The sequence below is a fragment of the Abramis brama genome, assembly GCF_963993115.1.
Source record: "Abramis brama genome assembly, chromosome: 11".
In the NCBI taxonomy this organism is placed as follows: domain Eukaryota; kingdom Metazoa; phylum Chordata; class Actinopteri; order Cypriniformes; family Leuciscidae; genus Abramis; species Abramis brama.
Genome location: NC_139973.1, coordinates 2,286,749 through 2,358,837, shown reverse-complemented (window position 1 = coordinate 2,358,837; position 72,089 = coordinate 2,286,749). Strand labels below are relative to the sequence as shown.

General features: G+C 40.0%; 2 protein-coding genes, 1 long non-coding RNA gene and 1 pseudogene across 4 annotated transcripts; all 4 read right to left on the bottom strand.

The window, feature by feature from the left end:
* Window positions 1–28,339: 28,339 nt before the first annotated feature.
* Window positions 28,340–29,999, bottom strand: LOC311092947. The gene is made up of 3 exons (XR_014608340.1): window positions 29,862–29,999; window positions 28,558–28,680; window positions 28,340–28,424 (listed from the first exon to the last, which is right to left on the bottom strand). It is a non-coding gene; the product is annotated as an uncharacterized lncRNA (long non-coding RNA).
* A 13,160-nt stretch (window positions 30,000–43,159) lies between these two features.
* LOC311092948 (transaldolase-like) lies at window positions 43,160–49,771 on the bottom strand (annotated as a pseudogene). Its single transcript, XR_014609641.1, has 7 exons — window positions 49,637–49,771; window positions 49,384–49,491; window positions 46,737–46,868; window positions 46,387–46,562; window positions 44,396–44,593; window positions 43,884–44,029; window positions 43,160–43,597 (listed from the first exon to the last, which is right to left on the bottom strand). The product of XR_014609641.1 is annotated as a transaldolase-like (transcript).
* An 8,386-nt stretch (window positions 49,772–58,157) lies between these two features.
* Window positions 58,158–64,667, bottom strand: LOC311092694 (uncharacterized protein; the record flags this gene model as incomplete). The annotated part of the gene is made up of 4 exons (XM_084129606.1): window positions 58,158–61,869; window positions 62,068–63,024; window positions 63,355–63,520; window positions 64,662–64,667. The coding sequence occupies 4 exons, from the start codon at window positions 64,665–64,667 to the stop codon at window positions 61,070–61,072; spliced, it is 1,929 nt and encodes a 642-aa protein (XP_083985732.1). The 3' UTR covers window positions 58,158–61,069.
* On the bottom strand, window positions 62,156–67,567 carry LOC311092907 (uncharacterized protein). Its single transcript, XM_084129918.1, has 2 exons — window positions 62,914–67,567; window positions 62,156–62,296 (listed from the first exon to the last, which is right to left on the bottom strand). Exon 1 carries the CDS (start codon window positions 67,446–67,448, stop codon window positions 66,552–66,554), a length of 897 nt encoding a protein of 298 aa, XP_083986044.1. The 5' UTR covers window positions 67,449–67,567; the 3' UTR covers window positions 62,156–62,296; window positions 62,914–66,551.
* Between the last annotated feature and the right edge of the window lie 4,522 nt (window positions 67,568–72,089).

Below are 72,089 nucleotides of genomic sequence, written 5' to 3'. Positions count from 1 at the left end.
ATAGATAGATAGATAGATAGATAGATAGAAAGAAGGAAAGGCAGATTAGTTAGAAAGAAAGAGATTAGATAGAAAGATAGATTAGTTAGAAAGAAAGAAAGAAAAATAGATTAGTTAGAATGAAAGAAAGATATATTAGTTAGAAAGAAAGAAAGAAAGAAAGAAAGAAAGAAAGATGGATTAGCTAGTTAAAAAGAAAGAAAGATAGATTAGTTAGAATGAAAGAAAGAAAGATATATTAGTTAGTAAGGAAGAAAGAAAGAAAGATAGATTAGAAAGATAGATTAGATAGAAAGATAGATCAGTTAGAATGAAAGAAAGATATATTAGTTTCGAAAGAAAGAAAGATGGATTAGTTAGTTAAAAAGAAAGAAAGATGGATTCGTTAGAAAGAAAGAAAGATGGATTAGTTAAAAAGAAAGAAAGAAAGAAAGAAAGAAAGAAAGAAAGATAGATTAGATAGAAATATTGATTAGTTAGAAAGAAAAAAAGATAGATTAGTTAGAATGAAAGAAAGAAAGATATATTAGTTAGAAAGAAAGAAAGATAGATTAGAAAGATAGATTAGTTAGAAAGAAAGAAAGAAAGATGGATTGTTTAGTTAGAAAGAAAGAAAGAAAGATGGATTCGTTAGAAAGAAAGAAAGATGGATTAGTTAAAAAGAAAGAAAGAAAGAAAGAAAGAAAGAAAGAAAGAAAGAAAGAAAGAAAGAAAGATAGATTAGTTAGAAAAAAAGAGATTAGATAGAAAGATAGATTAGTTAGAAAGAAAGAAAGAAAGAAAGAAAAATAGATTAGTTACAATGAAAGAAAGATATATTAGTTAGAAAGAAAGAAAGATGGATTAGTTAGTTAAAAAAAGAAAGATGGATTAGTTAGAAAGAAAGATAGATTAGATAGAAAGATAGATTAGTTAGAAAGAAAGAAAGATAGATTAGTTAGAATGAAAGAAAGATATATTAGTTAGTAAGGAAGAAAGAAAGATAGATTAGAAAGAAAGAAAGATAGATAGATAGATTAGATAGAAAGATAGATTAGATAGAAAGATAGAAAGAAAGAAAGAAAGAAAGAAAAAAGGTGGATTATTTAGAAAGAAAGATGGATGGATTAGTTAGAAAGAAAGATTCGTTAGTTATAAAGGATAGATGGAAAGATATATAGATAGATGGAAAGGTGGAAAGATGGATTAGCTAGTTAAAAAGAAAGAAAGATAGATTAGTTAGAATGAAAGAAAGAAAGATATATTAGTTAGTAAGGAAGAAAGAAAGATCGATTAGAAAGATAGATTAGATAGAAAGATAGATCAGTTAGAATGAAAGAAAGATATATTAGTTTCGAAAGAAAGAAAGATGGATTAGTTAGTTAAAAAGAAAGAAAGATGGATTAGTTAGAAAGATAGATTAGATAGAAATATTGATTAGTTAGAAAGAAAAAAAGATAGATTAGTTAGAATGAAAGAAAGATATATTAGTTAGAAAGAAAGAAAGATAGATTAGAAAGATAGATTAGTTAGAAAGAAAGAAAGATGGATTGTTTAGTTAGAAAGAAAGATAGATTAGATAGAAATATTGATTAGTTAGAAAGAAAAAAAGATAGATTAGTTAGAATGAAAGAAAGATATATTAGTTAGAAAGAAAGAAAGATAGATTAGAAAGATAGATTAGTTAGAAAGAAAGAAAGATGGATTGTTTAGTTAGAAAGAAAGAAAGAAAGATGGATTAGTTAGAAAGAAAGAAAGATGGATTAGTTAAAAAGAAAGAAAGAAAGAAAGAAAGAAGGAAAGAAAGAAAGAAGGAAAGATAGATTAGTTAGAAAGAAAGAAAGAAAGAAAGAAAGAATTGATGTCGTTGATCTGCTAGCCTCTGGTGTCTGAGAATAGCCAACGAGTTTTTACAACAGTGTTGTCAAATATCTATTCCGAAGCTGTGGGGGGAGCTCTAGAGAGAAACCTGCGAGCAAAAAGCGAGAATACAGCGAAGAAATCCCGAAGTTACTGAATGCAGCTTTAAGAGGCTAAAAGCAGGTTTAAAACTTGCCCCATTTAAAAAGAGGCAACACCTCTTTGCTGTAGGCAACACCGATTTTTGTCGTTGTTCTCTGTACTGACAGCACTCCAAATTTACAAAAAAAATGAGCTCAATGTTAAAATTGACCGGAGTTCTCCTTTAAAGTAGTACTGTAGACACTAAAAAATGTCCCACACAATAATTTCCATTTTGGTTGAACTATGCTGTCACTATCCATACATTGTTGCATTTTTGTAGTGTGATATATTGTGACATGATATATTGTTACACCCCTATTCAATTTTAATGCAAACTGATCCTATTACCTGAATAATATCTCCTATCTAATGTCCCACTTAAAAAAGTGGCAAAAAGTCCAAAAATGAAAGTCCATGAAAAACAAACTTCCCTAAAAAAGATTTACTTTTCTTTCAGAGCCGTGGCCAAGCAGCAAAGACACATGTGCCATAAAGTGGTGCTCACAAGGGAGTCGTAGGTTTGAATCCAGCCTGCAGTGTGATTCCAATCCCTTGATAAAATTCCCTCTCTGGTGAGTCTTTCCAATAAAATTTTTTTAAAAAGGCAAAAAAGGCAAAAAGCCCAAAAACAAAATGTTTCTAATCAAATATCAAATCCTTCAGAGAATTTAACCAATGGCAAAAACAATTTTTTAAATAATAATAATAATAATAATAATAGGGGCAGATTGGACATTGTATGCCTGAGTTACTGCAGGCTGTTTTTGGTTGCCTAGCAACATCGGAACTGCAAGCAATATTGACAGAGAGCTTATCTGATGATGCATATATCACCAAAAGGCTGAAATTGGGTGTGCACATCTAAATTTGTCAGGCCGCCGAGGACACGCCATTCGACGAAAACTCAAGATCTTTGCAATTTAACATCGCAAAGGCAATAAGATTACACTCACCAAAATTGAAGAGGATCAGATCAAAACTGTAGGAGGAGTTTGTAAAAGTACAACGTCTGGAAATGGCAAAAACTGCACAAAATCTGAGAGCAAATTCAAAATAGCTGACTTCCTGTTGTGTTTAGGGCTATGCTCCAAGAGACTTTTTTGTAGGTATTGTGTCATTACATGTATGTACCGAATTTCATACCTGTACGTGAAACGTAGAGCCGGGGCAATAATGTAGGGGGCGCAATTGAGCCATTTTGCCCCACACATTTGTCAGGCCGCCGAGAGCACACCCTTCGACGAAAACTCAAGATCTTCGCAATTTAACGTCGCAAAGGCCTTAAGATTACACTCACCAAATTTGAAGAGCATCAGATCAAAACTGTAGGAGGAGTTCGTTAAAGTACAACATCAGGAAATGGCGAAAAATGCCCAAAATCTGAGAGGAAGTTCAAAATAGCTGACTTCCTGTTGTGTTTAGGGCTATGCTCCAAGAGACTTTTTTGTAGGTATTGGGTCATTACATGTATGTACCAAATTTCATACCTGTGCGTGAAACGTAGAGCCGGGGCAAAATGTGGGGGCAATAATTTACCGAATTTGCCCCACCCAATTTTGAAAACCATATCACACGTAAATTTTCACCACTTCTGAAGCGTGTGCAAAGTTTCATGAGTTTTCGAGCATGTTTAGGCCCTCTAAAAAGCGATTCACTTTGGAGAAGAAGAAGAAGAAGAAGAAGAATAAACGGAGCAAAAACAATAGGGTCCTCTCACCATCGGTGCTCGGGCCCTAAATATAGCTGCAAGCGGCAATTACGGGGTTCAAGTATTTAAGCCCGTCATGGTAACTATGCTGTTGAGTTCTAGGCCAAACCAAAATGTAGGCCTGAAACCATTAAATATCCATGATGGAGAATACACAAAATCTATAATACCAGTGCACCCTAATTCTTTGAAAAAATATTGGTTTTAAACATTTATCAGCCAATGCTGGATAATGATAAAGATTAGATTAAAAAAGATTGATTGTCCCTCTTGTGGACAACAGTAGTATTAAAGGCTTCATCTTCAGTTTAAATGTTTGATATAATGTACTGTGAGCCCTCTGAGCATCAGAAATCCTTGAAACCTGGCATGTTTCTATTTTAATTTTCTACTTTGTGCACACAATATATAGACATATTACTCACAATGGGCCATACCAGAAATATATAAAACATTGTATCTGCTAAATGGTTTCATCGATCGAAATTCTTTTGATAACTTTTTGCCATGAGAGTCCCTAGATGATGCATGTGAAGTTTCGAGCAAATCGGACCAACGGCCTATGAGGAGTTCGAAAAAGTAGAGTTTTCAAATAATCTCAAATATTTAACAAATGATTTGATTGACAGCAGTGGTTCTTGAGGAAAAGTTGTTCAGTATGAGGAGATCTTTCAAATTATATGTATATTGTGTGGGTGTGTGAAACACCACGTGATTACAGAGCCATACATTTGTTAGCGCCATCTAGTGTCTGATTTCTTTCAAAATTCTTACAGACCTCTAGGGCCATGAGTCGAACATGCCCACCATGTTTTGTTCTGAACAACCTTCGATAACCTTTTCTTATAGGTGCTCAAACTTCACTGGCTAATCTGAAACCATAAAATATCCATGATGGAGAATACGCAAATTATATAAATCTATAGTACCAGTGCACCCTAATTCTTTGAAAAAAAATTATGGTTTTAAACATTTGTTTATCAGCTAATGCTGGATAATGATAAAGATTAGATTAAAAAGATGTATTGTCCCTCTTGTGGACAACAGTAGTATTAAAGGCTTCATCTTCAGTTTAAATGTTTGATATAATGTACTGTGAGCCCTCTGAGCATCAGAAATCCTTGAAACCTGGCACGTTTCTTCAAAATCAGTTGTTCTCCATATCTACACAGTTTTGTGAAGTTTCTACTTTGTGCACACAATATATAGACATGTTACTCACAATGGGCCATACCAGAAATATATAAAAAGAAAGTAGAGAAAAAGTAGAATTTTCAAATAATCACAAATATCTAACAAATTATTTGATTGACAGCAGTGGTTCCTGAGGCAAAGTTGTTCAGTATGAGGAGATATATCAAATGATATGCATATTGTGTGGATGTGTAAAACACTACGTGATTACAGAGCCATAAATCTCGTTAGCGCCATCTAGTGGCCGATTTCTTTCAAAATTCTTACAGACCTCTAGGGCCATGAGTTGAACATGCCCACCATTATTTTTGATCCTTTCTTTAATTGTTTCACGCATACGTTTAAAATATTCTAAATGACACCCCCACCCCCAGAGTGAGTTTTTTCAATGCGAACGTTCCCTTTAATGTTTCCATGGCGACGCGTCACGCGATACCATAGACAGTATATAAACTGGACACAGCGACCCCATTGGATTCAACGAAGACAAGTGAAGTCAAATAGAAGCTCTTACTTCCTGGGGGTCGAGCGTACTGCGCAGACTCAAACTGAGCTTGACGACGTAGATGTGACGTGAGCAACCCATCTGTCTTCTAGTAGCTGTGTCGAGAGAAATCTAAATCATTCCCTTCCGAAACTTGCAGAGACGGAGAGTGTGAGTAGGAGCTGTCCATGAGCTAGCAGCAGGAGAAACTTTTGCTATGTATTCTGATAAATTATTTTGTAACTTTGCCTCCACGTCCCCGCGATTGCCCGCGAGCTTTTCCTCCTGTCCATACGGTAATTCTCTACTGTGCGACAGAGAGTCGTGTGGTTATGACGCAATCGTTAGCCTAATTTTACAAAGATTGCTTCTACGGGGCCATAACGGAAGCTACAAGGTAATGAAGCCTTTTATACATTTTCGTGTTTCTTTAGAAATAAATAATGGACAAATGGAGTCTTTAAACGCCTCAGATGTGAAGTTATTCGCTGTCAAAGTGACTCCAAAATGAATGGAAGTCAATGGGATGCTAACAGCAGGTGGGGGTCCGCTAGCCAATGGCGGCGCCCGGGGGTACCTTCAAAATAATAGAAAACCCTGCCCCCCTGCGCGATACACCGCAGCCACAATAATACTGTATGACAGATGTGTTGCTTTTATTTCGCTTTTCCTTTTTTATTCAAAATATTCACAAACTTGCTTACCATGTCATCAACTAGCCTATCTATCTGATATTCCGATTCTCAAATACGTGTAAGTGAGTGTGTTTGGTCGTTTAAAAACCTTTATAAATAATCTTGATCTATAACATCATGAGATGGGCGTCGCAATGTTGTCCTGTCAGTCGGATTTACAGCACGTGAATTCATCAGTTTCTCATTAAATAAATGCAAGAAAGTGGCCGGTGAACTGAGGAGAATAGAGTAAACTTTATAGTTAACGTGACTTCCACTATGTTTGTTTGATATGAATAACATGTCGGCAAATTATATTTGAATAGATTGTTATTGCTGCTTCCACAGACATCAGTGTGTATTTTACAAACTCCAAATGTATTGTTTTACTCGTGCTTATGTGTATTTAAATATCTGAAACCTAAAATAAAACATTATGAGGTTGAAAACACTGCTTAGTTGTGTGATATATGACAGCGCTGCACGCGTCCGGCTCTGGCTCAGCGCCAGCCAACGCGCGAAAGCACAGTTTGAATCTGGCAGTGATGCGAGCGAGTGGCACATAACGTTAAGTAACATGGCATTTTATTTTGTTTGAAATTTAACTTGTCCAGTGGGACAACTAATTTTACCTTCCACTTGTCCTACAAAAAAATCCACTTGTCCCGGACAAGCGGACAAGCCTTAATGTCGAGCCCTGCAATAGGTATTCAGCACTTCGTGCTTGAACCCCTAATAATAATAATAATCCTCCCAAGGCATTTTACATTCTATAATTGGTTAATAAGATGGAAGCTGGAGCCAGAAGTTTGGGTTAAAAGATTTAGGTCATGTTCTAACTGAAACACAAACGTGTGGGTGATCCAGAAAACCTGACATTGAACTTCTGGGTTAGCAAAAGACACGTTAGCCCACATGTAAGAGTGCCAGCATTCCTGCATCCTAACCGTCTTAACTCACAGTCCTGACCTACATTTCGGCAGCGTGTCTGTCAAACGGAGGAAAGAGGAGAGAGAGTCTTCTCTTGCTCTGGTGTAAGCAAACTCAGCCCTGTGTTTATGTTGAACGTCAGTCCTGAATACGCTGCTATTTAAGCATTTATCCTTGCTGTTGTGCAGGAACCCCACTTTAGATGTTAAAGGCAGCCTGCCCTTTTTCTCAAGTCAAAAGCACTCAAAAATGTGTAGGGCTGCCAATATACAGTAACATAGTTAGAACAATCAAATATATATATATATATAAAAACTGCTTTTCAAAATTGTAAAAGTTTTAAAAATGTGTCTTAACCAGTTTGTACATTCCATAACATAGGAAGTACCACCTTTTTGCCAGACTGCAGTCAACATTCATCATAAAAATCACCCAGTTACTGTGGGCAGGCAGTGCAAAATGAGTGAAGAACTGTTCACATAGGACACGTTCATGCACTCGGACAGCTAGAAACACTCCATCTCTGTCTTAAAACCATGCCAGTATTATTTATCCTAACAGCCAAAGACGTCATGAGAAAATATTGCAGACAAAACACAAAAAATGTAAACAGCTTATGTCTTTTGCAAACTGCCTCTATGTTTACGTCAAACAAATTGGTAAATTTGATTTCAAGAATGGATTGCTGTGGACTGTAGGTCAGCTTATTGTTCAATGATATGGAAACAAAACAAAGTATATTTTAACTTATTAAAGATTCGATTGAGAGCTCTAAAAAATGTAAATATCCACCTTGATATAGGTCTTCCCAGCCGGCAGTTGTTAATTAAAGGTAATTCTTTCCTTTTTTAAATGAATAATGCTAAATGCGTCATGTGTAGGTTGCGATAAGGTGAGAACTTAAGATTGATCTACTTGCAGCAGTATCAGATTTAGGCTATTCAACAAAACAAAACACTCTTCTTTAGAAAAAAGGAACAGAACAGGCGGTAGAAGCACGATGAGGACTGACCGAGGAAAGCGTTAAATACACTGAACAAACTGATTAATGAAACAAGAAACACCTGACCAAACTAATCAAAAAATGAGAAATGAAGGTAACTGATGAACACAGGAGAATGACTGAAATAAAGACACTGAAATAAAACACAAAACCCACCCCAAACAGAACAGAACTCAGACTACCCGTTAAAAATGGTTTTAAAAAGTTAGTTAAGAAAAGACACATAATTCAACACTGATAATTTAACAAGATCGTTGAAACAACGACAACAAAGATTTTTCTTGCAAAATCAAAACAAAATTCAGCAGTGATTCAACCTTTAGCAATGATGTCGATTCAACCATGAATAAGCATTTAAATCATGCCAACTGGGTTGTGAATGTTCGGCATCCTCTACAATTCACTAAAAAATATAGTTGCTAAATGGTTAAGCAATAACCATGACAAACACATGGTGAAGTGGTACAGTCAGCACAATCATTTTATGTCTGTCGAGTTCAAAGATGTCCATGCTGGGAAATGTTGTTTAGATGACTGTCATCCAACATTACAGAACACCACAGCAAAAGGAAATAATGAAAATGAGAAACAGAACAAAAAAGAAAACCAAACCCCAGAATCTAAGGAACCAACTGTTTTCAAACACACAAACAACTGCCTCTTTAGTAGGGCTGGGCAAAAAAAAATTTTTTTTCGATTAATCGTTTTTTTTTAATGTGGTCGATTCAAAATCGATTCTCAAACGCCAAGAATCGATTTTTTCCCATCTTTATTTAATCTATTACCCAAGTAGTTTTCCTCCACTGTTCATAGGCTTGCAAACTCCATTTTATAGCTAATGCTGTGAGATTTTATGTTAGTTTCATCTAAATCATAAAATAACCTCAACTAGTGCTGAACGTTTAATCATATCGCAATCGCGATGTCAAGCCTATAAGCAATTAGGCTATATGACACAAAATGCTGCGATTTTATATGAAATAAACAAATTTGGGCTTTTAACACAATTAATGCAGCATCTGTTCATTTTTTGTCATCCTTTGGCTAGTGTTACATGTATTCATGTAACACTAGATCTTATTCATGCAAACGCTTTTAAACCATTCATGCGCGACAAGACAAAAAAGAGCTCGCTGCCTGTGAATATCCTGACTGTGACACAGAAAAACTTGCGATGATATCGTGCGTGCGCACAAGACAGCCCAGAATTATGGCGTTATATATGTGCCTGAATCCTGAGCGAGTAATTGTAAGTTTTGAGCACAGAGAACTATATTTTGCAAGCACATTACATTATAATTTGAACAGAAATTAACAATCGCAAAAAAAAATGTGTTTGAGCAAAGGAAAAAACGATTCTGTGCTCAATAAATGTATTTGCTTGTTTGCTATTATCCATATTAACATGCAATAATAACCCCTCTCACGCAGTTTACTCAGGTGCTCTCTCACAAACCTATTCTCTGCGCTCCTGTCAAGTCCCTCTCTCTCTCTCTCTCAACCTCTTAATTCTGTGCACGCTCAACTCTTGACACACACGCTCACTCAACTCTTGACACATGCTCACTCAACTCGCAACAGTGTTACAAGTGTGCCACAAAATCAACCAATCGGAAAATTAAAGGTCAATTGTGATTGGCTGTTGGTCTCCAATCAAATCGCTAGTAGATCCAAAGCCTGTCTTGTAGAACTATCCATAGATATCCATATATATCCAGATAATCGTATATAATCCTTTATTATATGATGTCTTGGAACTATCTACAGCATCCAGGAAGCTTACTGAAAAAAAAAAAATAATCGAAAAAAATAACTGACTACAGCGAGACTAATGGATTAAAACACATTTTGGTAAGTATTTTTTTTACTATTATTAACTTAAAAGTGCCTTGTTAGTTTTGTGTATTATAAATTATAATACACAAAAATAATAATTAAAATAATTATTATAATGGTGGTTTTCTTTAGATCACAGACATTAGCCTAATAGTTGGAAGGCAAATTTTGTTTAATTGTTCGGAAAATGTCAGTTTTAAGAGTGAGGTCATTGTGTGAGGTGATTGACAGCTATAGGCTATGTGACAGAGGAATATTATGACACTCCTCCAGAGATTCAGCTTATAATTTATAATGCTGTTGTGTTTAACTTAAAATAGTATATCTCTTATTGTGACTAAAGTGGTGTGACATTTAGGTGTTGCTGTTCTGATGACATTCTGTGCTAGCATTAGAATGCTTGAAAAGGATAAGTCAAACTAACTTTAGTCACAATAGAGATATAATATTGTAAGTTAAACAACACAACAGCATTATAATACACAAAACTAACAAGGCACTTTTAAGTTAATAATAAAAAAAAATACTTACCAAAATGTGTTTTAATCCATTAGTCTCGCTGTAGTCAGTTATTTTTTTCGATTTTTTTTTTAATAAGCTTCCGGGATGCTGTAGATAGTTCCAGATATCATATAATAAAGGATTATATATGGATATGGATATCTATGGATAGTTCTACAGGACGGGCTTTGGTTCTACTAGCGATTTGATTGGAGACCAACAGCCAATCACAATTGACCTTTAATTTTCCGATTGGTTGATTTTGTGGCACACTTGTAACGCTGTTGCAAGTTGAGTGAGTTGAGCGAGCGTGTGTGTCAAGAGTTGAGCGCGCACAGAATTAAGAGGTTGAGAGAGAGGGACTTGACAGGAGCGCAGAGAATAGGTTTGTGAGAGAGCACCTGAGTAAACTGCGTGAGAGGGGTTATTATTGCACGTTAATATGGATAATAGCAAACAAGCAAATACATTTATTGAGCACGGAATCGTTTTTTCCTTTGCTCAAACACATTTTTTTTTGCGATTGTTAATTTCTGTTCAAAATATAATGTAATGTGCTTGCAAAATATAGTTCTCTGTGCTCAAAACTTACAATTACTCGCTCAGGATTCAGGCACATATATAACGCCATACAGAATAGAGTTATCTTTCGCGCTTGAACGAACAATAACACACACAATTATGCCAAAATGTCTTTTTGTTGAGTATTTTCATAACATAAGAGCAGTCTTATGATGAACGTGAAGAGTTATGACTCGTGAGAGAACGAGGCGCGTGTGAGATCTGCGTCTCTGAGAACAGCGGCTGGTCTTAAAGGGACAGTACACAGTAGCCACTAATTATCTCTGTCGTTAAAGTTAATCAAAGAACAAAGGGAACAGACAAAAACACTCACTGCTCTTGACTAAAGAACTTTTGTAACTTTGATTAGTCTAGGCCTATATATAATTTATAATTAATGCAGCGCAGACTGTTTGATAACTTTATTCAATTTCTGTATATGGCCTAGATGTTAGACAGAAATGCACAGATAAAAATTATATGCAATGTTTTTATATGGGTTTATGTGAGGATTGTTAACCTGTTTGATAAAGACATGCGACTGTTCTGACTTGTCCAATTTTCAGCATCAATTTTTCATCTTGCATCAAAATCCTGTCTATTCATTGTATGCATTTGAAATATAGAGTTGGGTTCTGTTTTAATGTACCCAATTGTACTTAAAATAAAAAGAGTTTAATATACAGGTTTGTAGCTCTTAATTTATTTTTATTAATTAAACACTTGAAAACTTATGTTCACTTTTCTTTTCTTTTTCTTTTTTTAATAAATATAGGATTTGTATTAAATATTCATTGAGTCGAATCGAAATCTAATTTAGAATCGAAAAATCTAATCGAGAATCGAAATCGAAAATCGAATCGAGAGCTTGCGAATCGAAATCGAATCGAATTGTAACATCTGAATCGATACCCAGCCCTACTCTTTAGATTCATCTTTCAGTAGGAGTCCCTTGTTTAGCTGAATTACATGGAACGTTTTGCCTTAAATGGTTAAAAGTTGAACAAAAGGACGCAAAACCCAACATCTTTAGCAAAATCGAGGTGAATCCATCATATTCACATTTCAACAAAATTAAAATGGGCATCATTTGGCAATCATTCCACTCTATATCTTTGTTAAAAACCTATTGAGCTGCCTAGCTGAATTTGTAGGCGTCAGCATGCAACCATTGTGAAACAAAGTTCCAAAAGATAAGCAGAAACATTGCACTTCTAAGATATCTCATTCTAAAATAGCTTAGCATGTGTCCTTCATGAATTAGGCTATCTGTGAATGCAATTCATAGAAGCCACCTACGTTACTACAAATATAACGCCGCCATATTTACGACTGACTCGCCCGGTATGGCCGCCCAAACTGCCCATTTGAAGGAGAGAGAGAGACAGAGATGCAGAGAGAAAGTTTCAGTTTTAGGCTCCGATCCTTATTTGTTACCCCCAGTTTTCCTCTGTCCATTATTATCTGCCCCAGACTTGCCCCAATTGGTAAAGAGTACCGATGCATATCAATATGCTGTGAGAAATACTTAGGTCATAGAGCTTCATGGCACGCGTTCATGAGAGTCGGGGCGATGTCATGAATGAATCTATGAATCTGCAGCTGTTCGGCTGGCATGAATGAATCTATCTAATCCGAACAGCAGCACTGGCAGAGTCCAGAGAGACACCAGCATCAGCACAGCCAGAGACATCAGCCAAACATCATACAAGACTGCCACATCTGTCCGAAAGAACAGATGTTCAATTATAGAGAAGGTTTAATACACACAAATATCGAAATGAATGAATCTTTTGAGTCAAATCTTTTTGAATGATTCACTCACGATTCAGCTGCGATTAAAAGCTATCAAGAGGTAAAGCTCATCAGTGATTATAATATAACGACTTAAATTGCAGTTTGTTCGTCACATAAACCTATCATATGAATAAATAACGATGTTAATATAACGGACGAGTCGTATTAGATCACTTTTATGATACTTTTGTGATGTTTTTGTCTTTTATTATTATTATTTTTTGCGTGACAGCCCCCAGTAGGTAGCCTGGGTGCCAGCCCGAACCCCGCCCACAACATTTTTTGGTCGGGAAGTTCGGTCTGGACTCGCTCCGTTGAGGAGCTATTATGCCCGAACAAAAATTGTTCGGACCAATCAAATTGTCAGGGCGGGCTTTATACGATGATGGACAGATGAGCAACGGTAACGTAATCATCCACGTCACCAAAGAGCGCTTGATTTGAATTAGTTTACAACAAAGACGACTGCTGCTGGAGAATTGAGATTTCACACATTTACAAATAAGTCAGATAGAATAAATGCGTATATAAGATTTCACACAAATAAGTCGATAGAATAAATGCGTATATGACGTGCTGTCCGAGGAGAGGGCTGTGGGCTCGGTAGCCATACTCCCCCGTATTCCTGGTTGTGAGAGAACAAGACAAGAGTGAGGATTCGGGCTGGTGGAGGGATGCTGAAAAACTGTCAAGGAGTGTTAGGTAAGTTTACAGAGTGAATATGCTTCCTCATGCTGATAGATAGGGTAACGTTAGACATGGTATTGTTTGATGACAAGTTGATATTGGATTGATTATTTGTACGTGCTCCTCCCGAACTTTGTTTATGAAACATCATGTGTAGATTCCGCCATCGCGTCTGTTATAGAAGATATCGACAGCGCATTCATTTTAAAAGAGGAACAGAGAGCCGCGACATTTTGTTGGTTGAAAATATGAATGAAGAACATGCGTCATTTACTCCGTTGCTCTGATTGGTTGTAGGTCTATCCAATTGAGTGCAGAGTTTTTTTTTTTTCCTGGTTCGGTTGAGACACACCCCATAATCAAATCTCTATGGAGAAGTATCAGACTCACATTCTGACTAGAATCTGAGTATGACGACGTCAGGCTACCCAGTAGGCTAACTAACGTTACTCATTCACTTCACTCATCGACAAGAAGAGTCTCCATTACATATTCAAAAATGTCCCTGTCTTCCACGGAAAGTAACCTTAAGGATTTGCACATGAAGGTGAGTAAATGACGGCATAATTATAATTTTTGGGAGAACTAGTTCTTTAATATGCATTTCAAGGCTGAGATTATGCATCGTCTGCAAAGCTAACGTTAACTTACGCAAAATAACATCTAAAGCGCATGTGACGAAGACAATATCTTTATGAACTTCAGAAAACTATTTATTAGATTTAGGTTGGTATTTAATTAACTAACAGACAGACAGTTATGTTCAAAACAACCCCAAATCTTACTAACTTACTTACCATGATAAAGTGCTTTAACATTTAAACAGATCCAACAAATAAAATGAAGAAAAAACATTATCTGTCGATATCTGTCTGTATAATTTTGGGCATTGAGAGTATAATGGAAATATAATTAACCACAAACCAACATGAGACTTCAAGTCTTTTAAATAAATGATTCTCTTTTCTTTTGGTATAGAATAAAATACCAGTTCGGGGTTCCTCTTTCGGCTGTTGTTGCAGCCAGTTAACTGCACAACATATTGCAGATGGGCATTACTCAGGGGGGCAGTGTTTCGGAAAACACTGAAGCTTCCCCGGGCGCCGCCATTGATTAGCGGAACATCACCTGCTGTTAGCATCCCATTGACTCCCATTCATTTTGGCGTCACTTTGACAGCGAATAACTTTACATATGAGGCATTTAAAGACTCCATTTGTCCATTATTTATTTCTAAAGAAACACGAAAATGTATAAAAGGCTCCATTACCTTGTATCTTACGTTATGGCCTCGTAGAAGCCGTTTTTGTAAAAATAGGCTAACGATTGCGTCATAACCACGCGACTCTCTGTCGCACAGTAGAGAGATTACCGTATGGACAGGAGGAGAAGCTCGCGGGAAATCGGGGGGACTTGGAGGCAAAATGACAAAATAATTTCAATAAACAAAAAAACCTATCCAGTGATTCAATGTTTTCTGTGTTGACACAAATCTTGTGCGATCATGTCCTAAACTGCCGGGATAATCACACAACGAGTACACTTCCGCTAATGACACGTCCGATTCGCCAACTAATGACTCTACTGAACCGATTCACCATTTAATGAATGGTTAAAACAACTGATCTGTCCAGCACTGAACTCACAAGACGTATGAATCGCTGCATAACACATCGCTAACACTTTACAAGAAGGTTCCATTTATTAAACTCTAGTTAACTACATTAGTTAACATTTAACTGCACTTCTACAGCATTTATTAATCTGTATTAATGTTAATTTCACCAATTACTAGAAGCCTACATTATTCAAATCAAAAGTTGTATTTGTTAACATTAGCCTAATGCACTGTGAAGTAACATGAACAAACAATGACATTTTTAGATGAGATGTTTTTAATAGTTTAATAGTAAAGGTTTTTGCTTGGAAGAGAGCTAATTTATTTAACATAAACGTATGTGCTGTTAATCGGTGACGTCACTTACATGGAGCGCTAAAATTGGCTGAAACTAGCTCAATGGTAAACAAATATTGATAAAAAAAAAATCTGTGATTTCAGCAGCAACAAAATCCCCCTCTCCAACAGGAGGAGCTCCACGACTGAGGAAAGCTGAAGCACAGGTGAACCGAGGAAGCTCATTCAATCACTTCAAATCCATTTTCTCACAATATTTTTCACCTATGCATCTGTTATTTTCTTATTTTTTATTTGATCAAATAGTCAAAAAATTGTATGTTGATATGAAAAATTGGGTACTTTTAGCAATCCAACAGGTGAATTATGTATATGATGTAGGCTATATTACGATGTTATGATGACAGGTGGCCCGGCGGGTCCTGAAGTAATCTTGAAATGTCTTAAATAATGTTCTCCTAATAAAAGGCCTTAAAGGAGTAGTTCACTTTAAAGTGAAAGTTAGGCCATGCAGAGTTATCCTGGCTCAAGACAAGGCGGAGGTGGCAAAATGGCCATCATTTACTGATCGTATTTTAATAGTAAGATAGTTAGATTTCTAATTTTGGAAGGCTGTCATATATTGTCTTCTGCACAGTACTTGCATTGGTGGACCGTGGTACCTCTAAATCAATTTTTGTACATGTTAAAGATAAATTAATTAATCTAGAGCACTTTGAAAGTTCAAAATTAAGAGCTCCAACCCATGTTCAGCGTGCAAATTGAACAAAGGAAGTCTGTTTATTGACTTGAACCTGATCTTTAACGAGACTCATGCGCTAGAGATGTGCAGATCAGCTCTAACATCACCCGAATCCGCTGTCAAACATTAATCATCCACACGCCAACCGCTCAAACCTATGATATACTCTGATTTAGATATCTGCACCTGATCATCACATTACAATTATTCTAACTCTCTGTGTTAAGCATGATGGTATGGTGCCATATCACACTGAAGTAGGCTGCTTTAAAATTAAAATGTATTTAAAATAAAAGTTCTTCTTTCCTTAATAGCCTAAGCGGAGGCTTTACTCGCTTCAAACTTAAATTGTCAATGTTTCATTACATCACTGTTGGAAAACACTCTTATCAGAATACATTTTCTACCTTTATAAAGGGCATTTTCCCCGTAATTTTATTAAATGTATGCTTCATCTTTCATTTCATACTCTTAAATCTGATCAATAAATTCAATTAGAATAATAGGACACTATGGGCCCTATCTTGCACCCAGCGCAATTGACTTTGTACACTGACGCATGTATCATTCCTATTTTGCACCCGCGCAAAGCGCGTTTTTCCCTCCACAGAAGCAGGTCGCTAAACTAGGGAATGAACTTGCGCTCCCTGGGCGGTTCAGCGCAAAAAAGGAGGCGTGTTCCGGCGCAAACGTTCCTTCATGCTATTTTGCAGGTTTAGAAAACAATTGCGCCACTAACCAGGAAAAAATAGTTTAAAGTCAGTGGCGCGTTGCGCATGTTATTCATATGCTAATTTAAGGGCGCATGCTTGGCCATAATCAATGTAGCGTGTGCACAACGCGCATACACTTTGATTCTCTCATCTACACAGAAGCAGCAGTTTTAATTTTTGCAAATCATACATTATTATGATAGATAGATAGATAGATAGATAGATAGATAGATAGACAATTTATTATAAAAGCATACATCTAGCTTACACATTTACCCAAATTATCATACACCTTTTTAACCGAAGTTAATTTGGGTGGGTTTCTCCATCCCCAACGTCCCTGACGAGAGCGTTGCTCTCCTTGGCTGTGAACCGCTCCTGGCGCGCATCTGGCAAATCCGCCGTTATAATAGGAATCCGCTTTAGAACAAAGCGCGTCTGCTCTTAAAGGGAATGTGAGATGACGCTCTGATTGGTTTATTTCAAGTTACGCCCAAACCACACCTATGAATAATGAAGCTACTTCAGACCAACCCATTTTAGATTTGCGCCTGGCGCAAGAGTCATTTATCCCGCTGGGAAAATAGCAACAGCGCCAAGACCCGCCCACAAAGTTACTTGCGCTTTGCGCTTTGACACTTGCGTTTCAGATTGTTAAAATAGGGCCCAATATGGCTGTTACCAATCAAATTAAATCATTTACACTGACAAATTATAACTGTATTAAAAGAGATTATGAGATTGGTTGAAAATTTTTTTAGAAAAATGATACTTTAAAACTAACCCACCAGTAGGTGGCGACAGGTGACCTTCTGCTGAAACAGAACAAAAACAGTCTAATTGCATCTAAAATGTAAGTGACTTAATTTTTAACTATTTGTTTATTGAACTGTTATAAAGTCAGTCACATTTTCAATCGTGATGGTATTCAGGAAAACAGCACTCTTAGTCGTGTGATGTTGCTTAACTGCGTATGTACTATGTAACATGTTATAAATAAAAACACTCCACATTTTAATTTTTAGCGCAGGAGTTTCTTTGTGTGCTGCACTTATTTGTTTGGACTTCTCCTTGAGAGGCGGCGCGAGCCTCAACAGTGCAGTTACCGTCAGTACATTAGGTAGGCCTAGGCTTTACATTATTATCAACCGCCACTTACATTAAATTAAATCTGAATCATTCTTACGGTTTGGTGATTCCCTAGTTATATATTAGCCTGACTACGTCAGACTTCGTACTTCCGCTCAATTTCAGTTCGCTTCCGTACTCAATCTGAGATAGCGACCTATCTCCCAGTTTTCCTCCGGCCTCAAAACAGCCGGCCAATCAACGAACAGAGGGCGGGCTGAGAGCCGTGACGTAGACGCTAAGATTGTACCGTGGATGCGTAGATTTACTTCACATAATCTGCAAGTCGTTCACAGCCATGTTCACTCTGGTATTTCGCTCGATGGTTTTGTTTTCGCATCATACATGTGTTTACAGTGGAAGAACGATGCAGCTGAGCCGGCGCATAACACACGTCTAGTGGTGCACGATATATCAGCCGCCGATATAATATCGGCCGATATGGTCATTTTTTTACACATCGGTATCGTTCCGATGTCAAAATATGGCCGATGTGAACAGGCCGATAGTCATTCTTGTGTATTTGACGTGTGAAGTTGAAGATGAAGTTGACGATGCTGACTCGCAATCTTTGCAGTAGTGAACGCACCTGAGAGAAATGCACATTTCATACGGATGACATAAGCAGAGAACAGTCTGTTTTCGTTCGTTTTGAATTGTTCTGTTTAAAAGTAGACATTTCAAGCTTTCTATATATGTCTCAGGTCTGTGAGGCAAGTAGGCTACCTTATCACTGAGTTTCGGTTCATTAATGAGACGAACTCTAGTTCACGCGCCGGCGCCTCCGTGTCGTGATTAAATATTTTCTACTATATTTACATCCGTAACGGAGAACTGTCCCGTCCGTTGCATTGTTTTTTTTTGTGAAATACATTTCTAAATAAATGCGACTTATAGTCCAGTGCGACTTATATTGACTGATCGTTTTTTGCCTAGTAGATATTCGAATACATTGCTTGATATTTGATACCCGTTCAAATTAGAATTTTCTCAAAAGTGACAGCACGTGTGATTTGTGGATTACCGATAAGTGCGAGTCTGAAGAAACTGGTGTTTATTTATTCATTATCAGTGTGAGAAACGTAGCCTTCATGTGTTACACGGTCATAGTTTGTTTTTTTTCTGTCAAAATGTCAGAAAGCATTTTGTATTATCCATCCGTGTTTTTAAAATTCGTTAAATGACGGACGTTTTAGGCCTACTGTTAACAGCCCTCATCATATGTCGGATTTGTCTAACTTTGGCCTACTACTTGATATTATTTTTAGAATAAGTGATTCGTTATGCTATTAATTGGACTCCTGTCTATTCATTGTCAACTGTTTTCTACAAATATGTTTGTATTGGCTAACATTTATGCAGCTAATGCGTGTCCTGTTTAAAATGTGCAATGTTCAAACGCAAAGACAGCACGTCACAAATAGAAGCCCTTTTCCCTGTGCTATTTAGTATCATATTTGGATATTGGAATAATAAATTAAGTAGCCTATCTTAAAGCAGAACTCGGCAACTCTAGCGAGCTCTAGTCACTTCTTCGCTGATTTTCCCTTTTGTTGTCGCATGTTTTCCCCACAAGCTCCCCCTACAGCTGTGGGGCGTATATTTCACAACACGGTCGTAAGAAACTCCCTTGCGGCGGCCTCCTCCCCCTCTCTACCGCTGCTCATGTGTGTTTGTTTTGATCGGAGCAAGCCAACTGTATCGTGTGGAGCTATGTCTACCGAGGTGGGTAATCTGGTAATACATCATACATGCGTGGGTGTTTATGTCGAATTGCCGTAAAGCAATTCGTGTTTTGCGCTCGTTCTCGCTTCTCACGAGACTTCCAATTTCTATTTTGCCGGGACGGTAGTCCCCAAGTTGCAAGGTTGGTTTTCCGCCTGGGAACGCTGGGGGGAGCTGGGAAAGTCACCAATATCACCAGAACAGGTTGTTTAACCATCCAAATGATTTCTAGACAGTTTTATTAAGTTAAAAAAGTTACCAAGGTCTGCTTTAATTGTACACAATGTTCCTATGTTTTTTTTGTTTTTTTTACTGTTTTCAAGGGGTTTCTTAATTTTAGACAAGTTGACCAGCACACATTATATGCAATTCAATATAATGCATGTGTGTCGTCGTCCCATTGCCTATACTCATTGCCTTTTCATCCTTATTCATTGTGTGAATTCAGGACACACTTGTATCCTTTATAAAAATGTATTTGTATATAAATATTATTTTTTTCTTCTGAAAATCTGATGACATATTTTGCACACAGGTAAAGGTGCCCAATATCAGTCATTTCTAAAGTAAAAAAAAAAAAAGTGTTTTGGAAAATAGCTCCAGGGAACTACACTAACCTTTTCCACTGGTGGCACTTGCGCTACTAACTTTTTCATTTACTGGCGCAAAACATGATTTGGTCGCACAAATTATTGATAGTAAGCCGCTCTGGATAATAATGAACAGTAATGAAACTGTATTGCATACAGATGTGCTTTTTATTTTACTTGCCATCTTTTAAACCACATGCCTTCTTGTTTTTGTTTTCTTTAACATTGGTTGGGATAGATTTAGTGCAATAGAAAATACAGTACACAATAAAGTGCAAAATGGATTTCAACATGCTATAGTTGGCACAGATGGGCAGACTGAACTCTTAAGTAGTGATGCACCGATGTGAAAATTGTGGCCGATACCAATAATAACCGATATTAATATTGCTGTTATGGCCGATACCGATATCGATATCTCTGTATAGAAAACATTATTGTCAGCAATACAATTATTGAAAACAATATTTTTTTTTACTTTAGAAATGACTGATATTGGGCACCTTTACCTGTGTGCAAAATATGTCACACATAGGACACACATGCATTATATTGCATTGCATATAATGTGTGCTGGTCAACTTGTCTAAAATTAAGAAACCCCTAAAAAACAGATTTTAAAACGAATTTTAAAAACACGGATGGATAATACAAAATGCTTTCTGACATTTTGACAGAAAAAAAAACAAGCAAGAACAAAATTTAAACTATAGACCGTCAATTTTCATTTTACAATTATCTTCTCTTTCTGTGTGTGCGCGCGTCCGTGTTTGTGAGAGAGAGAGAGAGAGAGAGAGAGAGAGAGAGAGAGAGAGAGAGCTCGCGCAGCACTGATACAATGGTACGTTTTAATCTAAGTAACGGTCGCGGGGCTGAAGCCAACTTGATGTGTTGAATGCTCAGAGCACGTTATAAAACGTATTCTTAAAATACACATTTCTGTTTTAATAAATGCTCATAGTAAATCATAGCATATTGCCTAAAACATGGGTACAAAAATAATCAGTGATACATTTGCGACCCATTAAAAATTAGGGTCGCAATGGCATTTCAAAAGGTCGCATATGCGACCATTTTGGTCACAGTGTAGTTCCCTGAGCTCTTTATTTGATTATCATAAAAATGTGTTTTCTATACAGAGATATCGACATTGGTAAATATCGGTATCGGCCATAACAGCAATATTAATATCGGTATGATTGGCTTACGGGTAACCAATGATTTTAAACTTCACACAAGCGCACCCCCCCCCCCCCCCCACCACCCACCCACGAGAGAGAAAACGCTTTTCAATTATGCCCTTCCAGACTCTGTCTACGAAGCAAAGCGAAGTAGCAGAGTTTGGTATTACCAGGCTAGTTATATGGCCTGATTAAAACATGTATATCAGTGTTAATTTTGGCAGCCATTTTTGATTTAGTCTTAGTCTTCATCTTCAGACGAAAATGCTTATTGGTCTTAGTCACATTTTAGTCATTTTGTCTTTCATAGTTTTAGTCTAGTTTTAGTCGGCGAAAAGTCATTGCATTTTTTGTCAACTTTTAGTCAAACTGCAGTTACCGACATTAATTTTGGTAGCTATTTATATGTAGTCTTTAGACAAAAAAATGTCATTATAATTTTTTCTCTCTAGGCCAATTCAATTAAGCTTATAAGAAATTTAAATGAAGGTAACAGGCTGTATTGACATTGCACTCTTCAGCAGCAGCACTTCTACATACCCCTTTTCCTTAGTTCAACGGTTCAGTGTTTTTTAGAGTGCTGTACCGCCTGGCAGGGGCGTAATTTGTGGGGGGGTTGGGGGGGAGATACCATGAGATCACCATGATCACATGAAAAATATGCAGAACAATTATTTTGAAATACAATTTTTTGAACAATGTTCAAACCAAATCTACGCCCCTTGCCCCCTGGTACCCCCTCTCTTCCACTTAGACTGCAGGCACACCTTTTCCATTAAGGGACAATATTTGCCCCCTATTCTTCCAGTTCATTTTTTACCTTTATAAGTACAAAATAAATAATGCCTTAAATTAAACAATGTTCAATAAATATGCAATGATGGTAAAAACGAAGTGATACTTTTATGGAGTCATTCATTCATTCAGTAACGAAGCAAGTTGCTATATTTATGAACGGGTCATTGAATCTCACGATTCGTTCAAAGCCACAGATTCGTTCACGAATCACCGCTGTGTGCAGCAGTTCTGCTATGGCTTTCGTTGCAAAATAGAGCAATAAGCCTACTGACAATACTGTTTTAAATCAATGTCACATTTGAAATCGTGTGGATATTCGGGAAACATTGCATTCTTGCTCGTATAATATGATCAACATTAAAAACACTGCTGGATATCAGCCTGCATTTTGATCGCAGATTTAGTCGTACAAACAGCACGGCTCGTGACAGAACACAGACCGACAGAATGACACTTTAATTTAAGTAGAAAATCTCAAATGAAGATCGCTCGCGCTTCTTCAGCAGTGTAGAGAGCGCGCGCGCATGGTTGCCAGATAGCCTACTAAAAGACCATGTAGAAAACGTGTTCTTTTAACAGAAAAGCTCTGACTGGGGGGTTAAATTATTGAAATCTGGCAACCGTATGCCTGAACGCTCGTAAAAACAGTCGATGTGTTGTCGTTTCCTTTATTTGACACAAACAAGTGGTTTTGGTCAAGTTTAAAAAAAAATTAAACACATTTCAGTCTCGTCTTTTTTCGTCAACGATAATGCATGTGTTGATATAGTCACAGTTATCGTTTAATGACGTGGGTGTCGTCTCTCATCGTCTTAGTCAGGGAAAAAAAGGTTGTCAACGAACATTCTCACAAAAGTGAGTACACCCCTCACATTTCAGCAAACATTTTAGTATATCTACGCAAGGGACAATACTATTATAGTATTAAAATAATAGACCAATGAAATAAATGGAGAGTTTCTCCATCTAAAGTATTTAAGGAGTTTTACCTCGAGACTGACACTTCTTATAGAGAAACCGTAACAAGAGTCCAGCGGAGATCAGAACCGGAAGAACCAGAGGGATGATCAGAGACGAGCCTGAAAACACAGGAGAAATCATCAGAGAATATGATCACGTTGAGATAATTATATTAGAGTTATATCCCTTCGTTGGTTACAAATGTCTCTACTCAAAGCAATAGGCTACTTTCTCCATCTCTTTGTCCTTGATTCCAACCCGTTTTCTCTTTCGTGAAATGATGTATGAGATGTATCTCTATGTAATATGTTTTTTTTTATTTATTTTTTATTAACCTTTCAAGGTCATATAATGTACATTCACTATATGTCATATAATGTAGGCCTACATTCTTTCTGCTTGGCTTTGGGGCCCTAATAATGTATGGGTTATTTATGAAAACACTGGCTGAATGGACGTTAATGCACTGTTACATGGCTACTTAGTGGAACTGACCGATAACAATGGAGTATTCCAGCAAGCCGTGTGTTAATGTGGTGTGTATTCAGTCCTTTTGGGCGGAAGGTCGAGACCATAGATATATAAACGCTAGATGTCTTATGGCGCAGTCACTTCCGGCATCACCATTCGGCCATCTTGTCACAGGCAGGCTTAATGTAAGGTGAGTGATCAGCACGCACACAAATCCTCTTATCTTGCTGCAATCTTGACGGATTTACAAACGGTTTGGTTTCTTACAAACGTTATTAACGTGGCTATAATTCCTAATGCTTGAACATGTATGTTATAATTATTCATATGTATGCAGTGTCATAACTACATCTATGACGTTTATAACAAACCAAACCGTTTGAAAATTGAACAAGTTATGGTTATTTAAAAGTACATGCACCATTAAACGAGTGAGCGAGCTGTCTGTGGCAAGATGGCCATCCACGTGCGGACGTCGACCTCCATTGGCCAGCAGCGCACGAGACATCTAGCCTTTATTATATGATATCTATGGTCGAGACAGAATCAAACCAAAGCTGGACTGTAACCTACGGGCCTATATGGCAGACTCCATGCTGCCCACTACTGGCCTGGATGCTGCATCACATGTTTTTGAGCAAAACTCGATTATATAATTATATTGTAATTATATATTTAAGTACTGAGTAATATTAATTAACTACATGTACTTAGTATAGGGTTAGGGGGGGTTGGTTGAGGGTTACTTGCATGTAATTATGCATAATTTACAGTTATTACAATGGTAAGTTAAGTACATGTAACATATGTATCAAGGATACTGTAAAATAAAGTAGATTAGCTTGTAAATTAGCTTTGTAGATCATTGTTTTGTCAAATGTGAGAATAAATGTAAGATTGTGTAACGTCTGTAATTGTCTGTAATTAATCATTAAATGGTAACTTGTCTTTCTGTTGTTATTTTGTAGATGTTTGTTGTAAGGCTTAAATGACGTTTAAAAAAAAAAAAAAAACACGTAATCCAGAGTTTCTGACAGGAATTACTATGGGAATTAAGTTACACGTGTGGAAACTAACGTTACCCCGGCGAAGAACATTACGAGGTAACGTTATCTATGGCGGCTCATATCTAGTCAGAATCTGGCAGGAATCTGGCTTTTACGGTCTATGGTCGAAATTCGGCACAGCATATGATTGATAATGATTAAAATAAATAATAATTGAAATATGTGATATTTTGATTTGTATTAGTGTTACCTGTCGTGTCCTGCGCAGGCGCGTCTGTCAGGCTGCAGCTGGCGTTTCCCTCAGAGAGTAACATAGCAGCGCTGGCAAATTTTTGAGTGTAATATAACATGCTTTCCATGTTTCCTATTGTTTGTAACGTTATGTCGATAACGCGCGCAAACCGTATTTAACTGTTTGTTTGTTTGATGGTGTTGCTAAGCGACTCCTGTCTGTGGAACGTCGTGACGTAACCACTCTCCGAGAATACTGTTTCCGGGTCCAAAGGTCGACTGTTCTGTCGTCGATCTGTTCTACCTTGTCAGATTTTCCTACAGTAGCGCAAAATTGTAGCCATATCTATCGGTCCATCCTTTCACATCGTAAAATCCTGCTTCGCGTCTGTGACCGCATAGAATAATTCAGTGAGGCTCTCTGCGCAACGTACTTCCGCATTCTGCGAAACGGGTGTCACCACATCCGGTTAAGGTCCGCTGTACCGCGCTACGTTGGATATGGCACTGTTTTACTCTAGATGCCTTCAGGAATTACCCAAAATGAGCATAACTGATGTCCATCGCATATGCAGGTTGGCATCTAAAACTCCTGCCACCAAAATGGACAAGGGGTTTAAGCTATACGCCTCCTCATACATATTTGACTATGAAGGTTTGTATCTGCTAGCGATAGCTCATGTTAGCATTCCCGAACGGGAAGAATGCAGTATGTCACTATGGTAGCTAAACTAACGATAACATAAATCTACTAATGGTGCGTTCAAGTCATCTTGTATAGATCGTATTTACGAGTTGAACGCCACCACAATGTCGTAAATACCAGTGTGGAGCTCGGGATTTTCTCTAAGCTCCGATCTTTACGAGTTGGGGGCGTGTCATTGATTAACATGGCGGAATACACTATAGGCCTTTTCAGAATGTTTGTAAACAATAGGCGCCGAGTAACTTCCGGGTGGCAGAACGCGAGCGGCTTCCACTGACTAACTGAAGAGATCCAGCCGGCGACTGGAACAGTCACATAGTTAAAAACATTGTTGTTGATCAAAGTTGAAACGATGATGAAAACGTGTTGTGTTTGGGGTTACGCTGCCAGATATACAGCAAAAGGTGTAGGGTTTTATCGATTTCCTGTGGGTGGTTATAGCGACGTCGTGTCGTCAAAAGTAGGAAATCTTAACGATCCCGCTAAATAGGGGATTATCACGCTTCCGGGTTTCATGGGCGGGGTTTGTCAACTCTGTGCATATCCACTTCCGGCGCGCAGTTCTACAATGGCTGAAACGAAGGCTAGATGTCACTGCTCTGTTCCACTTTGTAAATCTAACAAACAACGCCAACCCTACTTAAGTTTTCATGGATTCCCGACTGAATTGAGTCTAAGGAAGAAGTGGATTAAAGCGGTTCGCCGGGATGAAGGGCCAAACTTTAAAATAAAACAAGGTAGCACGTTTGTTTGTAGCCGGCACTTTAGTGAATCAGACTACTACACTAACGTTAGCAGGCTAGCGTTAGCTGACATGGCTAACTTTACCAACCGGGGTCGCATCAAGCGTCTGAAAATCGGGTCCGTGCCCTCCCGTTTCCAGTGGAACAACTGGGGACTGCCAAGAAGGGAGTCCGCTTATAAAAGAGCATCAACTCGCTTAGGCCATGACGTTTGCCCAGCCCTTCCTCTGGAGCAGTCCCTGCCATGTGAGGAAGAGGCGATGGAGGAGGTCGCAGCTGCGGTGGTGATGACTGAACATGATTATGGTTCTGCTCCTAAACCAGGTATGTCATTGTTTGCCGCCTTGCTTGTGTTCTGAAATGTGGTTTATGAGGACATCTGTGTCCTCATAAACCAAACGGCTTAAAAAAACATACTAAATGGTGTTTTTTGAAATTCAAAAAAGGCCAAAAAGTTTTCTGTGATTGGTAGGTTTAGGGGTAGGGTTAGTGTAGGGGGGTAGATTATACAGTTTGTACATTAGAAAAATCATAACGCCTATGGAAAGTCCCCGTAAACCACATATCCAAGCGAGTGTGTGTGTGTGTGTGTGTGTGTGTGTGTGTGTGTGTGCGCGCGCGCGCGCGCGCGCGAATAAGAGTGTGTGTGTAAGTGTGAGTGCAAGAGTGAGTTTTGTGTTTCCCTGCCGTTCCCGCACAGAGTTTTAATTCTTAAATGTGATCTAACAAAGGTAAAGAGAAAATATTAACCATATATGCAGTTTATATTGCTTGTAATTGGGATGAAGTAAACATCTGTTGAGTATTTTAACATAAAATTTTTATGTTGAATTAAAAACCCAAACATTAAGTGGGTCCACCAGACCCACGAACACTGTCTGAATAACAAAAATATGAACACCACACAAGGGTTAAACGTAAAAGTGAATATTGAGCTATAAAAAGCTATTTCATGTTGCTTTAGAGGTCCAAACTACTTCCAATATGCAAGTCAAAGACAAAATAAATATTTTTTTTCTCTCATTCTCATCTCATACAGGTGCACTGGATGCTGCTGCTGCACGCATACAGCAATTGGAAGACGAAGTCAAGGAGCTGACAACAGAGCTGTCACAGCTGAAAGTGAGTCAAGTGCTTTTTCACCGATTTTGTGTCTCAGACAAGGACATCCTTTTTTACACAAGATTCACTTCAAGATATGTTTTTTGTGACTTCTGGGAGGCTATTCAACCATCTGCCTCCATGGTGGTTTATTGGTCGAAAGCTCAGAAAAAGGGACAGACATTTGAACCCCTTTCTCCCAGTCCAACGCGTAGACTGCAACTGGTTGATGAGTTTTTTCTTTTCTGCTGCCGAGTTGCTGCAGGCCTGCAAGAGAAGGTGCTGGCTGACATGTTTCAGGTCAGTGTGTCCACTGTCTCCCGTGTTGTTATAACGTGGGCCAACTACCTTTACCTGCTCCTTGGCTCCCTTCCCATCTGGATGAGTAAACAGCAAGTCAAGAACACCATGCCAAGCAAATTTGTGCAGTACAGTCCAGATGTTCGGGTAATCATCGACTGCACCGAGGTGCGATGCCAGAATCCATCATCCCTCACTCTCCAGTCAGAGGTTTTCTCATCGTACAAAAACACGACAACCTTGAAGGGATTAATTGGAATTGCCCCATGTAGTGCTGTGACTTTTGTGTCAAGTCTCTTCACCGGCTCCATCTCTGACCGAGAGCTGACTGAACGAAGTGGACTGCTCGACTTACTGGAGCCAGGAGATGGCTGCATGGCAGACAAGGGTTTCACCATCGAGAAGCTGCTAGCTGACCGTGGGGCAACGCTGATTATACCACCCTTCAAGATGACAGGTAGGCATGAAAAGAATGAACATTTAGAGCACCGCTTTAGACTTCCAGTCTATTTTTCAGCCGCCGCGCGCACCATGCTTCGCTCCACGAAAAGTGTGTCCCAGGTGTAACGTTTGGGACACACTGCTCGCGGAGCGAAGGGTGGCACGCGGAGCAGCTCATGCCACAGCTGAAAAATAGACTGGAAGTCTATTCAATGCGGTGCAGCAATGCGCGGCTACAATCTTACCTTTGTCCTTGGTCGATGCCATGTTTGCAGAGAGCTTGTGCAGGCCACAGGTGGTGGTACAGCTCTCAACTGCAGAACAAGAGATAGAACAGCAAACCGGGATTGAGGATGTGCTTGTTAACAATCAAAGGTAGACCTCTAGAACCAGTGTTACTCCAATCAACCTGCCCATGTAAACATTATTCCAGACCACAGCCCTCACCTGCAACATGCTGTAATGGGCACTCTGGAACAACAAGGCCACTAGATGGTTGCACAGAACCTTGCCTGCTGTACAGCTGCATGAGGTTTCTTGAAGTTCGGCTGCATCAGCTTGGAAAACAATCTACATTAAAGACACAACACTAATAATTTTAGTTGATAAAGTACTAAAATGAAAATCTTGTTGTGAATAATATAGTTATTTAAGAAAGAGCATTTCAATTAACAAAAAATTCTAGGAAATCTGCAACCGCAGTAGAGTAAAAACTAAAATGAAAATCTTGTTGCGAATAATATAGTTATTTAAGAAAGCATTTCAATTAACAAAAAATTCTAGGAAATCTGCAACCGCAGTAGAGTAAAAACTAAAATGAAAATCTTGTTGCGAATAATATAGTTATTTAAGAAAGAGCATTTCAATTAACAAAAAATTCTAGGAAATCTGCAACCGCAGTAGAGTTAGTTAACCCCTTACACCATTAACATGTTGGATTCAACAAACAGGCTATTAAAGAATTTAAATGCAAAGTCACATTATCATGATATTGATATTTGCATTCCGTAGTATGTCACAAAGGTATAGCAATTTATTGCACATGGCTGTTGACTGACTTAATGTAAACAGGCAACAGTGGAAGGGGTTAAACTTCTTGTCATTATGCCTTAGCTTCCTAAAAAAACCTTCAAATAATGGGGCTGTTCTCTCTTCCTCATCGACCTGTAACACCTAGACCTGACAACCACCGCCCTGCCAATGATGTTGGACACTGGTAGACAAAACTATAATTAATGCATATACTGTGGATTCTTCTTTCTTCCTATCAGAATACAAATGAAATGGGTGAATAGTACGGAGCCCGGGAAGTCACCTGTCGGAGAGAAAAAAACAATCCGTGGCGACGGTTTTGCAATTTTTTCTCTCAGTTTATAAACCGTACTCACGAATTCTCACTGTTACCTCGGTTTAACAAATGATCGTGCCCACGGATTAATAAACCGTACCCACGAGTTTATAATCCGCGCTCTCAGATTTTGTAAACCGTGCCTTCAGTTTTTGAAATCTGTACGCACAAATTCATAAACCGTGTCCACGGGGGAACGGATTGTGATGACTTCCCGGACTCTGTAGTATTGACTCAGACTCATTTAAATGTGAATAATCTTACTTTAGTTGTGTTTGACGTAGGTTAAACATCTTATAACCATACGAACATCTGAGCTGACGCCAAACTGACGTTAGGATAAGCTAACCTAACGTTACTAATGCAATGTTATGTTAGCTAGCTAGTAACGTTAGCCACTCACCTTCATAATCGTAGATGAAGTTCTCGAAAAAGAAACTGTATCCCTTGTCCACTTTGGAGCGGGCTGTGATGGAATGTTGTTCAGTTAGTCGATGTACGTCAGAAAAAGTTATTTTGGGTAAATTTACCAGGGATGCAGTATAACTAAACTTAGGGTCGTCCATTGTGGGTTCGCCAGAGTGATGAGTGATTCACCGGAAGTGGCAGTGCACAAAGATCACTGAATGCGGAAGTACTACGTATCAGCGTGATAATGGCCTATGACAAAAACAAAATTTAAATAAAATCAACTGATTCAATGACAAAAAAATGATCAGTGACTAATTATCATGGTGCTTGAAACTATCTTCAAGCTTCTCTCCCTTTACTCATAACAGTACTAATTATACGTACATATAATCAATTAGAACTGTGACATTTCTGGCTTCACCAAACAGCATTGCAAAAATAAATAACTACACACTACAATGTCTAGTGTACAGACATTGATACACAAAAGTGTTCATTCTGGAAGGAGTGAAATGATCTGTAAAATGTAGGGGAAAGGTAGGAAATTCCATCTTTGCAAAGTGCAACGAGATCTAAAGGGATTCCGAGTGAAGACGCTGTTACCTGACAGTGTCTTCCACTGAAAAATAAATCTAGCCTGGATCATGGCTGGACAGAGACAGCACTGATGAGCTTGAATAGGAGGTTTATCCATAGAGGACATCTATCACAGCAAATGCAGAGGCGTGTGGAAGTTAGTGGCCAATAAGTTTTGCTGCGAGTGCAGTTGAGCACCATGATTAGGAAAGTAATGTATTGAAATGGTGCCACTCTGACATATTTGATGAATATGTGAGGCTACAGAGACAGACCTGAACCAGAGGACCAGAAGTTCCCAGGTCCACAGGGCACATTGATGGCTGTTTCTGAGACCGGCCAAATTATTAAGAGTATTTTGACTGCAGAAGATTAAGCACTCGTCCTAGACAGCAGCACATCTGTGCAGATATCACTGACATTTACATTAGGGTCCAGTCAGGTGACATTTTTTTGTCATGTCAGACTAATTTTACTGGATCAGGATTTTCTTTTTTAAGAATGAATTTATAGATGTCTGGTTTAAGAAAGAAGGGCAATTCAAGAAGACCTCTTGGTTGCACTCCAACTGTACTTCAAAATGTCTTTTGATGTTTTTGTGTTCTGCAGAAGAAAGATATTCATACAGGTTTGAACAACAGGAGGTCGAGTAAATGACTGAATTTTCATTTTTGGCTAAGCATTTGAAATAAGAATGACATTCCTTTCTAATGAAATTTGTATTTTCGGTAAATTGATTTGAGCATGAAACGACTCAAATAAAATGTCCAAATATAACTGTCCCTGTCTGCGTACCTTGAGTCCACAGTAATAATGAGATGGACTTCTCCAAAGGGCAGGACGTGGATCACAGCGCCCCCTGCTGGACTAACTCCTGTGAACTCGGGCACAGTGGAGCAGTCGGCTCCCCCTTCAACTGCAATAACACATAACCAAGAAATCTATAGTAACACACAGTAAAACTGCCTACAAATGTGCATGGTTCAGCCCTATCTTATCTGTCTTCTTACTTGTGTACAGGGCTTGACATTAACAGTCACTCCTACTAGCCACTTGAATTTTTTTATTTTATATAATATACATTTTAAAATTGTAGTCTTTTAAAAAGGCATCTGAAATAATAGACTAAGTGCCGTGTGGTGTTGTCAAAAATATATATTTTTCGATACATATCGATACAGAAATATCTGAAACTCTTCCGCAGGATACACTATACTAGCTGTGTGTTCTCGCTCTCTAATCTCTCTGACAGCGAGTGACACACTAACCTGCGTTCCCTCACTCACTCCTTTCATTTGGTCCGGATGAATATTGTTGGTGTTATAGGGCTTGAATTTCAGCGTGGGATTGCACGGATTGAGCATAATATTACTCAATCCCGCAGTTAATTGCCAGCAGCCATATCACCCTGTAGCCCAAGACTGGTTGCCCACTGAAGCTAAGCAGGGCTGAGCCTGGTTAGTACCTGGATGGGAGACCTCCTGAGAAAACCAGGTTGCTGCTGGAAGAGGTGTTAGTGAGGCCAGCAGGGGGCACTCACCCTGTGGTCTGTGTGGGTCCTAACGCCCCAGTATAGTGACGGGGACACTATACTGCCAAAAGAGCACCGTCCTTCGGATGAGACGTTAAACCGAGGTCCTGACTCTCTGTGGTCATTAAAAATCCCAGGATGTCCTTCGAAAAAGAGTAGGGGTGTAACCCCGGCATGCTGGCCAAATTTGCCCCTTGGCCTCCTAATCATCCCCATATACTGATTGGCTTCATCGCTCTGTCTCCTCTCCACCAGTAAGCTGGTCTGTGGTGGGCGTTCTGGCGCAATATGGCTGCCGTCGCATCATCCAAGTGGATGCTGCACATTGGTGGTGGTTGAGGAGATTCCCCCATCTATGTAAAGCGCTTTGAGGTCTCAGAAAAAGCGCTATATAAATGTAACGAATTATTATTATTATTACTCATTACTCATTGTGCTCACACCCAAAGTTCACATACATAAAGTATTTTGGCTATATAAAACAGTATAATGCGTCCGTGCGTCAGGCCTTAAAGTGACAGCAGCCGGATGCCAAATTATGAGATAATATTAAAAAGATCTATATGGCAGTTTTTCCCTATGGTATCGATGTCTAAATTGTGGCCAGTGATAATGGTGAGTGGCTTGTAACTTTGGAAAACCTCTAGGCACAGTGGCTGGTGAGCAGAAAAGTTTATGCTTGTGTACATACACAAATCTAACTATATTATCTAATGTCTATTATCTATATATTTTACATGTAAAAACCTTTTGATCCTTAAAGGAGAAGTTCACTTTCAAAAAAACTTTTGCTGATAATTTACTCACCCCCATGTCATCCAAGATGTCCATGTCTTTCTTTCTTCAGTCGCAAAGAAATTAAGGTTTTTGATGAAAACATTCCAGGATTTCCCCCCATGTAATGGATTCTATTGGGACCCAAACGGTAGAAGGTCCAAATGACAGTTTAAGTGCAGCTTCAAAGGGCTTTAAACGATACCAGACGATGAATAAGGGTCTTATCTAGCGAAACGATCGGTCATTTCCAAAATAAATAAAAAAGTTTAAGTTTTATAAGCACAAACGCTCGCCTTGCTCTGTTCTGTGATGCGCGTTCGTGACGTCACGTTGAAAAGGTCACGCTTGAAAAATGTCTGTCCTGAAGAAAATGTTCTTTTTGGCTTTTTAATATTAAAACACCCAGGATACGCACACGAAATGGGCATTTTAAACGATAAACTGACACAAATACATTTGAAAATGTGTATATGGTCCTCCTTCCGCACATTTGTAAACACGTCAAGCGTGACCTTTTCAACGTAATTGCGTATTACGTGACGTCTTCAACGCGCATCACAGAACAGAGCAAGGCGAGCGTTTGTGCTTATAAAACTTAAACTTTTTTATTTATTTTGGAAATGACCGATCGTTTCGCTAGATAAGACCCTTATTCATCGTCTGGTATCGTTTAAAGCCCTTTGAAGCTGCACTTAAACTGTCATTTGGACCTTCTACCGTTTGGGTCCCAATAGAATCCATTACATGGGGGGAAATCCTGGAATGTTTTCATCAAAAACCTTAATTTCTTTGCGACTGAAGAAAGAAAGACATGGACATCTTGGATGACATGGGGGTGAGTAAATTATCAGCAAAAGTTTTTTTGAAAGTGAACTTCTCCTTTAAGGCTTAAGCTGTAATGCAAGTGTAGGCATACATAGGAACATCTTCAGTGCTGATTAATGAAGATGGTTGAGAGATTGTACAGTGTTCAGAGCTGGAATCTAGGAAAATACTCTAAAATTTTGATTTGACATAAATTTTAATATATTATATTTCTATCGATTTTCAATATCAATACTTCATTTGTGTTATGGAAGCAAAGGAATTATTTCATACCTTCTATTATTTTGTACTATTATTATAAAATACTTGATTGGTATACTGTATATATGCAGTATTTTTGCCCATAGCACTGATATTTTTCAGTAATTATGTTGTTGAATGTATTTATTTTGAAGGCTTCAAAAAATAGTACTGTAATTCATTAGTTCATTGTGAAGACTGAGATGAAATGCTAACCTGTTATTAAGAGATGCACAGATACAGTGGAGAAAGGCTTTGCCTCGTTGTGAATCTGGTTCTTCACAGACGAAGGAAAATCCTCCACCATGATCTGTATTGAATACTGACCCAAATACCCTCCGCCTTCGTACAATAGTGTACACGTCTCCTTTCAGGGTTAAAACACATGGGTGTTTGGAAGAAACAATATAATAACTTGCAAATTAAAAAAAACACTTTAATTGAACTGAATATTCAAAGGTAAAGATGACTGACTTCATTAAGGCGCATAAATTCACCAAGGCCATTCTCCTCATAATGACAGCGAATCTCATCTCCATCCAAATCCATCACATTTACCGGGATTTCCTGAGGACAACCAGCTGTTAACCTGGTATACAGAGATACATGTTTCAAACATACAGTATGTTTTCTATGTGCATTTCTGAAGTGTGTTTGCAGGGCTTTACCTGACTGGAGGAGGCAGCGCCACATATGGAGGCTGGTTAATACTGTTAGTGTCCGGTCTGACAGACAGGTCTGCTCTTGAATACAGTGACACGGCTCCATCATATCTGAAGAGTGAACACAATATATTATATTTTATTCACTCCACAGGTCATTTACTTGGACAGTCTGTAATCACAAACCCAAGCTGAAAAGTAGAGGTGTTAGCCTGACGTCGTCATACTCAGATTCTAGTCAGAATGTGAGTCTGATACTGCTCCATAGAGATTTGATTATGGGGTGTGTCTCAACCGAACCAGGAAAAAAAAAACCTCTGCACTCAATTGGATAGACCTACAACCAATCAGAGCAACGGAGTAAATGACGCATGTTCTTCATTCATATTTTCAACCAACAAAATGTCGCGGCTCTCTGTTCCTCTTTTAAAATGAATGCACTGTGGATATCTTCTATAACAGACGCGATGGCGGAATCTACACATGATGTTTCATAAACAAAGTTCGGGAGGAGCACGTACAAATAATCAATCCAATATCAACTTGTCATCAAACAATACCATGTCTAACGTTACCCTATCTATCAGCATGAGGAAGCATATTCACTCTGTAAACTTACCTAACACTCCTTGACAGTTTTTCAGCATCCCTCCACCAGCCCGAATCCTCACTCTTGTCTTGTTCTCTCATAACCAGGAATACGGGGGAGTATGGCTACCGAGCCCACAGCCCTCTCCTCGGACAGCACGTCATATACGCATTTATTCTATCGACTTATTTGTGTGAAATCTTATATACGCATTTATTCGACTTATTTGTAAATGTGAACTCGTGAAATCTCAATTCTCCAGCAGCAGTCGTCTTTGTTGTAAACTAATTCAAATCAAGCGCTCTTTGGTGACGTGGATGATTACGTTACCGTTGCTCATCTGTCCATCATCGTATAAAGCCCGCCCTGACAATTTGATTGGTCCGAACAATTTTTGTTCGGGCATAATAGCTCCTCAACGGAGCGAGTCCAGACCGAACTTCCCGACCAAAAAATGTTGTGGGCGGGGTTCGGGCTGGCACCCAGGCTATAGAGGTGTAGTTTTGAGGGATGGTTTTCTGCCACTGACGGAGGCACCAGCCGGGAGAAGGAAAAACTCCTTTCACAGGAGAAGAGCTGAGCTGATCGAGGCAGTTCACTTCATTACACACTTCATCCAGGGCTGGACAGGGCAAAGTGGACACCAGACTGTAATGAGCCCTGACCTGCAGGCAGAGACACGGTACTTTAACCCTATAACCCTCCGCTATCATATCCGGCACGTAAAACTCTAAGACCCTTTAAAATTTCAATGTGGTTAAAACGTCAATTTATTAAAATGTGTCACGCTATTGTTTAATGAAGCTCTTTCTGCCGCGCTCACTAATGCCTGTCGCTCCTCTACACTCAAGGTTGGGAGAGGAGTCTTCAGAGACAGAGTCTTTTACTCCAACCGTTGGCAGAAGCTATAAGAACAAATATTAATATTTGTGGGTTAACGGTAGCAAATAACCAACATAAGATTACCCTGTATGCCAACAATATTTTGGTTTTCATGGTGAACTCTGAAAACCAAACTTGCATCTAAAGTGTTTTTCATATACTTTATTTAATGCATCAATAACGCTATAAGATGAATGTTTGTATAAAAATGTGAATACAGAAATATAAAATGATGTTTAAAAAAACTGATACTTTAAATATGAAACTAAAAATAAAATAGCTTTTAGGAGGCGTTAGTCACTGTCTTGAGTGAGTCAACAGATTTGTTCCAACAGTAACGAAACACCCCTGTTTTTCCTCAGAGACATAGCCGATATTCTGGGAAATCATGCTAATGTAATATTGCTTATTATATCATGTAAATAAGAGGGGAAATCATCCAGTGGATTTTTCTTTTACCTTGAATTCTTACTGCATTCCAGAAGGGTACATCATAGTGAAAGCATGCAGTTTTTGATTGCTTTTTGTACATCGAGTAACACTTCAGTTTCAGTGTGTTTTTATTTGATAAGGACAAAGCATGATAATGGACATTTGCACAAAATACACAACGTAAACAAGCCGGATTATAGCAACATTGCTAATTTACGTCCGCAGTCCCTAGGCATGCAGGTACACACAAAAACTAATACTCAGCACACAACACTACAAAAAAACAATCCCCAAAACACATTAATAAAATTGCAAAGAAAAATGTTTACACACCTGATTTGTCATAAACCACTTCTTTAGTTGCTCTTTAAAAGTGTGATAAGTAGAACATTGTCTTATTGACTGTGGCAAACTATTATAATATTTGCTCCCGATCACAGATAATACTTTCTGACCAAAAGATGTTCGCCTATATGATACTTCACAATCTCCTCTAATGGCAGGTACCAATACCACAATCTGTCCTCTGTTTTATCAATTCTTTCAACAAGCCCATGCCAGACCTTATAAATGAAACATGCATAATTGAACTTTTTTACATTTTCAAAACTCAATAAATTATGCTTTTTTTAATAATTTTACAGTGATGAAATGAGAGGTGTTTTTTATCCAACGCTTTTATCTCCTTCTTATACAGTGTTTCTATAAACTTTAGAGTTGTGTCACCTGTGAATGACCAAATATTGAAACAATACTAGATATGTGAAAAAATCATTGAATATAAATACAACCTTGCAGCGCCAACTGTCAAGAATGGCCTAATGTACTTAAAATTCTTTAAATTAAATTTGACAATATTAGACAACTTTTTTACATGGCAAAGTAACCCCATTAAACATAAACTCTTTAACAACTTCAAGCTCCTCCCCCCTCAGAAACACCTCTGAATGTGCCAACTCTACTAACTTCTACTAAACATCATACACACAGTTCTTTTGTGTTCAATACTAACCCTGTCCTGGTAAACCAGTCCTGTATTGGTCAAAGTAATCAAGGCTTTTTCAGAATTCTTAGCATGGGTAAAAATTACTACATCATCTGCATTACTATTGTCTTTTATAGTAAAAAGCTGGGTTAATTCATCAACTGAACTCATAAAATGTGCATTAAAATGAGTGGCTATAGTTAAAGAATCATTTTCTAAAATGTTGTTAATTTTAAGTTCAAAACTTTTATCAATGTTCTTTTGTTTTCCTGCTCATTTATTAATGGTTTGCCAGATTTTTTCCCATCCCCCTTTGACCCCTCAATAATGTTCATAAAAAAACTGGCTTTAGCCTTTCGTAAAGTCTGTATTACTTTATTCCTCACAGAAGTGTATTTATATCGATCAGTTAAAAGACCAGAATTCAGTGATTTTTTTAAGGAGCTGATCTCTATCCTTCATCGATGTCCTACATTCATTGTTAACCCAGGGCAACGTGTTCCTTTTGTTAACCGTCCCCTTCTAGTAAACAACTCAAACACTTCACTCAACTCACAGGACTTCACTCAAATCCATCTCTTTTAAAGCTATTTCAAGATTTTGTTGCTGATTTTTAGGGACTATATCACGATAAGCAGTGGTTTTACATGAATTTAAAAGGCGTTGCTTTGTTAGTTTTATTGAAAAGTTTTCTTTCAGGTTTATTTGTAAACAATAGATCTAGTTTTAGAATGAGCGGTTATTCGAGTAAGCTGTTCTATTGGTTTTAAATAGTTTCTTTCCTTCCTTTCATTCCAATTAATATTAAAATCTCCCATGATAATTACTTCCTTCATCAAGTCACAGTGGTTAAGAAGTTGTTTCAATTTGTCATAAAAATCCAGCTTTGCTGAAGGTTTACGATACATAGGCCTACAAATTAAAATAAAAGACATTTCGGCAGAAAGTGAGATATCCACACACTCAAGACCAACTTCACTTGGCCATTCAATTTGATTAAATTTTAAAGTGATTACATACAGTAAAACCCCTCCACCCCTGCCCTGCTCCCCATCTTTTCTAAAAACATTATATCCAGGCATATTTACTACTGACTCTGAGGAGGAACAATTTAACCAAGTTTCTGATAATCCTAGAATATCCTAGAGAATCCTAAGACAATTTTAGCCTGATTCAAAGTTAGAAAAAATGTGTTGATCGAAGCCTTTTCATTACTACAAGCTGACTTTACATTCCCATTATTAAGTACAATGCGTGTTGGAAAACGCCATCGTTGCTTTCTTTAATATATCAATGTCACAATGATGCTACCGATATTGTTAAAATATACAACATTACAGTCCAATTTAATAGAAAGGGTTTTACTGAGAGATTACATTTTGTTGTCGATTCTGATGAGAGAATAGCTTGTTTGCATATCACCTCACTGCGTTGCCATGGCGCGAAATGCAGATGGAGGGCAGGAAGTGATTTGCTACATTTAGAACCACTATAACAAACTCAAAATGCCTATGTTTTGCGTCGTTTATGGTTGCTCAAATCGATGAAACCACGAGGAGTTTTTATCGAGTACCAAAAGTTGTTGTTCATAAGGGGGAAAAAGGCAAGAAATTGACCGAAAAACGCCGGAAAAAAATGGCTTGCAAACCTACGTCGGAAAATGCCTGTGTGTGCAGTGATCACTTTGTCAAAGGTGAATTAACTTATGTGGCTATGTTTGTGTAACGTACCAGTTTCTGAACTTTGTAAAGTCAAAGTAATTGTTTCTTCTTTTCTTTGAGTTTGTAAGTTACCCCTGTAACTGAAGACAAACTCGTAACGTTACAGGCAAAATCTTTCAATTCAGTTGAAAAATCGCTCCTCTTCATAACGTAAGGATCACGTCCAACATATGTTTCGATTTTTTTGTTGTATATTTCTCTTGTAATAGCGTCAAAAGTAGTACAGTACGGACTTTCCGCCATCTCGTCCATTCCGCTCTTCACTTCCTGCCCTCCATCTGAATTTCGCGCGTCATCACAATCACGTGACTGCAAACCACCTATAGGAGGCTTTATAGAACCACACGCAGCACCTGCCAGACGCGTGATCTTTAGCCGCCATGTTGCCAAACTTCATAATGTCTTCTCGCATGTCGTAAAAACTAAAATTCAGATATTATCATAGATTTTACATTTAGCACTCCACTCACATTCCATAGTGAACCATAAAGAGAGGAAATAAATGAGGCCTGAATCAGAGGCTTTAAATCTTGACACATGGGACAAGTCGTCTCTTACAGAACAAAGATTGAAATTGTTGTTGTAATGAATGAATCTCACCTGTTCTGATCTGTCCTGATCAAGCAACTCAACATTGACCGCTGCGCTGATGATGGATCCGGCAGTGACGTGAGGCAGTGGAAGCATGCAGACGATCAGAGTCCACAGACTGGCCTTCATCACGGCACAAGCCATCGCTAGACACGCCGTGATCAACATGTGAACCATTGAGAATAATCTTTGTAAACTTAGGATACTAAGTCAGTCCATAGTGATTTGTCTATGAACATAACGAATTTTGTCTTATTATCATGATAAACCCTAAATGTTTCTTTAAATTTCACAACAGCTTGTTCAAAGGTGTTATTTTTATTTTCAAATTCAGGGGTCATTTCAATGGCAAAAACTGTCCCAGTTTGCCTGAATTCACCCTACGTCCCTCTAAGACAAATCTCTGGCATGATTGTGAAAGAATCAGACGTACCAAAAGCCTCCTGATGTCCCGATGCCTCCAGAAAGATTCCCTCCACTGATTTATCAGTAACTGGGAAAATCTGGGTAGATTAGACAACGTCCAGAACTCCTGTGTGAAATATCTTGTTTCCTAGCATCAACAAGTTAGTGAAATGTTGTAAGAAAGGAGGCCAAACTGGCTTTGTGAGAATTGTTAAGGTATTTCGGTCTATTGTTTAATGATTACGTGTCAAGGAGTGTGAATGCCAGGAACAGACCGTGTGTTTAATAAAGCTCAACATTAAAAAAAACAATCAAATATCCTCATTAATTCTTGTAGAGACACAAAAATCACGCCTGCTTATGGCCAGTAAACTGAGAACATGTATGAGGAAAAAACATTTACCAGCCGTGAAGCCGTTTGTTCTTCGCATCTTGTTGAGCAACACAGATCATATTAGAGCTCATGTTTCAGATCAGCCAGTTTCTGTCACACTAACCTGGACACACACCATGGTATTTCTTATAAGTGTCCTAGACCAGTGGTTCCCAAACCTGTCCTGAAGGACCCCCAACACTGCACGTTTTCTTTGTCTCCCTAATCAAACACACCTGATTCAACTCATCAGCTCATTAACCCATGTGATAATGAGCTGATGAGTTGAATCAGGTGTGTTTGATTAGGGAGACAAAGAAAACGTGCAGTGTTGGGGGTCCTTCAGGACAGGTTTGGGAACCACTGTCCTAGACTACTTCTCTGAGTTTAAAGTTGCTAGGTGTTTTCTGTAGCATTTATGTCTTTAGCGACATGATTTCAGCATTTACGGGCGGTAGAGATTTAATTACCTTCTGGATCAAAAACTGTTGGTGTTTTCCCCCCTTGTCCTTCAAGAAAAATCTGTGTCGAATGACCTTTTGTTTTTAAACAAACTCCAGGGTTGTGTTGTGATTTAATTCCCATACGAATCAACAGCTCTATTAGGAGCAATCAATAGAATAGTTTATTGACTCTGTTTTGACCACTGCTGTGTGGCACTAAATTATTTTATTAGGTTTATATGACTCCCACTAAATGCCAGGAGTTTGAATATAAAAATTTTGAATTTAGATAATTTGATATATTAACATGTATTATAAACACTATGTAATATTATAACAGGGTTCCTGCAGGTTTCAGTTAGTCAAATTTAAGACCTTTTTAAGACATTATAAGACCATAAAGATTGAAATTTAAGACCTACACAACGCATTGCCAAAAAATATTCAAATCAGAGAATTCATTTTATTTCAATGAATTCAGTAACTGAAAAAGCATTAACTTAATTTACAGATAAAGCAATCACATTAGTAACCTTCCAGACCCAACAACGCGTGTCAGAGAAAAGAACAGAATCAGATATAATTTTTTTATAGAAAATTGTACTTTGCATATTATAGGCCTACTGTAAAAAACACATAATTAGTTGATTTTAGTTGATCATAGTTGATCATAACTAGAGATGAAATGGCATGAACATTTCATTTAATTATTATAGTGCCAAAAATTACCACTGTTATCACAGAATCCTGTTCAAAAAGTGCTAATACTACACAATGAAATCAATTCACCAAGTTTTATGTCGAAAAAACAGCAAATAACAAATAAAAATCAGCATCAATACACACTAACATAAACATTAAAATAATACGATTAAAAATGACAGCCAGATTTTATAAGTGTCTTGCAACATGTTATATACTAACATGTACAAGTTCAAATAAAGTTGACAAAAAAGGTTTTTATAAAAAGATAAACCTCACATATTTCAGACTTTAATTTATCTTTTTTGACTCATTCTTTTTATAAAAAATGATTTACTGACATTTACAATACAGTTTAGCTTATCTTTTATTATTAATAGTAAAATTCGGTCCGATTTTCCCGCGGCGTCTGTCGTTGCTATGCAACCATGCACTGCGCTCTCCACAATAACAAAACAGTTTTAGTGGCTAATGGATTTCCACCGCCGAAAAACACTAGCTGTAGCTCTGTTACAAGATTATTTACGGAGAAGAGAAAAACACCCGTAGTGTTTGGGTGCACCCGCATCCTTCATGTCTTTTTTCATGTCACTGCGCCTGGAAAAAAACGAGCGCGTCGCTTCAATTATAAGCGCGCTTACCGCGCCGTCCGCGCGCCTACATTTTAATGAACTTGAGCTTGAAAAAGACGCGATATGTGACCTGCCTCTTGGCGAGCGACTTCGATACTTTTTTGCTACTTTGTAATAACTTTCTGCGGCCAGCGTTTCTGGAAATGAACGAGGGTAAAATCTTTAAGACCTGACTAAATGAAATTTAAGACCGCGGATGAAAATCTGGCTGTTTTTAAGACGTTTTAAGGCCTTAAATTTAAAGTTCAGAATTTAAGACTTTTTAAGACACGCGGGAACCCTGTTATAATTACCATCTGAATGAAGCTTTTAACTTGAATCAAATTGCATATTGTCATTCCTCACAACCCAAAGACATACAGCTAATGCTTGCAAGAGTGTGTGAGTGTTTGTGTGTCCTGTGATCCGTGCAGGTGTTTCGCCTCATACGTCCCGAGACACTGGATTACAAACTTCTTCCAATCCAAACCATATTTTATGTTGCAGTTCCTACAAACTAAAGTGATGTTTAATTTACTCCCTAAGAATAATTATGCTATTTATGTTTCTAAATGTTACTGAGGACTCTTACCATGAAGCTAGTTAAACAAACTAAGGGTAACAGGACTGGTTTCAACCAAAATCAAAGTATTTGACTGTTGTACAACTCTGACAGAAATTCAATGATGTCAAGACTATAATGTGATTGGTTGTGAAAGCAAACATGATCCAACTTGGCAGAGGATTTATTTCCTATAACAAGACCATATCTGAAAACACACGCTTATAAACTGGCCTCGTGGTCTACAAATCTATTTACACTCTAACCCTTGTGCTGAAGTCAGTTAAAGAGACCTGATTGAGGCCATTTGACTCCAACAAATTAAAAAAGAGAGAGAAAAAAACCTTACATAAGCTTTCAGCAAACTGGAATGAAGCACTTCAATGAGGAAAGATGTTTTAATGACAGATACAAGATCAACATTTTTCATCATCAGAACGAATGGGTGGCTGGATAGAAAATACTGATGCACATTCCCATGTGAATTTTATAGAAATGAATAGAGCTAGTGGTTTACAAACTATTGAAGCTACAGCCAACTTCAAAGCCATTGGTCCTACAGTAAAAGCACCATCTCTGCTGGGAGTTAGTCTGGGTTTAGTTTAATCTGAGCCACTCCATTAGTATCAGTTTTCTATTAAAATGTGCATGGCTTATAAACAGTAGGCTGTAGTAATTCTTAAGACTGCAGGCTGACAGTCGGTCACAACCAAGAGTACAGCGAACCGGCCAATCAGAGGTCAGATTGGGAGTGAAGGGATTGGTCCTCTAAAGCGTCTCTCTCTTCACTACTTTCCGTTCTTCACATTAAACATCCTCTCCTGAAACAAACAGGAAAAAAATTATGTTCCTTAAGCTGAGGCCCACATCACCTGAATAACATGTAAACATTCATGTTTAATACGGTTCCTCATCAATGGGTTGAAAAATCTCATAATATAACAAGATAACAGACTGCCAACAGTCATGAAAGCATTCACAAACACAAACATGCATTATTTCTGTATTCTGCAAATGTTGCTACTTTAAAGATGACAAACAGAAACACTCCCAGACTCAAATAAAGGAAAACCGTGGAAAAAGCGGATGAAAGTGTGTTTTTTGCACCTTGATCATGGCCTCGTGTTTAATGGCGTCGGCAGCAAACTTGCGGATCCCGTCAGAGAGTTTCTCCACGGCCATTCGGTCCTCGTTGTGGAGCCAGCGGAAACTCTTCTCATCCAGGTGGATCTTCTCCAGATCACAGTCCTTCGCTGAAAACAAGATCAGGCTCGATCAACACGCATGTGTGCATGTGCGTGTGTGTGTGTACCTCCCTGTGGCGTGAGGGAACACCTGACTGCGCTGCGCTGCTGTGTCTGTGTGCGTGTGTGTGTGTACCTCCCTGTGGCGTGAGGGAACACTTGGACTGCGCTGCGGTGTGTGTGTTCACCTCCTTGTGGCGTAAGGGAACACCTGACTGCACTGCGCTGCGCTGCTGTGTCTGTGTGCGTGTGTGTGTGCGTGTGTGTGCGCGCTCACCTCCCTGTGGCGTGAGGGAACACCTGACTGCGCTGCGCTGCTGTGTCTGTGTCTGTGTGCGTGTGCGTGTGTGTGTGCGCGTGTGTGTGCGCGCTCACCTCCCTGTGGCGTGAGGGAACACCTGACTACGCTGTGGTCTTGGCTCAGTTCACCCAGAAGCCCAGGAGAGATGGTGAGGAGATCACAGCCGGCGAGCGCCTTCACTTCCCCCGTGTTCCTGAAGGAGGCGCCCATCACCACCGTCCCGTAGTTGAACTTCTTATAGTAGTTGTAGATCTTGGTGACACTCAGCACACCTGAGAGAGAACAGAAGCACGGCCAGTGGAGTGAACAGGCACACACATAGGACGCTACGCAGGAGTTTAGCAGACAGTCTTGAAACAGCGCAGAAACTTGGTCACATGCTGGACGCGTCTAAAGAACACACTTTATATGAGGAAATATCACAGCATCCATCGCTTTCTCAAATCTCTCCATTTTTGTGCTGTTAGTCCATTAACTCATTACAGTCATTGAGAGGTCCATCTGTCTGAGAGAGTCGGTCTGCGAGAGGTCGGTCTGCAAGAGGTCGGTCGGTCGGTCGGTCGGTTTGAGAGAGGTCTGCGCGAGGTCGGTTAGTCGGTTTGAGAGAGGTCTGCGAGAGGTCGGTCGGTCGGTCTGAGAGAGGTCTGCGCGAGGTCGGTCGGTCGGTTTGAGAGAGGACTGCGAGAGGTCGGTCGGTCGGTCTGAGAGAGGTCTGCGAGAGGTCGGTCGGTCGGTCGGTTTGAGAGAGGACTGCGAGAGGTCGGTCGGTCGGTCTGAGAGAGGTCTGCGCGAGGTCGGTCGGTCGGTCGGTTTGAGAGAGGACTGCGAGAGGTCGGTCGGTCGGTCTGAGAGAGGTCTGCGAGAGGTCAGTCGATCGGTCGGTCTGCGAGAGGTCGGTAGGTCGGTCTGAGAGAGGTCGGTCGGTCGGTCTGTCTGAGAGAGGTCGGTCTGTGAGAGGGTCGGTCTGTCTGAGAGGAGGTCGGTCGGTCTGAGAGGAGGTCGGTCGGTCTGTCTGAGAGAGGTTGGTCTGTGAGAGGGTCGGTCGATCTGAGAGGAGGTCGGTCAGTCTGAGAGGAGGTCGGTCGGTCTGTCTGAGAGGTCGGTCGCTCTGAGAGGAGGTCGGTCGGTCGGTCTGTCTGTCTGTCTGAGAGAGGTCGGTCTGAGAGAAGGTCGGTCGGTCTGAGAGAGGTCGGTCTGTGAGAGGGTCGGTCTGAGAGGAGGTCGGTCGGTCGGTCTGTCTGTCTGTCTGAGAGAGGTCGGTCTGTGAGAGGGTCGGTCTGAGAGGAGGTCGGTCGGTCTGAGAGAGGTCGGTCTGTGAGAGGGTCGGTCTGTCTGAGAGAAGGTCGGTCGGTCTGAGAGAGGTCGGTTGGTCAGAGAGGTCGGTCGGTCTGAGAGGAGGTCGATCGGTCTGAGAGAGGTCGGTCGGTCGGTCTGAGAGGAGGTCGGTCGGTCGGTCTGAGAGAGGTCGGTCGGTCGGTCTGAGAGGAGGTCGGTCGGTCGGTCTGAGAGGAGGTCGGTCGGTCGGTCTGAGAGGAGGTCGGCCGGTCTGAGAGGAGGTCGGTCGGTCTGTCTGTCTGAGAGAGGTCGGTCTGTGAGAGGGTCGGTCTGTGAGAGGGTCGGTCTGTGAGAGGGTCGGTCTGAGAGGAGGTCGGTCGGTCTGAGAGGGGTCGTTCGGTCTGAGAGGAGGTCGGTCTGTGAGAGGGTCGGTCGGTCTCAGAGAGGTCGGTCGGTTGGTCTCAGAGAGGTCGGTCTGCCAGAGGGTCGGTCGGTCTGAGAGAGAGGAGGTCGGGCGGTCAGAGAGGGTCGGGCGGTCGGTCTGAGAGAGGGTCGGGCGGTCGGGCGGTCGGTCTGAGAGAGGGGAGGGCGGTCGGTCTGAGAGAGGGGAGGGCGGTCGGTCTGAGAGAGGGAGGGCGGTCGGTCTGAGAGAGGGAGGGCGGTCTGAGAGAGGTCGGAGGATGCACGTATCAATCGGATTATGCCGGTTTGTGCTTTTTGCCCTGATATTTAGACATCAACAATACGAGATGCTGAATGTTTCTCTCTGAACTATTATTTGAGAACATACCAGGGTCTTCATGGGGCTCGTAGTTTTTTTGGTCTGTGTTTTCCTTGTACCAGTCCAGGATTCGTCCCACGAACGGGGAGATGAGTGTGACACGGGCCTCGGCACATGCCACTGCCTGGGCGAAGGAAAACAGCAGAGTCATGTTGCAATGGATCCCGTGTTTCTCCTCCAACTCCCTGACAAACAGTCAAACACACAGACGTCAGCGGACTCGCTCTCACCCCATTTATTAATAATACAGGTGCATTTGATGAATTAGTTTTCACACCATGTGTGCGGTCATCAAGACAACACACCAGAGCAACCGTGTGTAACACCATCATCTTAGATGCTGTAGTGAACACACTCACCGTCCGGCCTGAATGCCCTCCCACGTGGAGGAGAGTTTGATGAGAATGCGCTCTTTAGCGACTCCTGCCTCCTCGTAGAGAGAGATGAGCCTTCGGGCACGGGACACCATCGCCTCTTTATCAAAGGACAGCCTGGAAATCAAACATCACCTGCCATTAAGAAGCATCTTGTGACAAAAACACACTATTAATTTTGTAAATATTATTTAAAATATTTTTAAAAATATTTAAAATATCATTATATATATATATATATACAGTGAGGAAAATAAGTATTTGAACACCCTGCTATTTTGCAAGTTCTCCCACTTAGAAATCATGGAGGGGTCTGAAATTGTCATCGTAGGTGCATGTCCACTGTGAGAGACATAATCTAAAAAAAAAAAATCCAGAAATCACAATGTATGATTTTTTAACTATTTATTTGTATGATACAGCTGCAAATAAGTATTTGAACACCTGAGAAAATCAATGTTAATATTTGGTACAGTAGCCTTTGTTTTGCAATTACAGAGGTCAAACGTTTCCTGTAGTTTTTCACCAGGTTTGCACACACTGCAGGAGGGATTTTGGCCCACTCCTCCACACAGATCTTCTCTAGATCAGTCAGGTTTCTGGGCTGTCACTGAGAAACACGGAGTTTGAGCTCCCTCCAAAGATTCTCTATTGGGTTTAGGTCTGGAGACTGGCTAGGCCACGCCAGAACCTTGATATGCTTCTTACAGAGCCACTCCTTGGTTATCCTGGCTGTGTGCTTCGGGTCATTGTCATGTTGGAAGACCCAGCCTCGACCCATCTTCAATGCTCTAACTGAGGGAAGGAGGTTGTTCCCCAAAATCTCGCAATACATGGCCCCGGTCATCCTCTCTTAATACAGTGCAGTCGCCCTGTCCCATGTGCAGAAAAACACCCCCAAAGCATGATGCTACCACCCCCATGCTTCACAGTAGGGATGGTGTTCTTGGGATGGTACTCATCATTCTTCTTCCTCCAAACACGTTTAGTGGAATTATGACCAAAAAGTTCTATTTTGGTCTCATCTGACCACATGACTTTCTCCCATGACTCCTCTGGATCATCCAAATGGTCATTGGCAAACTTAAGACGGGCCTTGACATGTGCTGGTTTAAGCAGGGGAACCTTCCGTGCCATGCATGATTTCAAACCATGACGTCTTAGTGTATTACCAACAGTAACCTTGGAAACGGTGGTCCCAGCTCTTTTCAGGTCATTGACCAGCTCCTCCCGTGTAGTTCTGGGCTGATTTCTCACCTTTCTTAGGATCATTGAGACCTCACGAGGTGAGATCTTGCATGGAGCCCCAGTCCGAGGGAGATTGACAGTCATGTTTAGCTTCTTCCATTTTCTAATGATTGCTCCAACAGTGGACCTTTTTTCACCAAGCTGCTTGGCAATTTCCCCGTAGCCCTTTCCAGCCTTGTGGAGGTGTACAATTTTGTCTCTAGTGTCTTTGGACAGCTCTTTGGTCTTGGCCATGTTAGTAGTTGGATTCTTACTGATTGTATGGGGTGGACAGGTGTCTTTATGCAGCTAACAACCTCAAACAGGTGCATCTAATTTAGGATAATAAATGGAGTGGAGGTGGACATTTTAAAGGCAGACTAACAGGTCTTTGAGGGTCAGAATTCTAGCTGATAGACAGGTGTTCAAATACTTATTTGCAGCTGTATCATACAAATAAATAGTTAAAAAATCATATATTGTGATTTCTGGATTTTTTTTTTTTAGATTATGTCTCTCACAGTGGACATGCACCTACGATGACAATTTCAGACCCCTCCATGATTTCCAAGTGGGAGAACTTGCAAAATAGCAGGGTGTTCAAATACTTATTTTCCTCACTGTATATATATATATTATTATACATTATATACATATACACACACACTTTAACTAATGTTAATATTAGTTCATATTAGCGGCACTATTGTGTGCAGATCATGCGGCGGCGCTAGTGTGTGCAGATCATAGTGTGTGCAGATCATAGTGTGTGCAGATCATGTGAGGGCGCTAGTGTGTGCAGATCATAGTGTGTGCAGATCATAGTGTGTGCAGATCATGTGAGGGCGCTAGTGTGTGCAGATCATGCGGCGGCGCTGGTGTGTGCAGATCATAGTGTGTGCAGATCATGCGGCGGCGCTGGTGTGTGCAGATCGTGTGAGGGCGCTAGTGTGCAGATCGTGTGGCGGCGCTAGTGCAGATCGTGTGGCGGCGCTAGTGCAGATCGAGTGGCGGCGCTAGTGCGTGCATGTGACAGCGCTAATGCAGATCGTGTGGCGGCGCTAGTGCGTGCATGTGACGGCGCTAATGCAGATCGTGTGGCGGCGCTAGTGTGTGCAGATCACGTGACGGCGCTAGTGCAGATCGTGTGGCGGCGCTAGTGTGTGCAGATCAAGTGACGGCGCTAATGCAGATCGTGTGGCGGCGCTAATGCGTGCATGTGACGGCGCTAATGTGTCCAGATCACGTGACGGCGCTAGTGTGTCCAGATCACGTGACGGCACTAATGCAGATCGTGTGGCGGCGCTAGTGCAGATCGCGTGGCGCCGCTAGTGCGTGCATGTGACGACGCTAATGCAGATCGTGTGGCGGCGCTAGTGCAGATCGTGTGACGTCCGACTCTTACCTGGCATCGACTTCAGTGGAGACGCGGCCTGGAACCTTCTTCAGGATTTCCAGACCAAAGCTTACAAACAGCTTGTCCATGGCATTGGTCACCTGCTCTTCCTCACTCCTGAAATTGTATAATGTATATTATATCTGTAAGAAACTATATAACATGTACACAACAGTCCCGTTTCTAGAACCCTTTCAACTCGGACGAAGCGAGCGCAGTGAATTCTGCCCACGGTCAGAGGAAAGGACAGGCATGTTCTCACCCGCCGTTAGCCATGGCGTGTTTCATGGTAGCTGGGCATCTTAGCGGCGGCCAGAATGAGTGACGGGTTAGTTGTGGCATCCTGAGGCTTGTACTCCTCGATCGCTGCGAGGGGAAACATGACAGATTAAAGCAACAGTGGACCTGATCTCCTGTGCTCACATAAACAGCAGATGATATAATATTGACCAGACATTATTAGAAGCTGATATCTCTGTCTCTTAGGTCAATTAAAAGGAGTGCGATCACGGCTGGTGCAACAAAAGATTTCTGGTTCAAAACATTTACTGTTACCGGTACATACAGCTTGACATCTTTTGACTAGTAACTGATATTGACTCATTGTTCAGCATCTTTGCCAACAAACTGTCAAGTTAAAATCTAGTTGTTCGGGTTTACGAAGCTTTGCCTAAACATAATCTGAGCCAATGAATAGGAGATGAGTAATAAAACACACACACATACAATAGGTGAATTCACACCGTAATCCTTTAGCGCATAATTACTGTGAGTTTTACTGTGTGAGATTTAACATGCGCTAGCCGAGACACACAGAGTGAGTGAGTGAGTGAGTGAGTGTCTGAGTGCAGTGAGTGTCTGAGTGAGTGTCTGAGTGAGTGAGTGAGTGAGTGAGTGTCTGAGTGCAGTGAGTGTCTGAGTGAGTGAGTGAGTGTCTGAGTGAGTGAGTGAGTGTCTGAGTGAGTGAGTGAGTGAGTGAGTGAGTGTCTGAGTGCAGTGAGTGAGTGTCTGAGTGAGTGAGTGAGTGAGTGAGTGTCTGAGTGCAGTGAGTGTCTGAGTGAGTGAGTGAGTGAGTGTCTGAGTGTCTGAGTGAGTGTCTGAGTGTCTGAGTGAGTGAGTGAGTGAGTGTCTGAGTGAGTGAGTGTCTGAGTGAGTGTCTGAGTGTCTGAGTGAGTGAGTGTCTGAGTGAGTGTCTGAGTGAGTGAGTGAGTGAGTGAGTGAGTGAGTGTCTGAGTGTCTGAGTGAGTGAGTGAGTGAGTGAGTGTCTGAGTGTCTGAGTGAGTGAGTGTCTGAGTGAGTGAGTGTCTGTCTGAGTGAGTGAGTGAGCATCTGAGTGAGCGTCTGAGTGAGTGAGTGTCTGAGTGAGTGTCTGAGTGTGTGTCTGAGTGAGCGTCTGAGTGAGCGTCTGAGTGAGTGAGTGAGTGAGTGAGTGAGTGAGTGTCTGAGTGTCTGAGTGAGTGAGTGAGTGTCTGAGTGAGTGAGTGAGTGTCTGAGTGAGTGAGTGAGTGAGTGTCTGAGTGAGTGAGTGAGTGAGTGTCTGAGTGAGTGAGTGTCTGAGTGAGTGAGTGAGTGTCTGAGTGAGTGAGTGAGTGTCTGAGTGAGTGAGTGTCTGAGTGAGTGAGTGAGTGTCTGAGTGAGCGTCTGAGTGAGCGTCTGAGTGAGCGTCTGAGTGAGCGAGTGAGTGAGTGTCTGAGTGAGTGAGTGAGTGAGTGAGTGTCTGAGTGAGTGAGTGTCTGAGTGAGTGAGTGAGTGTCTGAGTGAGTGAGTGTCTGAGTGAGTGAGTGAGTGAGTGAGTGTCTGAGTGAGTGAGTGAGTGTCTGAGTGAGTGAGTGTCTGAGTGAGTGAGTGAGTGTCTGAGTGAGTGAGTGAGTGAGTGAGTGAGTGTCTGAGTGAGTGTCTGAGTGAGTGAGTGTCTGAGTGAGTGTCTGAGTGAGTGTCTGAGTGTCTGAGTGAGTGTCAGTCCTCCATCAGTCTGATCCAGAGTCAGTCCAATATAAAGCCCTCCTCGCCAATGAAACCTCAGCAGAACCTCATCCTCTGAACACACTCGCTCTCCAACTCGTCCATCAGACTATACTCCCCATCAACCCCAAACCTATCATTAACCAAATCCACAAACATCTAAAAGACACTCATGATGAATCACTAAAAGCACATTTTGCCCTCCAGAATAAACTCCAATGTTACTCGACCCTCAATAGAGCCACTAAATTGGCCAGTTATCTATTTATTAAACATTTTAAAGAAAGACAAATCCTCTCCAAATACAGATTAAGTGACCATGATCTAGAGATAGAGAGAGGAAGACGTAGACAAACATGGACAGAGAGAGAGCAGAGGATCTGTAGACACTGTGACCTACAGCACATCGAGGATGAGGAACACTTTCTGCTCTTCTGCTCCAGATACACCAGTATAAGAGAAACCTTTCTGCCCAGATTTGAAATCTTGATTCCATCGTTCTTTGAACTGAGTGACACTGAAAAAAATGTTCTTCTTACTGGGAGAAGATGATATTACAGCTACACTAGCGGCTAAATATGTGTTAGCTATTCACAACGCCAGAGTCAGCTAATTCTCTAGAGAGACCCAGTGTATTTATTCATTTATTAGGATAGATTGTGTTTATTTATCTATTTATTTATATTGACTATGCTACATATGACATGATCTATACATATATGTTTTGTTTGTTTGTTTTATTATTTATATATAATATGTTGATGCTTTGGCAACATTGTGTTACACAGTCATGCTAATAAAGCTCATTTGAATTGAATTGAGTGAGTGTGTCTGAGTGAGTGAGTGAGTGAGTGTCTGAGTGAGTGTCTGAGTGCAGTGAGTGTCTGAGTGAGTGAGTGAGAGAGTGAGTGTCTGAGTGAGTGTCTGAGTGAGTGAGTGAGTGTCTGAGTGAGTGAGTGAGTGTCTGAGTGAGTGTCTGAGTGTCTGAGTGAGTGAGTGAGTGTCTGAGTGAGTGAGTGAGTGAGTGAGTGTCTGAGTGAGTGAGTGAGTGTCTGTCTGAGTGAGTGAGTGTCTGAGTGAGTGAGTGTCTGAGTGAGTGTCTGAGTGAGTGAGTGAGTGTCTGAGTGAGTGAGTGAGTGTCTGAGTGAGTGAGTGTCTGAGTGAGTGAGTGAGTGTCTGAGTGAGTGAGTGAGTGTCTGAGTGAGTGTCTGAGTGAGTGTCTGAGTGTCTGAGTGAGTGAGTGAGTGTCTGAGTGAGTGAGTGAGTGTCTGAGTGAGTGAGTGAGTGTCTGAGTGAGTGAGTGACTGAGTGAGTGTCTGAGTGAGTGAGTGTCTGAGTGAGTGAGTGTCTGAGTGAGTGAGTGAGTGAGTGAGTGAGTGAGTGAGTGAGTGAGTGTCTGAGTGAGTGAGTGAGTGAGTGTCTGAGTGAGTGAGTGTCTGAGTGAGTGAGTGAGTGTCTGAGTGAGTGAGTGAGTGTCTGAGTGAGTGAGTGAGTGTCTGAGTGAGTGTCTGAGTGAGTGAGTGAGTGTCTGAGTGAGTGAGTGAGTGAGTGTCTGAGTGAGTGAGTGTCTGAGTGAGTGAGTGAGTGTCTGAGTGAGTGAGTGAGTGAGTGAGTGTCTGAGTGAGCGAGTGAGTGTCTGAGTGAGTGAGTGAGTGAGTGTCTGAGTGTCTGAGTGAGTGAGTGAGTGTCTGAGTGAGTGAGTGAGTGAGTGAGTGACTGAGTGACTGAGTGAGTGACTGAGTGTCTGAGTGAGTGAGTGAGTGACTGAGTGAGTGAGTGTCTGAGTGTCTGAGTGAGTGAGTGAGTGAGTGAGTGAGTGAGTGAGTGAGTGTCTGAGTGAGTGAGTGAGTGAGTTGAGTGTCTGAGTGAGTGTCTGAGTGAGTGAGTGAGTGAGTGTCTGAGTGAGTGAGTGAGTGAGTGAGTGTCTGAGTAAGTGAGTGAGTGAGTGTCTGAGTGAGTGTCTGAGTGAGTGAGTTGAGTGTCTGAGTGAGTGAGTTGAGTGTCTGAGTGAGTGAGTGAGTGAGTGTCTGAGTGAGTGAGTGTGTGTCTGAGTGAGTGAGTGAGTGAGTGAGTGTCTGAGTGAGTGAGTGTGTGTCTGAGTGAGTGAGTGAGTGAGTGTCTGAGTGAGTGAGTGAGTGAGTGAGTCAGTGTGTCTACTGTCGGGTCCAGATCTTACAATAAAAAGCCTGCACCGAAATTGCAACTGATTTACCTAAGAATCCACAGTGAATGAACAAACAAACAAATAAAAGACTTTCACATGGTTGAAAATAAATAAGCACATTCCCAGCATCAGGATCCTTTGGAAGGTAATGTTATTTCTAGTCCAGTGATCCTGAATCTCTCTTCTCTCTCATCTCACTAACGAGCCGGTGGGCAGGGTCAAAGATGTGATGATGTAGAAGTGGGCGTCGATCTGATTCTGCAGAGGCGTCTCTAGTCGCACTATTATTACCTCATAATGTCATCAAATCCGGAAGGAGTCGTTTTCTGAGTTTCAATAAAAGCTGTTTTTGGTCTAATGAGTAAGTTTTGAGTTCTGAAACTAGATGTTTTTACAGTGCAATAACACAAATTTACATGTCAAAAGATAAAGGAAAAATACATTTCTCAATTCATGACACATTTAAGGCGAGATGCGGCAGGCAAAAACATCGGGTTTTTTCACTGGTCAATTTTGAGATTTTCGGATATTTGTCTTCAATAACATGTGTTCTTTCGGAGTTGTGGTGAAAAAAAAGTCCGAAATACACATTTAGGCCTTTATTTTACGACACTTTGTCTGTTTGCGTCTGTAGATTTCTCATAAATTCAACAAAAGTTGCCGTTGTAAATCCTTCCGCTGCTATGTGATCACTGTCTGCACCCTGTCATCACACACACCGCTGGAAAGCTCTCTCTCTCCTGTACAATGCTGTCGGATCCAAATATGGTAATTTCCTTTTATCAGCAACCAATCGCGAAAGTAAAAGGGGGGGGTTTAACTCTAAATGCGCAATCTCATTGGCTGATATAAATCTTTAAAGCCCGTTTTCTCAAAATGACTTTTCTCTCATTCTCCAAGTCCGAAATCTCCACTTCAGTAGCACCGATATACACTAGGGGTGTAAATCGGACAGTTAATCACGATACGATACGATATCGATTCTCTCAGCCAGCGATACGATATTTGCCGATACCTCAAAAAAATTCTACGATACGATTATGATTCGATTCAGGGCTATATCAATCGATTAATCGATATTTAGATATTATGTGCCAAGTGTACACAACCAGTTACGTTTATTAACTCACACTAATACATGCAAAAATATATAACATGAAAGTTTAATTAAATTGCACACCCTCTTCCGGTTAAAAAAAACAAAAAAAACATGATATATGAAAATGAACAAGAACAGAGTTATATATATATATATATATATATATATATTTTATTATTTTTTTTTATTATTATTTTGGCAAAAGCAGATAACTCCACATTTCATGTTTCAGAGTTAAACAAAGCCAAGTAATTGCTATGATACATAATAAAACACTTGGTTAATCTTTGTAACGTTAATCTTCTCAGCTGACATAGACGCCTGTCAAACTTTGTTGTTGTGATTTACGTACACGCAATACAGAGAGCTTTTCCCTCACCACTGACGTGCTGTTTTAGCAAGATTCCGTGAAACAGTTTCAGCTTTTATTTCCCGAAGAAGATATCACGGGTTCATCAAGTTCGCTGAAATCCATCCTCGATCACTTTTAGCCAGCTTTGACGAAACTCCTCTCAGCTAGCGCGTCTTTTCAAAGTGACAAGCAAGCAGCCTTGTCACCTGACCTGAATACTGCGCACTGATTTGCTAATACAGACTACTGCTTGTTTCTGCTGTAAAACATGAACTCGCGATGCCTTGACAGTGGAAAATACCGGCTTTTGTTACAAAGGGTTCAGTCAATCTTGTCAGGCATCTATTTCAGCGGAGAAAAGTTACATGAGGATGGGGATGGTGTCAAAATAAAATATCGATATACGGTACCTTTATGTGTGGTATTGATGCATCGTATCGTTAGACGTTTGATCGATGCGTCGATCCATATCGATGTATTGTTACACACCTAATATACACCAAACTTTCCAGTCTTGTACCTAGTTATATTATGAAGACATTTACAGAGGGATTTGTAAATATATTATTCCTAGCCTGATTTATAGAACATTTTATTCCAAAAAACATGGCGAAAATCAATTAAGGCTATTGACAGTATATTCTGATTTACAGGATAACAAAAGTAGATATCCATAAATCCCTCTGCAATTTTTTCCCATCTAATATGTGAACACAATGAAAAAATCATTTTGAACCTGGCTTTATCCAATACTCAGATTTAGTTTTTTTTAAATATATGCAAATTAGCACATATTTAATTAGATAATGCCTACATTTGCATATTTAAACATTAAATTACAGAAAACTTGTAATACATTTTTTTCTCATCTTAATGTAGGTAATCAACTGGGAAAGTTTCATGGTGATATCTGCTAGTTAAAAAGTTTACCCTATTCACCTGTGGTATCTCGCCTCACACAGTCCCTGGCTGTGTGTGTGTGTGTGTGTGTGTGTGTGTTCATCGTTTTCAGGATCAACTGCCTGATCATCATGACAATGCAGAAAGACACAAAGGGGAGTTTAATCCAATGCGGATTGTGTAAAAACAAACATTGAAATCAGTGATCGACAGTGTTGAGTTTCACAAGGCAGTCTTAGGCAACAGAATCTGATGCAAGTTCCAGCGACCCGACTCATCCAACACTGAACATTGTGGACTTCATCCCTGGTTCTGTGTCCTGGACGGTTACAGCGCTGCTCTGTCAGACTGGACTGTAATGCACTGGACTCGACTGGACACAATGGCCAACCAGTGGTGTTTAGGAATCAGTTCAACAGTGCTCAAAATGCTAGAGGGAAATGCTGGTAGGCCTATAGTCCGTTTTTAAACTGAAGTCTGTACTTTTGACTTTTCCAGTCCTCGTGACCCACTGCTCTGCACATTTTGTATGTCTCCCTTATTTAACACACCTGAACCAGATCATCAGCTCATTAGGAGAGACTCCATGAACTGAACTGAGTGTGTCAGATAAGAGAGACCTACAAAATGTGCAGAGCAGTGGGTCACGAGGACTGGAATTGGGAACCACTACACTTACACTACACTAACACTACACTTACACTACGGCCATAAACATAGCCATTATGTTAAGACCGTGTCTTAAGAACTAGTATGAGCAACTAGTTAGGGGTAATCAGTCTTACTCTTCGGTGCTGTACCGTCAGAGAGTCGAGTCTGCCTGTCTAAAACGTCTAAATAAAATGTCTGTACAACAGTATGTGTGAAAATAAGGCTTTACATCAGTATTCGTGGGGTTTTGTGTCAAGTTAAATTTTTTTATTATAAGATTAAATACTTTCCTGTTTCAACCACTTTAACTGATCATTCCTGTTTTCATGTTTTTTGCAGAAATACAATCCATCCTTCTAGCAAAAATATAAGGGCAGCCAAACAGATAAATATGAATTAAGCCACTCACGCTCACATGTAATATGATTAATATTAATAAAGCTTGGGTAATTCGTCGGGTGACTAGCGCTCATTACTAAGATCTGCCTCTCGGCCAATCAGGTTAGCCGTCTCCGACAGCTTAAGATACATAATTAAGAATTTTAAAACAAACATTTTTAAGCACACACTTTAGAAATCTTAAAAAACAAAAAGAGTTTCCTCTTAAATCAGATCATTTTATCATAATAACAACTGATTAAGATCTTAGGATTATGTGAAACATGATTTAGGAATAAAAATATGTGAATTTGTGGTCTAAATAAATACTCATTTCAGTGAACAACAGCCACATTCCTCGGGACGAACGATGTTGATGACGTCATCCGATGTCGTCCCACAGTTTAGTACTTTAAAAATTAATTACAACGTACACAGCACACATACAAGAATATTTTTACACCCACATGATTGAGTACAACTCCAGCTACATCCACACACCTTTCTTGAAGTATTAAAATAAATATTGGATTTTATATCACCATTTGACTTGTTGAGTCGTTGAGTTTCACTCTTGCTCGACCGGGTGCATATTGCCTCGTTTCCACTGAGCAGTACGGTACGGTACGGGACAGTACGGTACGGTTCGGGTCTGTTAACCATGATCTGGCTAGCGTTTCCACTGCCAACAGTACCCTTACTTGATAGGCGTGGTGTTTCGATCGACGTAATTTTCGCGTGAAGAAGAACATAGTAAACTACAATGGATGACATACTATGTCATCCATTGTAGTTTACTATGTTCTTCTTATACAGCAGATCTTGTTCTTGCTCCTCGACATGTTTGTCACAAGAAGACAAGCGCCGACATTAGGCTTTTCTCAATATCAAGTAGGCCTACGCAAAGTTAGTGCTTGCCATGTGGGACTCCTACATGCAAATGGTACAGCGCGTTCTTAAAAGCGTCACTCAGCTCGCTCTGCTACTGGTTATCTCTGTTACACATTTTAAGCAACAATAAAACGAAATATGTTATAAAACACCACTCTGCCTCTTTTCGTTTTCATTTAAATAAATTAAACATTATATGGACACAAATGTGGTTCATGCGCAACGCATATTATTCGCTGCACGTTATAGCCTACGTTATTCTATTTATAACAAAACGAAATTTAAAACACAACCCTAATGTTACCTCTTTTCGTTTAAAAAGATAAACATATTCCAGGCAATATATGCATTTGTACAAATGTTGCAATAAACATCAGTGATAATCTTGTAATAAAAAATGACAAGAAACCATATTTCTTTTTGTAAAATTTCAGTTTTATCAATAATAGCCTATATAAAAGTTTAAGTAAAGTACAAGAAGCTATACAATAAGAATTAAAGCAAACAATTCAGTCAAATATCCAAATGCAGCGCTCTAGTCTAACATTACAAGTAGTTAAACACAAATAACGTTAATATGAAACTAAACTTAGCCCTCAGCCAAAACGATTGACAGGGAACTCATTATATATTCACGAGACCAGAGATCGCCCGTTAGGTCTACACAAGACGAATTATATCTTATGTTTAACCACTACCGTCGGAGTCAGCGACGAACGCCGAGGAAAGGCTCATCCAGCCGGGAAACATGAGCGCCGAGCCCCGCTGAACGCATGGATCTCACAACCGGGGAAAAAAATAATCATCTTTATAAATAAACCACAGATTTGAGCTTTAAACAACTACATTCTCGCCTGAAAAACTCTTAAAATTACATTTCGTGATACAGTAACAGTAGTATTATATTAAACTGTATATTAAAAAATGGCGCTTCTTATGTTGTTTTTTTTGTTTGTTTTTTTTTTAATTCAATGCCACAAGAACAAGAGGTATCACATGTTCACAATAATACATACATTAACTGTCAGAAAAAATAAATAAATAAAATAAAACATTTTTACATAAAATCCAGTGCTTTCAAAGCATTACATGTTTTCATTGCTTTTTTGTTTTTAGTTTGTTCCAAGAGATGTACATATAATTTAAAGTCATTTATAAAATGTGGAAAATTTGGTTTATCTTGAGCCCACTTCTTTTTATGTATATGGTATTTTCCTAATAAAATAAAAAAACTGTATAATATGCTGTTCTTTACCTTCCAAACTGTCTTTCTGGGTATAAAAAAGCACATCAAAAACACAAATTTCCATCGTACACTTCAGTTTCCTATTAATAAAGGTTTCTAAATCTTTCCAAAATAATCTTGAGTAAATACAGTGAAAAAACATATGCAAAATCGTTTCTTTCTCTAGTGCACAAAATTCACAAGTATATGAAATATTAAGCTTAAATCTTTCCAAAACATGCTTAGCAGGATATATTCTGTGAAGTATTTTGTAAGACACTTCTTTAATTTTGTTATTGACACAAAACTTATTTGGTAATTTCCATGCTTTAACCCAAGCGATCTCACCAAATAAAGAAGACCAAAAGAATCTTGCTGCAGGAAAAGACACAGAACCAAGAGCATTCCTTATTATCTTATTGCTACATTTTTGTTTTAAAACATTAACATTATCAATGAAAACTTCATCACAAAGATTGTCCATGTTGAATTCCATTGAATCAGCGTTTTTTAAGAGTAACATCACACTCTTTGGAATCGCATCAAGAACAATGGCAAATTCTCTTGGTTTAGCTGGTAATTTAAATTTTTGTAGAAACTCAGTATATGATAACAAATATCCATTTGAATTAACTAATTGTCTTACTAATATAATACCTTCATTGAACCAAGTGTGATAGAATAGTGATTTGTTTTTAAATAGTATATCTTTATTATTCCATATGAAATAGTTTTGTGGTGAAAAATTGTGTTTATATACCAATTTCCATGCTAGCAGGGCTTGTCTATGAAAACTGGCCAATTTTACAGGAATTTTGTCAGCAGAAAAATTACATTTCAACAAAAAATCTATGCCTCCAAGAGTATTAAATATAAAATTTGGAAATACGTTCCAAAGACTTTCTCTATTCTTCAAAAACTCAATCAACCATCTAATTTTGAAAGTTTCATTAAGTGTACTATAATCTAAGACCTCAAGTCCCCCTTGCACTTTGGTGTTACATATTACCTCCTTTTTTAAATAATGTGGTTTTTTCCTCCATATGAAGTCATAAAGTATCTTATCTAATTCCTTAATCACCTTAGGAGGCATATCTAATGATAAAGATGTATATACTGATCTAGAAATACCTTCCGCCTTTGACAATAATACCCTCCCAATTATTGATATATCCCTCATTAGCCACCGATTAAATTTATTTTTTGTTCTCTCTATAATTGGTTCAAAATTTAACTGACTCCTTTGTTTTTCATTTTTACAAATTATTACACCTAGATATGTAAATTGATGTTTAACTGGGATATTCTCTATTTCTGTAGTGGAGCAATCTTTAAGGGGAAACAATACAGATTTATCACAATTCATTTTAAGGCCTGATACAGCAGTGAATGCCTCAATACATCTAATTATTTTTGGCACCTCAAATTCGTTTTTCAAAAAAATTGCAGTGTCATCAGCAAACTGGCTAAGTTTAAATTCTAAACCTAAAGCTGTGATACCACTATACTGATTTCTTTTTACATGCATTGCCAAAACCTGGGTGACTAACAGAAATAAAGAAGGAGAGAGGGGGCATCCCTGCCTAATGCCACGATGAATATTAAACCTTTGTGAAGTACCAAATGCAAGTTTGACAGAACTATTACAACCATTGTACGTTTTAACTGCTTTCAAAAATACATCACCAAAACCTAACAATTTAATAACTTTGAAAATAAAATCATGATTAACTGTATCAAATGTTTTATAAAAATCAATAAATAAAATAAAACTATCATCTTCAATAAAATTATTATAATCTATCATATCTACATTTACATTTAGTCATTTAGCAGACGCTTTTATCCAAAGCGACTTACAAATTAGGACTAAATAAAGCGAGTCATCATGAAGAGGCAAAAACAACAACAACGCAAGAAGTGCTCAGAATACAAAGTTCAGGCATTATTCAGAGTAGCATAAGTCTGATAAGTGATGTTTCAAAGGAATTTTTTTTTTTTTTTTTTTTAATTTATTTTATTTTTTATTTTTTTTTTTTATTTATTTATTTATTTATTTATTTATATTTTTTTTTATGAGGTTAAGTGCTCACGGAAGAGATGGGTTTTCAGCTGTTTTTTGAATGTTGCCAGTGATTCTGCATTCCGGATGAGGCCGGGGAGAGCGTTCCACCAGCATGGAGCTGTGAATGAGAATGTTCTGGAAAGTGATTTTGTGGCTCTCTGTGATGGAACCACGAGACGTCGCTCGTTGATCGATCGTAGGCGTCTGGTAGGGATGTAGACTCGTAGGAGTGAGTGAAAATAGTAGGGAGCTGAGCCTGTGATAGATCTGTAAGCAAGCGTCAATGCCTTGAATTTGATGCGAGCAGCGAGAGGTAGCCAGTGCAGAGAGATGAACAGAGGAGTGACGTGGGCCCTCTTGGGCTCGTTGAAGACAAGACGAGCTGCAGCATTTTGGATCATCTGTAGAGGTTTTGTTGCACATGCTGGAAGTCCGGCCAAAAGAGCATTACAGTAGTCAAGCCTAGAGATGACCAGGGCCTGGACGAGAAGTTGTGTTGCATGCTCAGTTAGGAAAGGCCTGATCTTCCTGATGTTGTGCAGTGCAAACCTGCATGATCGAGCTGTCTTTGAAATGTGATCTGTGAAGGACAGCTGGTCATCAAGCGTTACTCCGAGATTTCTGACCGACCTTGATGGGGTGATTGATGATGACTCTAGCTGGATGGTGAAGTCGTGTTGTATAGACGGATTGGCAGGGAGGATGAGAAGCTCAGTCTTTGCCAGGTTGAGCTGCAGGTGATGTTCCTTCATCCATGTGGAGATGTCCGCCAGACAGCTTGAGACCCGTGCAGCTACTGTGGGATCATCTGGTTGAAACGAGAGGAAGAGCTGTGTGTCATCAGCATAGCAGTGGTAGGAGAAGCCGTGTGCCTGTATGATGTGTCCCAGTGATGTAGTGTAGATGGAGAAGAGGAGGGGACCAAGAACTGAACCCTGGGGAACCCCTGTGGTCAGTTGATGTGCTCTGGATACCTCACCTCTCCATGCGACCTTGAAGGACCTACCTGTGAGATAGGACTCAAACCAGTGGAGTGAAGTTCCTGTGATGCCCAGTGATGAGAGGCTGGACATAAGGATCTGATGATTCACAGTGTCGAAGGCAGCAGACAGATCCAGGAGAATGAGGACTGAGGACTTGGAAGCAGCTTTAGCGATCCGTAGGGCTTCTGTGACTGACAGTAATGCAGTTTCTGTTGAATGCCCTTTCTTGAAGCCAGATTGGTTGACATCCAGCTGGTTGTTTAGAGACAAAAAGGATGTTATTTGGTTGAAAACAGCTCTTTCAAGTGTCTTCGCAATGAATGGTAGGAGAGAGATAGGTCTGTAATTCTCTACAGATGATGTGTTTAGTGTTGGTTTTTTAAGCAGTGGAGTGACCCGAGCCTGCTTGAATGCTGTAGGGAAGGTGCCAGTATGGAGGGATGAGTTGATTATGTGTGTGAGTGATGGTAGAAGTGTCGGAGAGATGGCTTGTAGAAGGTGTGAGGGGATGGGGTCTAGAGGGCAGGTGGTAGGATGACTGGAGAGGAGAAGTGTAGATACTTCTTCCTCGGTTAGCGAGGAGAAGGAGAACAGTGGGATATTGGCTGTGGAAGCGGTCAGTCTGGGTTCCTGTGTGTGTGGAGCTGAAAACTGACTGCTGATAGATGTTGTTTTGTTGGTGAAGAAGTTCGCAAAATCGTCAGCAGTTAAGGAGGAGGAGGGTGGTGGTGGAGGTGGGCAGAGGAGAGAGTTGAATGTCTTGAAGAGTGAACGTGTGTTGGAGGAGCTGTTGATCTTGTTGTGGAAGTATGAAGATTTTGCAGCATGAACATCCACAGAAAAGGAAGAGAGGAGAGATTGATACATACTCAGGTCAGATGCGTCTTTTGATTTGTGCCATTTCCTCTCCGCTGCCCTAAGTTCAGTCCGGTGTTCCCGAAGAACCTCAGATAACCAGGGGTTAGGGGGAGTAGCACGTGCTGGCCTGGAGGAGAGAGGGCAGATAATGTCTAGAGAAGAGGTTAGAGTGGAGCATAAGGTGTCCGTTGCTGTGTTCACATCCAGAGATGAGAATTGTGAGGGTGGGGGAAGAGAAGATGACACGGCAGAGGAAAGATGGGAGGGAGAAAGTGAGCGCAGGTTTCGCCTGAAAGTGACTGGTGGGGGTGTTGGTGGTGAAGGGGTAGAGAGATGTAGACTGAAAGTAATGAGGAAATGATCTGAAACATGGAGAGGTCTCACCAGGATGTTGTCTGTGATGCAATTGCGTGTGTAAACCAGGTCCAGTTGGTTGCCTGATTTGTGAGTACCTGTGGTGATGAGTCGTTTGAGATCGAAAGAGGCTAGGAGAGAGGTGAAGTCTGTTGCATGCGGCTTTTCGAGATGGATGTTGAAGTCACCAAAGACTAGAAGTGGGGTGCCGTCCTCAGGGAAAGTGGACAGCAGCACATCCAGCTCATCTACAAAGTTTCCCAGCTGACCAGGGGGACGATAAATGACTACAATATGGATCTTAATGGGAGTTGTAAGTGTAATAGCATGATATTCAAATGAGTTGTTGTTGCATAGAGAAGAGAGTGCGGAGTATTTGAAATTGTTAGAAACGAGGAGCCCTGTTCCCCCACCTCTCCCAGACTGGCGAGGGGAGTGAGAGAAGGAGAAATTGCTAGAGAGAGCAGCAGGGGTTGCTGAGTCTTCTGGACGAATCCAGGTCTCAGTCAAGCCCAAGATACTAAGAGTAGAATGAGATGCGAAGGCTGGAATGAAGTCAGCTTTATTGACTGCTGACTGACAATTTCATAGACCCACGGAAAGAGAGAGTGGAGTGTGTGAGGATGAGAGAATTGGACGCAGATTGGCAGTATTGCGTTGTCTTTTGCGCGCGATGAAGGGGCGTTGGCGAGAGATAACAGTAATGTGTTGAAAGCACATGTTGATTAATGTCAACAATAAGATAAGAGAGGGAAGGAGAGGGGAAAAGGAGATACGTAAGTGCCTTTCTAGTGTCCTTGCTCGGTGGAGTCGCGCAGGTAGAGTCGCTGGTCTTTACCCGAGTCGGTCTTCACACGAGGAGGCTGAACACGAGAGCTGAACGCTTCCGCTGACGCTTCCGCGACAGCGCGCAAATTACATAGTTATACAGATAATGCTTCACCGCTTGAGTGAGTACAGCTGTTTCGCTCGGGCAATTAAGTAAAATAACGTGACAATGTGCCGAATCGAAACTGCTGAGAGCAAATAAGGCTTAAGTGCAAATTAGACTGCAATATTAATTTTCACTCGCGGCTTTTGTTTAATGTAGTCAGCGCGTCTACTCAAATACAGAATTATGTGAAGTTTAAAAATTGAAAATAAGCAGAGAATCGAAAATGGCCTTACCTTGACTAAAACACAACACTTAAATGACAGGAAAACTGAGTAGTCCAGAAAAACACTTGCATGCGCGTTCTTTGCCGTGCCTCTTATGCTGAACGCTGGTCCTGCAGACTAATATCTAAGATTAGTCTAATATTATTCCTAATATGACGTCCTTGCATAAAACCAGACTGTTCCATATCAATTATTTGATCTAAACCTTGTTTTATTCTTTTAGCAAAAATCATTGCAAACAACTTACTGTCATTATTAAGCAAACTAATAGGCCTCCAATTTTCAATAAGCAACTTGTCCTTGTTAGGTTTGGGAATCAGTGTTATAACCCCTTGTTTTAATGAAGCAGGCAATTCACCTTTTTCTATAGCTTCTATAAATACTAATAATAAAAAGGGTGAAAGTTCTTTAGAAAATGTCTTATAAAACTCTCCTGTTAGCCCGTCATTGCCTGGAGATTTGTTATTTTTTAGCAAGTTAATGCACTCTCTCAACTCCTCAATATCAATTTCTTTATCACACACATTTTGGAAGGTCTGATACATTTTTTTGGTATCACTCATAAAGCTATTTAAAAAAATATCAATGTTGGAAGTAGCCATTGTGGAAGAATACAAATTACTAAAAAACTGAGCAACATATTTTGAAATATCTAAAAAATTATCTACTATTTTGTTATTAATCATTAGTTTTGAAACTGAGGCAAAATCACCATTTCTTTTTTCAAGGCCAAAAAAATATTTTGTATTTTTTTCCCCTTTTTCTAACCATTTAAGTCTAGATCGAATAAATGCTCCTTTTGCTTTATCCTCATAGATATTATCTAGTTCATTATGTAAAACATTTAATTTATTTAATTCAGAATCATTCAAGTCTTCTTTCTTCTTTTTATTCAAATTTAATATTTCCTCAATAATTGAATTTTCTTTCCTTTTTTTATTTTTCGCTTCCAATTTTCCTTGGTTAATGGATACTGTTCTGATATCAAACTTCATTAATTCCCAATACTTTCCATAAGTATTGTCCATAGCTGCAATTGTTCTATATTTTTCGATAATATGTTTGATTTTTTTCTTTAGGCATTCACTTTCAAGCAATTTATTATTTAATTTCCAATAACTATTATTTTTTTTGACCGATATATGTTTCACCATATTTATTCTTATGAATATTCCCTTATGATCTGTCATTATGCAAGGTTCTATCAGTACAGAGGCCACATTATTAGCTAAATCATTGGATACTAACCAATAGTCAATACGAGAATGAAGAGATGAGTTCTTATTACTCCATGTATATTCCCCTCCCTGTCTGGATTCTTATCTCTCCACACATCAGTAAGGCCCAGTCTTAAACATACATTAACTAGTTCACTCGAAGGGCCAGGCCTACTTTTAGGAGGCCATCTATCAATAGTTGCATCAAACACAGTATTGAAATCTCCCCCCCAAATAACTTTAGCTAAAGGATATAATAAAATAAAATGCTGAATTCTAGATTCAATATGTAAAAAGAGTGTATCATTGTCCATGTTGTTATTGGAGGCATAACAATTAACTAATACAAATTGTTCGTTATCCTTATCTATCACAAGTATTATCCATCTACCACAATCATCTTTTTCATAATTTAGTATCCGCCCTGTAAATTTATCCTGTAAAATAGCAACCCCCGCTGATCGATTACTGCCAAATGACAACCAAATCTCTTTTCCCCACTGATTTTTCCAGAACATAGCATCTGAAGAACATGCATGCGTTTCCTGAATTAAACAAAAATCTACACATTTCCCTTTGCAATACAAAAATAAAGCTTTTCTCTTTAGGATATCACGAATACCTCTGGCATTGATAGAAAATAAAGAAAAAGACATAACGTATCAAAAGTAGATAATAACTGAAAAAAACACCACAAGAGTAGGTAAATAGCCTAACTTTAAACTTTAACATAATGGGATTCCCACAAACGATCTTCAAAAAAGATATCAGTTGCAAACATTTATAAACCTTAAAGTGCATCTGTTATTTAACCATCTGAACAAGAACTTAGAAGCTACCACTTCTTGTCTCTAATAGAGACGATTAACCTTTACTTTTCCAGGACACCCCCAACTGCAGAATCCTAAACGACCACAAGTCTATGAAGTTCCGTTGTCCTCTTCAGGATGGATCTCTTTACCATCCACGAAAGCCCTCACTCCGCTGAAGTACGCGCTTTTGCCCTCCTTCCTCGCCCTCTCCACAGCCGGCCAAAGACGATTCCGTGTTTCAATGTCAAAAGCAGTCAAGTCCTCCTTAAAACGCATCCCTTTGGTGGTCAGATACTCGTTATTTTTAGAATTTTTCCAGATCAAATCTCTGGCTGTGCGAGAAATGAATCTCACGATCACCGGTCTTGGCGGAACTTTTCTGCCATCATCCGAGGTTTTAAGTCTGCCAAGACGATGTGCCACATCCAGAGCATCCGCTACCATACGCCTGTCCGCTGTGTCGGCGGACACTTGTTTGCATATTTCCACAACTCTCGTTTTCACGTTTTCATTGGATTGCTCGGACAGCCCGTATAAACGCAAACACCATCTGCGGCTGTAACGTTCCTGATCATGAATTTTCGTGTTAATTTCTTTGACTTTTTTGCCTAGGAGAGCATTTTCATTTTTTAGGATTTTGTTTTCTTTCTGTAGCTCCATTACATCATCGTGAACTGAGGTAAGAGATTTGCCCAAAACTTCAATGTTGGACGAATTCTCCTTGACCATTCTTTCAATCAAGTCGGATCTCTCGTTAATTTTCTCAGAGAGAATTCGGATGATATTCTCCTGAACTTCACTTAAAGAGAGTTCACTTTCTTTGGCAGAGGAGGTCACAGCATTTTTTTGCTTTTTGGAAGGTTGCTTTTTGCTAGGTGTGTTTGGACACGAATCACAGCTTCCTCCGTGTTTAACTTTACAGGCATACGAGTGGGTATCGCTGAAGTTTCTCTTCTCTTTTACAGTCTCAACCTCCATCTCTGCACCAAGATTATCCTCAGCCATTTTTCAAGCTGTGTAACAAACCGCTGATGCTCCAATAGTTTAATAGGCCTAACGTTACTGTTTGCACCGCTCCAAAATCAAAATTTAATCAAATGCTGCAACCCGTAACAACCTATAAATATTAATTAGCAACTTTACGAAAAATGTAACATCATTTGTGAGGAAATACCCGATATTTCTTCTCAGCTTGCAAAACCACAACCGCTCACGGCGCCATCTTGAGCCCCCCCCCTTCTTATGTTGTCATTCCCCTTGTAGCACGCGCAAGTGACGATTCTCTGTCAACCAATCAACGTCCTGCAGTGAGTCTAGCTCCACCTTTTAGTACCGTTTCACTGTGCTAGGTACCCCAATGGAAGGGTACCTAAAAAGTGGTACGGTACGGTTCGGCATTTTGGTACCATTCACAACTTTTGATAGTGGAAACGCAAATAAATGCGTACCGTTCCGTACCGTACCGTACCGTACCGCTCAGTGGAAACGAGGCATAAGAGAGAGTGACCTAGTTTCACAATAATTCGACATAACTCTCTTATATAAACTTTTTTCGCAAAAATCTTTTTTTACAATTGTTTTTATACTTACTTTCTACTAATTCGCCGAGTTGGATTTCTGTTTTAGTCTTTTTAAAGCTTAATTAGCCGGCTCGTGAACGTTAAGTTTTTTTCGAACAGGAATCTATATAAGGCGACGCGCATTTGCGCGTGCACACTCCTCTCACTTCACTTTGTGGTTGTGCAGACACGATTTTGCTCTCTCTTCAACGTCGATTTCCAAAAGGAAAACTACTCAAAAACAACTTTATTATTAAATATATCTTACATATTATATGATACTTCTTTATTATATATATATATAAGATATATTTTTCTCATTTTGATTTTCTGTCACATAAGCCCGCCTGAAGAAGGTATAACATATACCGAAACGTCGCGAGGGCTTTATTATTATTATTATTATTTTTCACTCTTTTCTTCACTTTTAATTTTATGATTTTTATATATATTTTTTATTTTTGGGATTGATTGAGATACTGTGAGGATGAAAGTCTTTGATGATCGTGTGAGACAGAGAGATACTCCACGCTATAAGATCAGACTCTCCAGCAGTTCTCCTGTTCTAAACAGAACTAATTATAATTATCCTCTTTCAAATGCACGGGATCGTGCTAGGGATACAGATTATCCTCTTTCAAATGCACGGGATCGTGCTAGGGATACAGATGTTTTTCCCATAGAGAGGGGAAGAAACATGATTAGAAATTCCGAATTGTTTGATCACAGAAATGGTCGCAATAGAAGGGATTTCAGAAACACGGCCAGAGGACACAGGCCTGTGTCCTCTCAGAGGCCTAATGTGTTTCACGATGAGGAGTTCAGACTGGTTGAAGACCCGGACGGGTTTCCCAGTCGCTCTGAGCGATTTGAGATGGTTGAAGGCCCAAACAGGCCTCCCATTAGGTATGAGATGGTTGCAGCTACAAATAGGCCTCCCAGACGCTATGAGATGGTTTTGGGCCCAAACAGGCCTCCCATTAATTATGTGATGAGTGCAGGCTCTCAGAGGCCTACCAATAAAAGAAAAAGACAGAGTAGAAACAATAGTGGAAAGAGACGTGGGACAAAACCACCAAGTAGAACTCCTCCTCTCTTCGACCATAATGAACGCGCACAGCGCAAATTTTTTGAAGACAACGTCGAGGAGGATGGCTATCTTCCTCGAAAACAGAGTCGTTACTCTAGTCACTCTCGTCAAGATTCGAGACCCTCGGTACAATTTCAGAGAAGAAGTTCTACTTACAGTTTTCCTCCACGCTCTAACTCGAAACAACATAACAACAACAAAAGAGTCTCGTTTGTAAATCATGGGGGGAAATTTAGAGATATTGAAGTCTCGATCGATAGACATACTGCCACTCAGAAAAGGAACAGAGATAGAACCCCTCGGTATTTTACTCATAGAAACGACCGGACCGAGGAAAGAACTCGATCGTCCACACAAAAGAGTGATTACATTCCAGCCCAGCCAGTACTAAAAAACACAATGAAATGCTTCTACGACATTATTAGGCTCGTACACCACTTGAACAATGTAACAACGAAGGTTACAGACAATCAACCGGTTACTTTCCAACGACTCACGCGGTTACTCACTAACACGATTAGACCAGCGTTTCCTGGTGAGGAGGTCAAAACTAAACTCGAGGGTAATGCCAAAAACTGGGCATTTGAAACACAGCTTATCCTAGAGCAGCATTATGAGACCTTAATCGAGGAAGCATTACAAAACATTCGCACATTGAGTTACCACCACGAGTGGCGGAAAGCATTTGAGATAGCTACTGGCTGGGCGAGGAAGAATTTTTATGCACGAATCACTGATGGGTCGATACAGCAGGCGGAAGCCCTCATTATGGCAGAGATGCCAGGTCCTTCTTCTGCACTTGCAGCAGAGATGGCGCGGGCCCCGACCTACGCAGAGGTGGTGGCTGGGGGGAGACACACCCCCGCACAGACCACTAACATCTCGAAAACACCACCACGAGTTACAGAAACACCACACAGAGAAACACAAACACCAACAAGGACAATTGCTGACTCACTGATTCGACCCCCCATGATTACGAACACAATTGAAGTTCAAACTTCGCCGGGTCTTTTAACGAGAGGGGATTGGACGCTTGATGAAGCGGTCCCTCGAGCAGATCCTCGAGAATTGCTCCAACCCACACAGGTTGTCGAGCCACAGGCCATAGAGGCCGTTATACCCCCTCAGGTCCAAGGGTTGGAGAGTTTGCGAGGGACAGAGCCTCAATCAGAGCTCCCTCTCATCCAACTGACAGAGACTCTCCCTCTGGACCAAAGACCGAGCAAGAAGAACCGCAAAGAGAAACATTGCAAAGACTCTGTGCCCCCTCTGGGGGAGACCACACAGGTCCCTACCCCTGCTGAGGTGGTTCGGGGTTCAAGTCCCACCGACCCCCAGCGGGCGGAGGAACCTGTGGTGGCCCTTTTAGCGCCCGCCAGCGAAGATGACTCTTACCCCTGTCCTTTCCAAAAAGAGGGCTCAACTCACTCGAGTGACCTACTTTTTTCAGAACACTCTGACCAGCCACTCGGCCCATCGGCTTTACTCTCGGGTTTTTTAGAGGAAGCTGCTCAACAAATCGGGGTATCGGACAACAGGGAAACAGACTCAGAAAATTCGTCACCTGAACTGCCTAGACTAGCACCCATATTTAGGCCCACAACACCAAAAACACTGGGTTCCGCCAGCAGAGCCCCTAGGCTGCCTTCCTCTCCATTAGGGTTACCTAATCGACACATTAACACGAGGCGTAAATTAACTGATTGGAGTCTGAAAATCAACAAAAAATTCGTTATAATCGGAGACTCAAACCTAGCGAGATTCCCGGCGTCCAATTGCCCTGATTTACAAATTGAGAGCTATCCTGGGGCCAAAATCCATCATGCGGGTACCTTAATTGAGAAAGCGGTCTTTGAAACCATGCCAGACAAAATGATTGTGGCATTTGGATTAAACAATAGACAGCAGAGGTACCGCATGACGGCCACAACCGAGTTACAGAGGGTCTACGCCATCATCAAAAAGAGAATCCCCGAGACAGAGATTCTCTTCCCGCTGATTAATTTTTCTAGAACACTCCCCCAGGGCGAACAGAGTATTTTAGAGCACCTCAACACACACATCAAAAATCACTTGAGCTTCATTCCTTTACTTCCTTCTGCACTCTTTCATGTTGAGAACGATGGGGTCCATTGGAGACCAACGACAGCGAAGGCGATTCTTGACCTCTGGATGACGTCTTTAAACTGTCATCCAGCACAAGCCCAATAGGGGGCTCCAATAAACTCATCGTCAACCTTTCGCGGTCGCTGGCTCTCAGCAGTGAACAAAATTTAGCACTCTCAAAGGGACTTTCTTTCATTCCCACCCCACTAGGTTTCAAAACACAAAGAATTGAGCTTTTAAGAGATCTACAAGAATACCATCGGAGAATTAAATTAGAGACTTTTTTTGAAGGGAAGAAAAGCACAAAAAAGAAACTTCCTTTTACTCATCCCTCAGACTGGACACCTGCTCTGTCCAGTCTGCCCAAAGAAACTTCTAAGCTGATTACAGCTGATTTATATGCTTACAAACACATTAATTGGGGTTTAAAAGAAAAGACTAACATGACGGAAAGAGAAAGAAAAGCATTATTAAGCTTACAAAGAAATAGGGATATTGTTTTGAAACCAGCAGACAAGGGAAGCTCTACGGTGATCATGGACAGAGAACAGTACATCTTTGAGGCCAACAGACAATTAGCTGTGAGCGAACATTATCGAATGTTAGAAGAACCGATATTTACAGAGACCATTGGTGAGGTTAGAGAAATTTTAGAAGAAATGTGTTTGAGGAAAATTATTAGTGGAGCACAAAAAGAGTATTTGATAGGAGACAGTCTTCCTAGACCCAGAAGGTTTTACTTACTCCCTAAAATTCATAAGGAACCTAAGAATTGGAGCATTCCTTATCAAGTGCCCCCGGGGAGACCGATTGTCTCAGACTGCAATAGTGAAACCTATTACATTGCAGAGTTTCTTGAGCATTTTCTTCACCCTCTCTCTGTCAGAC

Excerpts from the sequence above, each read along its gene's own strand:
- LOC311092907 (XM_084129918.1), bottom strand. The coding sequence starts at position 67,448 with ATGGCTGAGGATAATCTTGGTGCAGAGATGGAGGTTGAGACTGTAAAA.